Source organism: Leptinotarsa decemlineata, unplaced genomic scaffold (assembly GCF_025532065.1).
Source record: "Leptinotarsa decemlineata unplaced genomic scaffold, Ldec_3_MD MMD2_tig00000133_RagTag_RagTag, whole genome shotgun sequence".
Classification (NCBI taxonomy): domain Eukaryota; kingdom Metazoa; phylum Arthropoda; class Insecta; order Coleoptera; family Chrysomelidae; genus Leptinotarsa; species Leptinotarsa decemlineata.
The window spans coordinates 804281-876369 of NW_027412542.1; the positions used below are offsets into that span (position 1 = coordinate 804281).

Sequence of the window (72089 nt, forward strand, 5' to 3'; positions counted from 1 at the left end):
GAAATGTAATATCTTTTTTTTCATGAATTCTGAAATTATTTGCGGTAGTGTATCGTACGAGTCAGATGTCACATATTCTCTCAAAAACATCTAGAGGCGTCATACAAGGTGACCCAGTGGGCTCTTCTAAGGAATCACGTTTGCCTGTCTTGGTGAATTGTTTTCAAATAATATTAGTTTTCAGCAAGAGTATTATTACTACAACGGGGTGGATTGGAAGTGGGTAGATGAAAAGTAACCAAATACCAGTGGATAGGTGAACGTGGTCCCTTAGAATGACCCGCTGCATTACCTGATATGACACCCTTAGATTTTTGTGAGAATAGGGAAAATCTAATGCTTAGGTTACACAACTGCAGTCAATACTCCAGAGCTCATGGATAGAATAAGAAGTGTTTCTAACGTAATTACCCCAGAAACATTCCATAATGAATGTTAATAACTTCAGAATTGTCAGGAAGTGAATGGTGACCACATTGAAAATTTTCTGAAATGAGTTTAGTATATATTTTTTCATAAATTTATGATTTTTATCGTTTGTTTAAATCCTGGAAACTAATATAAAACTGCTAGTTACTTGGCTTAATTAGCTGATCCGCTTTTCAAAGAAAAAGTTGGATAGAGAATTGAAGCACCTATCAAATGAGTTATTACAAGAACCCTCTCTTTCTATTTGAAAAAATGTTGGTAGCGACCTCTCGGCGACGAGTGACAATACTATTGTATTTCAAAAGTCAAGGGAGGGGGGACTATTCACGTCTGCACTGTATAGCGACTTTTTTCGTTAGGTGAACCTCGATTTATTTCTTCTGTTTGCTAAACCCGATTCTGTTGAATTTGGGTTAGTACATCTATTACTTATATAATTTTTTTTTCACAAAAAGGTCGTGTCGGTAGGGCCCTGACCCGAAGATCTGACACATTCGAAGAGCGCGCCGACATCATCAGCCAATGACCACTCCTCACACCGTGAGGTAAGTGATCATTGGGTTCGCGAAGCATGTGCCCTGAGTATCCGCAATGAGCTAAGGATGAGAGCCTTCTGCATTTTTTTACCAAGATTGCTGCCGTGGTAGGGCAAGCCAGAGACTCGAGAGTAGTGTTATATAACATTATTATTATATTATTTTTAATAATTTAGTGTTCAGACACTTCCAATATATGGCATGTATAGTGTATACACCCAATATATTTATAGCGAAACAAAGCTTTATCATTTCCATACCTATTTGCCTAAAATATTTCTTTTGTTGTTCATACTTACCAAGTTATAATTTTTGAAATGATTAATTTTGTCTTTCGTTTGAATCTCAAGTATAGAGACTGAGACTCGAACAAAGTGTTGACAACTTTGAAAAAATATTTTAAAATTCATAACTTGTATTATCAAATATGTTGAATAAAAAAACCTATAACTGTGAAACTTACAAGTTTATCAACGATTTGGTCTGAATGAAGTTCGTTCTTGACTTGACTTTTTATTCACCCAATTTGACATTTATAAGTTTGTTCTGTCATCTAACATTGTCTGTTTACAAAGTGTGCAAAATAAATAAATATCTATTTAAAATAAAATTGAAACACTCTCATTATTATTACCCCTACAAAACCTATAGAGATTTCGATAAAAATAAATACTTTATAAACGATTCCTTATTTTCGAATCTTTTCTCTTACCATATCTTTGACTTACCATAGGAATTGAAAGTTATGAAGTATTCCGTAATTTAAAAGACTTCTTTTAACACCTCCATTTCTTCAGTGAGTAAGTACATACAATTCTTCGGATAGAAATTTCAAAACAATCTCACTTCTTGTATACAGTTATATTCAAAAAATTGAATCTAAATACGTAAGTTAACTTAAAACCTAAGAGATATCACAAATGTCACACTGTCGTTAAAAAATTTCCACTCAAGAAGTGTTCCTCACTTTAGCATCCATAGCAGCATTTACTTCATCTAATATTCCTTGAACATCAAATATCTCACGGTCTGGTAATTCTAGCTGGTCTTTGGTTTTCTCTCCCTTTTCCGGCTCAGATGGGTCCTTCCATATGTTCTGTTTCATTCTTTTACGTTCCTTCATTCTACCACTTTTTGACAATGAACATCTACGGATCATCATAGGTAAGTCTTGGTCTAATTCTTCTTCGGTTGTCGGATGGGTAGGAGCGATTGACTTGGAAGCAGTTGATTGGTCAATATTCTTTTTCGACTTCTTACTGGACTTAGACCCAAAGAGGTTCGAGAAGAAATTAGACATTATTATTTTATTGCAATCTACTAATACTTTTCCATATCTCAGAGTGAGATGAAATGTGTGTGAAAGCAATCTCCAACTGCTTGATTATCTGAGCAATATAAACTGATAAAACATTTGCATTCGTTTAAGATAAGGAAAGTGATTTAAAAGTTTTAATTTGTACATGTCTCATTTCAAGTACTGCAAGATAAAGGTATGATATAAATCTATACTATTTTTATTTATTGAAAAATATTTAATTAACCCTGTTTTGAAGAGTCAAAGCTGTACAACAAAGCGAACGCAAACATTCATTGATATCAATTATTTATTATCTCAAAGAAATTGTTTTTTAGCAAACAATTTCATTAATAAAATTTTACATGCAGATATCATATATTGTTATTTGGTATACTCCAAGTATAAAGAGTTGAGTTGACACAGAATTACATATTAACTACATAAAATGAAATTTAACTAGGACATGAGAATTTAAAAAAATCTGTTTAAAATCTGTTTTTCCGTTAACCAGCTGTCGCACCCCTACGAACGACAACCCTCAGAAGTCGAAACTTGTGCTAGCTAAGGATGAACGAGGTCTTACCTTTTAACGTGTGATTCCTAACACGGGTTGGACGATACCAAGTGAAGATCGATCGTTCAGACTAGGGCTTGAACCACCGATCAACACGGCAGTCAATTCAAGTGAGTGAACAAAGCACCCACGCCGAACCGCTTAGCTACCGACCGATCAAATATATAAACAATATAGATATGATAGATACAAAATATAAGATACAGTACGATTCGATAATTTGATGGATACGAATGTTTCAATCGATTTCGAGCTAGTATTAGGAATTAAACCCATAGGCAATGTAAATGAGTTCATATTTGAAAATGGTTGTTATTCTGTAGAAGAGTTTTTCAATTACATTTTTATATGATAGTTATTTTAAACTGTCGCTTTCATTGCATATTGTACCGTTAGTATTTTGACGAATTAAACAATTAATTTTGTATGTAACTTACTAGTCCTATCATAACCTCACCTGTCATACTTCTTCCCCCACCCCTCGGTGACTATCACTCAAACAATTTGAATAGGGAAAGTAGTGAGTGTGACACATCGTTAAAAAGGTAATTTCATAAGGAATTCAGTCATGTCAATTTTAGCTACCTAACTTTCGATTTTGCCGCCTTCACGGCTTCACAATGGCGGATAAGATTTGCAATTATAGTCCGATTTGATTCAAAATTGATAAGTGGTGGTTTTCAGGGTCGGAAATTATGAATTGTTTTTCAATGCAAAAAATCAAGATGGTGGCTCCAAAATGGCGGACGAAATTTGTAATTATGGTTCGATTTAACCCGACACCGAAAACGAATTCTTCAAAACACATGTGTTAGAGGAGGCTAGGAGGCATGCTACGTCCCGATTTGTAATTTCACTTGCAGAAATTATAACGTTAGAGGAGGCTAGCCTCCAGTTGGTTGGACACTATGTTAGAAAAAAAAAATAAAGAAATGTCTTTTGTATCTTTGTTAGGTCGGAAACTTTTCAGACCACCCTCGTAAAGCGTATTTTTATTTTATAGTGTGGAAAGTTCTTTTGAACTCATTTTAACAAACGTATTTAACATTTACTGAAAGTTGGGAATGTGTTTATCGTCTAGCTAGGTGTACGTTCACGGAATGTGACTTCTAGTTTCCCGGGGGTAATATATTCACGAAATATGCGCTAAATTACAGCTATGACTTCTGAGTTCATCTCAATTCAACTCGTTCTGTTTTTTGAAACTTTCCGATGCCTTTCTTCCAACTTATTAGAATCTACAGTACTACAGTGGCGGGTTTTGGCTGTCCTTGTTCATATTTCCCTGCCTAAACCACTGTGCATACTGCTTTTGGTTAGTGCATTGGCTTGGGATATGGGGGTTGAGCAAACCGGCCATCGGATGCCTGCTTCCACGGAGCCCCGCTGGATACGGGAATGACAGAATATTACTTGTGGTTCTGTTGTTCCCTAACTGAATGGCATCCCAACGATGGCCTAATCCTAAGGTATGTATATCCGTTCCGAGAGGATGAATGACACTCACTGAGCCTATCAGCTATCTCTACTGAACCTTCGAGATACCGGGCGCCCTCTAGCATCGCCTTGTCACGGTAATGCGGGGCTCTGCCGTGACTGATCTTCTTTCCCTAGCTACTCGTGGGACTTTTACGGACAGAGTAAACTTAAAAAATTCTTTCTGACGCTGAGTCTACAGAGGAGATGGATGTCGAGCTTACGACTCCAGACCTCCCTGTAAATCATTTAAATCAGGAGCGAGAGCTTCTCAACTCTCTAGCTCCTAACCCAATAACTGAACCAAAATAAAGAGTTTGGTGGTGCAGCCAGGAAACGACTGAGTCATCTCCTTAAGAGCGGGGTACCTTATGAAACCACTTTGCACCTCCGGCGTATGCAGAATCTGTCTCAGGTGGAGGAACAAACCCCCCATGAGCAGGTTAGTAAACGTTTGCGCTCAAGTTATGATTCACCAAAACCAGAAGCGAAAAAGCCCTGCCCGTGTGAATCTAAGACATCGTCAGGTGTAGGTGACGTGCAAAACTCTCATATGGGAAGGTTGTTGCGGGTATCAAAGTGGGAATCTTGCACCTTGACCATCCGACTACCTCATTAACGATGAAACAGCAGAGCATATACTTTGTGCCTGCCCCGCTAGGGACCGAATCAGACCGAGTTCGGCGCCTATTCAGCGAGTGTGAATAGGTGTGAGCCACAATAAACCCTGGCGGGTTGCGGTGGAGGGTCGAATAGGCCCACCCACTTTGGACCTAACCTAACCTAATTACAGTGGTTCAGATCCTACTGCAGGATTTATGCAGATTCATGCAGAAGTAGTGTTTCTCTTGTTGATCATGTGGTGACATTGAGATAGCTCCCTCATTGATTTGAATCTTTCACGCGCCATGAAAGTTCAAATTTGAACTGTTGGAACGTTACAGTGCATTATTGATTCGATTACTTGCTTAGCAACTTCAGATTACAAACATTGATAATTCCAAAACAATTCTGAAGTCAGTACAAATTCAAAATGAGCAGAGGGTAAGTTGAAATGTTTCTCGCTGATGATGAAGTGAAAATCGAAATGTACTAGATAGTCTTCCAATATAAAATCAGTGCAAATTATAGGAAAACTAACAATAAACAACGTTTTCATGTTATCTTTCATGCTGCTTGAGAGGGTTAAAGGGTGATATTTTTGTGAAAACTCAGAATTTTATGAGTTCATATCGTTTAGAGAACTTCGAAAAAGCACAGAAATCCACCCGTTTCACTGAACAGAGAAAATACATTTTGCATATGAGTCAAAATTGAGAGAAAAAAATCCGAGAAGAAAAATCTATGATGACCCATAAATTTGACAAAGCCCAACTTCTCAATGTTACAAAAAATAAAAACTGAAGTTAAAGGAATAATATTCCTACGTTCGAAATTAATGTATACAGGGTGATCTAAGAAGGTTTGAAGCACATATTTTCCACACGAACGCCCTGTATTCTATCGAATCTGATAATGATCGTTTCAAAAAATATATTCATTTGAATTATGCTCAGGTCTTTTTGATACAAGTTTTTTGGCCCCAGTGTCCCAAATCAGTTCTCTAGAAGTCATGGAATTTTGCATATTCGATAGTGAAGATCTTAAATAAGGTTCTGGTACTGTGAGATTGGAAAACCTTACAACAAAATTTCGAATATACATGTGTACATCTCTCCGTAAAGAAAATGGGGAATCGCCGTAAACATTTAGACAATTTCAAAACTGTGAACACTTTTACGAATACATACCTACCTACATATTTTTGCAGGAATCTCAACATTTCGAGATGGCTAGAAGCTTACTCTCAGCAAAACGCGGACCTTACAACTCTACCTGGGAATGCAATATTGACTGACGTCCTCGGTGATGGAAATTATAATTTGGTAATAACAGATATTAAATTTAATGGGCGTAACCGTAGTAAGATGAAGATATACAAGGGGACATTAGTGATTGACTTATCACTGCCTGATATACCAAACTCTCTCATTTCGTTTTACACAGATCAATTGGAACCGAAAATACCAGGTAACGAAACATTTACAAATTGATTACAATAATAATACTGACAAATCTTCATTAAACCCCGGGGGTATAATCATAACCTTCATCATCGAATTGCCCTTTGTTGTCCAATAAGCTTTTATTGATTATAAAGCAATCAATCTTCATAATTGAAAATATATAGCAATGCGTTTCGTCAATAGCGTTTTTTGTAGGGATTCTCACCTTACCTTACCTAACCTAACCTAACCTAACCTAACCGAACCGAACCTAACCGCCAATTCACGATTTATTACGGTTTGGAACTCTCTGGCCCTACCTGCCTTATTGCGCTACTATAATTCCTTTTAAAACACTCTAGATTGGATAAAGATATTTTTTCATAAAAAAATCCGAATTTTTTGAGACGACGTTCTCTGTAAAAATCTAAACTGATTGTAACTTATACAAAAAAATCACGTGAAACGTGGGATACAGATGATTTTCATGAATTCATGGTGGATGAAGAAGTCAATGAAGGGACAATGGAAGCGAACCAGCAGGATAAACAACGTAGGCGAGAACACCAACAATTGGTTCTGAACTTTAAGCAAAGACTAAAAAGAGAATTTCAGAAAATAGTTCGAGAACTCAGAGAAGACGTTCTGGAACCCAAGAAAATTGAGATGAAAAATGATAAGATCTCTCTGGCTTACCTCGTGTATACACGAGGCACATTCTATAATGAAAGCACATCCTTACTAAAATCCAATACTTGCGTGAAGAGGTTTTGTAGAAATTGTAATTGAATCAATTGTGAAGGCAATTATCATCTCAAAAATTTAAGACAATCAAACCACATTGTAATTCACATTTAAGTAAGTAGGTAATAAAGTACATCAAGTAATTGTCTAACTACATTAGCATCATCAATCATTTACACATTTGTATCATACACACTCGATATAATCTATATTTACATTTATATCCTGGACCCGGATGTCACGTAGGTAGCTATAGCTGCATACGTGGTCATGTTAGATGTAGCCTAGAAATTCTAGGTCTTCTAACTGGAACCACAAATGTGCGGTTGGCTCCTGTTGTTGACTCCGTGCGTATGTGTTGTTCCTGCTTTCGGCAAACAAGTGTTGTTCATCTTTATACTTGGCAGCACCGCGCTGATGAGGCCAATAGCCAGAAACACGTGTCCGTGGTTTGCCCCCCCATAATAATATAACACAATTATAAAATAACAAATATATGTAAATACCGCGTTAACTTAATTAATGAACAAATTTTTTTCCCATTTTCCTTTCTATTTATTTAACGCTACTTCTTGAATTGTTATTCAACGAGGTTAATAAACTATTATTATTATTATATTTTATGTATATCTGAACAACTGCATTTAATGATATCCTCTCAAATACACTGAGATGATTTTACAAATAGACGAACAGACGTCAAATCACAAAGCAAAGGATTAGTGATTAGTTCCATAGCAAATACAAGAATGATCAGTAGCGTACGAACTTTAAAATTATTGTGCGTCAAAATCTAGATTGAATTGGTGAAAATCCATAACGTATTCAAGAAACACTTTATTGCGAGAATTTTACTGCACATGTGTAGTGAAAATATCCCAATGAAGTAAATACGTGATTTAAATTTATTTGGAAATTGAAATTAAACTGTTCTGATTTGTTATGATGATTATGTTTATTTACGCAAAACATAATAGTATTATTTTCATTTTCCCAAAAAAAAAATGTAAATCATATATACCTACTATTCGTAGAATTGTCTTTTATTTATTTGTCATGTATTTCAATATTTTTTTACAAAATAATAAATGAATATTCGGTCAATATTTCAGCTGTTGCTGTAGCTTGTGGTTCTGATTTATTAATTCACAAAAACAATAAACCATACTATAAATTTCAAGTTCCTCAGTCCTCAATGTCGTCTTTGGAAATTGAGTGCTGGAAGAATATTTCTGAAGGTGCAAATAGCATAAAAGATGAGCAGATAGAGAAACTAAAGAAGGATCTGGAAACAGTGCCATACGATAAGTTGAGTAATAGGTGAGTTAAATACTTGAGGAAAGCAAGAACTTAAAAATATGAATTAATTGTTCGGAATGAGTGTAATATCTGAACGACAATATTTCTCACAATATTCTCTCATAAAAAAATTATATTCTGTTCTTCTTGTGTTCTTCAGGTCTCAAGAAATATTAACAATGCAGAAGTCAGAAATAGCAGAAATGGTATACAACTGTAGCTCAAAAGATTTTTTCAAAGAATCGCCCATTACGTGCATGACTACATTGAGAAAAAACTCGAATGATGAGCACGAGGTATCTTGTCCGGTGTTAGCAACTGAATCTGGAAATATTTACATTTTGGATCCACAAGCATTCACCATAGTGCATCAGGTACGAAGTAAATTTAAGTACCTATGTTATGAACCACAGCCTGTTTTTTCTGTTCAAAATATGTTCTGTTTAAAATCTGTTTTTCCGTTATACTGAATATCACACTGAATGTGAGTTTCTTCGAATCAAAAACATACTACTAAATCTAAGAAACTTTGAAGATAATATACTACGTGCAATTTTTGAAATATCATTTTTTTATGATCACCTGTGAAATAATAATGATGATAATGTGTAAAAGTAGGGGAAACCGGGGTTGGTTGGGCACAGAGGTTGGTTGGTACATTCGTAAAATTTCGGAATCCGTTCGGTTAACACCAGCGTTGCTCGCATCTATCGGAAGGTGTTTGAATACGCGCCAGTTGAAGACAGTTATCGTTGATGTGTGGGCGTTTTTTTTTTTAGTTTTACTTGGTGCACGTGGTTTTGTCACCCGTAAGTAAATATTTATGAGTTTGAAATATTTGTAATATCAGTTTTATTGCTTTTTCGATAACAACAGAGTATATATATTAAGAAAATTTGCACTTTTGTCAATACTTACCAAATATAAAACTTTGATTTATAATGTTTTAACATTTAGTTTTGACATTTCTAATGTAAAAAAAGCATTGGGGATGGTTGGTACAAACTGCAAGGGGCTGGTTGGTACAGTGTACCAAGCAACCCCGGGGGCTAGCTTTACTTTTTTTTTTGTTTTGCTACTAGCTGGCTTTTTTAGGAAACATTTATTCAAATGCGTACGTTTAAAAGAAAATCGGAAAAAGGCAAACACCCCGGATATTATGCTAAGGGTGGTCAGAGCCGTAAAATTGGAGGGGCAATCTCTAAGATCTGCTGCCAATGACTTCGAAATTCCATTCAACACATCAAGAAGATATTGCTTCAAGTTTACACTAGAGGAACTGCAATCAGAAAGAGAAATGCCTTCAACAGTTGTTGGAGACTTTAAAAATAGACAGGTAGGTTTTTTAAAAAATATACTTGATGATCTAGTTTCTAGTAAAATGTTTGTTTTTAGATTTTCACCGAGCTTCAAGAGTCCAATCTCCAGGTTACATAAAAAAAGCTGACGATATTTACTACGGTCTTACGCCCAAATAAATGAAAAGATTAGCTTATTTATATGCAACTTATTTGCACCTGATGGTTCCAAATAGCTGGAAGAAAAATGAGATGGCAGGCCTCGACTGGTTTACATAATTTTTGAAGCGAAATACTGGATTGGCTATAAGGACACCTGAAGCCACCAGTTTGTCTAGAGCTACGAGCTTCAATAAAACAAATGTACACAGATTTTTCAGCATTCTAAAAATTGTTCTTAGAAGGTATAACTTTAGTCCTGTGGACATATGGAATAGGGACGAAACAGGGATTACTACAGTTCAGAGACCTGACCGAATTGTTAGTAGACGTGGTGTCAAATAAGTGGGAAAGTTACTTCGGCAGAACGCGGTACGCTTGTAACTTTGGCGTGTGCTGTTTCTGCTGCTCGAAATACTGTGCCACCTTTCTTCATATTTCCTCGTGTTCAGTTTAAGCTCCATTTTCTCAGAGATGGCCCGCCTGGAAGCGATGGAAGTGTCAATCCTTCACGCTGGATGAAAGAAGTTCATTTTATACAATATATCTAGCATTTTATTCAATACTCCAAGGCGTCTAAAGAAAACCCTCTCCTGCTTTTGATAGACAACCACGATTCGCATGTATCTCCCGAAGCACTAAACATCTGCAAAGATCACGGCGTAACAGTGATATCCTTTCCACGACCGCACTGTATCCACAAGCTCCAATTTCTGGATCGCAGTGTGTATGGACCGTTAAAGAAGTAGTGCTTGTGATTCTTGGATGACTAATCGTCCGGGTGCAACGATGACCATTTATGACATACCCAGTATTGTTCGTACTGCACTACCATTAGCGGCAACTCCAAACAACATTACAGCTGAATTCCAGGTTTCCGGAATTTTTCCATTTAATAGGGATATTTTTCCGGACAGTGAATTTATGGCTGCTTATGTGACAGATAGACCAGATCCTGAACAAGATTTGCAAGATATTGAGCAAAACGTAAATCCTGGTGAATTATTGGGAGTTAAAGCAAATCTACCTGAACTTGGTCAAATTACACCCATCGAAGAGGCTTTAAACCGTGTCGACAACCCCTTGCCAGACCAAGAGACTAATCCCAACGAACACGTGCAACAAGTTGGACCAAGCAGAATTGCAGAAAGTAAGGCGCCCACGCCCCAGAATTCTCAGTGTCAAACAAGCAAATGCGAAGAATTCAAAAATCAAAGACGATTCAAGCAGTGATGAAGAAACCTTCTGCCTGCTTTGCGTTGAACCCTGGTCAAATAGTTTGCCTAACGAGAAATGGATTCAGTACACCCAATGCAAATTGTGGGTACATGGAAAATGCGCAGATGCGGGCTTGTTCTACGTTTGTCGTAATTGTAATTCGGATGGTTCTGACTAGATTATTCACTTTTTTAACGGATAGGTACCGTTTTTTTTGTATTATAATTTTTTTTGCAGGCTGATTCCTTCATAAAAAATAAAAACAATAATCATTTTCTCAGTTTTTGCCTTGACCAACCAACCCCAAGGTGTGTGCAAACCATCCCCAAATATGGGGTTGCTTGGTACACTTGCATCCTTAAGAAAAAAATTAAATTCTGGATTTAGGATAGGTCCAAACATTATATAATTCGAAATTTATATAAACAAGACAACACTAATCTGGAAATCAAATGTATTTTCTCACTATCTATTAATAAAAAAATTAGAGAGGCTTCCATTTGAAAAGCGTACCAACCAGCCCCGGCTCCCTTATCCTGAAATTTCGATGAGACGTTTCTTCGAATGAAAGGTATAATGGCCCTTAACACTAGAAATATTCATTTGATAATACTTCTCTCGTATAATTTTAAAAAATAATTTATAGGCTAACACGAACACAACGAAAGTTACCCCATTTTCAATGAAATCGACAGGAATTTTCAACGTTGAGTTCAGAATTTTTGTGGCTTGTAGAGAGGGCCATATATGCGTCTTGAGAAGGGGATGGCTAGAAGGGAAATCTATAATACATATGACAACTAACATAGTAGATTTCGTTGTAGTTCCCGAAGAGTTATTTGTGGTTGTAGCTACGACAGATAAACTTATCAGCTGTTTCACTAAAAGAGTAAGTAATGAAAAATTGTAATCCAATTCATGATTTACCACACTATGAACTTTTCGATTCAAAATTCATATAATTTTTACAGGGTAGTAAGCTTTGGTCCATAACAATTATCGACCATATCACATGTATGTGTTTAGCTCCACTCTATCACATCAGAATCAATTTAGTCGCCGTTGGTCTCAAAAATGGCTCAATACATTTTTTTCATGGAAGAAAGTTTGTCGATCAGACTAGTGTTACTGATGCGCCTTCCGTAATCACATTTGGACAGTTGGGTCAGGAGGAAAATGTTCTTGTTGTCATAACAATGGGTAAGAATTAGTTTAAATCACTATTATTGATGGTGCATTCGGGTACTATAATACCATTCTTATAATTTCAAAGAATATGTTCTTCAGTGTAGAAAACTGGTGACAGTTCATTAACATCAATATTAACGGAATAAAAGTATTTCATAAGGTTTGAGTAATGCTTTTTTTAATAAATAATCAGGACGATATGCTATCGTCTCCATTTCGGCTCCCCGGATATGCAATGAACATGTACATGTATTTTTTTGAAATTATCCATGTCGTTAAAAGTAAAAAAAAAATTATTTCGGATCAAACCCGAGGACGAGGTACTAACCAACTGTGAAGATTCCTACATTGACGCCTGTTGGATATAATCCAACGCTCTTCGTGGTAGTAGCCAGGAGAGTAGTTGTTTTCTGATAGGTGTCAGCCCTTTCATCTTACTGTGTAGGTATATTTCAGACTGTCTTGAACGTTTAAAGTTCATTTCTTTAGATTTGTTTACTGCCAGTCTTTATGAGAAAATATACAAAATGATTAAAAATATTCCTAATTTTTATCAAATTTCACTATTGAACTTTATTGATGATATCTACTTATCTCTTTAATCAAATTTGTCAATATGCAAGTTTCTTTATTTCCTTATAATGTACCACAAAAATACCATCACTTTTTCTGTGAACAGCGAAAGCATGTTTTTTCAGTGTACATTGAGAGTATATAGCTGAAATCAACCAAACCTTTTTCTCCGTGTATATCGAAGTGGTATACACATCATATTCAAGGTTACGAATTTTGAGCCATCGAACATCAAAGGCGGCATCAAAGCTTTCGCATCTATATTTAATCTGTGGTGTGGATTGAATTCTGAAGTTCGTAATTTGGGTTGTAAATATTTTTCTTTTGATATAGTGAAGTGGAAACCTTTTTGCGAATTTTTAATAACGATAATAATAAACGTATGGAGTTGGATATTAATCAAGGGACGATGGAAAGACAGGGTAGTTGTTTACTCTTACGGTCTGCAAGTCAAAATTCTTTGGATGAAAGTTCACAAAAGCACATATCCCAAATTCATCCGCACACCAAAGAGCGCCCTCCGTACAAAAATCACCTCCATACCCAAAAGGCTTTCGATGTTATGAATGTTATGAGGAAACAAAGACTTCTTTGCGATGTCACCCTAGTAGCCGATACTGTAGAAATACCAGCCCACAAAATGGTTTTAGCTGCGTGTTCTCCATACTTTTTCGCGATGTTTTCAAGTTTCGAAGAAAGTCGGCAAGACCGAATAGTTCTTCAAGAAGTGGATCATCAGGCTCTTTCTCTCTTAGTCGAATACGTTTACACCTCAGAAGTGCATGTTACTGAAGAAAATGTGCAAGTGTTACTGCCAGCAGCAAACTTACTACAGCTCACTGATGTTAGAGACGCTTGCTGCGATTTTTTACAGGCGCAATTGCATCCGACAAATTGCCTGGGTATTAGAGCTTTTGCAGACCTCCACGGCTGTTTGGATCTTCTTTCCCATGCAGAATCCTACATCGAATTGCATTTCCCGGAAGTCGTGGAGTGTGAAGAATTTTTGACACTCTCACAACTGCAAGTGTCTAAACTGATTCGTAGTGATAGGTTAACTGTACCTTCCGAAGAAAAAGTATTTGAATGTGTTATCGCTTGGGTTCAACACGACCTCGAAAACCGTCAGAAACATCTATCTTCTTTGATGGAACATGTTCGTTTACCGTTAATGTCTCAAGTAAGTAATTTTTGTGAGTAATTTATTTAAAATTGAAATAACTGATTAGTACACCAAACTTTTACTTTAAAAAAGTTGTCAAAATGTAAATCAATGGGAGCACTCCCAAAAGTAAAAGTGCGTTGTATGAATCCTCTCATTGACAACTTTCTTGAAGTAAAAAAAAATATTTGAACCAAACAGAGATATTTTTATATACAAAACACATGAAATAACAAATCAAATATATTTTTGGAAACTATTTTAAATGTCCAAATTTAATAACATCTAAATAATCTTGAATCAGAATATTACTAACTTGACAACATATTATGTTCATAAATATTCTAGATTCTTAAAATGATTTGGAAATTACACTTGAATCTTTAATTCAGAGGTCTCACATGGTTTAGATGTCTTTTAGGACTACACATTGATGATAATTTGTCTAAGTAGTAGTATAACATGTATTGATAAGTTGGTCAAAACATTCAAATGGTTTATGTGGGGAATTTGCAAGGGCAGTTTTTGCTGAAAAAAAGAGATGTAGCTGGCCAACAAGCAGCCCTCACTGCGTATTACCCTCTCTTCCATCAACTTATTTTTTATAATAATAATAATTTGAAATAGGAACGAACATCCCAATTTACATACATTTCTAATAGAATAGAATAGAATATCCTTTATTCGCCATAAAAAAATACAATAGTATTATAAGGTTTTGTCAAATATCATAAAAACCGAATATAGAATTAGTAATATTTGTAATAATATTTGTAATTAGTAATAAAAATAGTTGATTCTAAGAAAAACTGCTAAAATATAAAATGCGCCTATAGTGTCACAAGCATCAGAGATTAAATTATACACATATATACATGAGCACCACACACACACACACACACACACATGCCTTCTATATTTCATTTTTTTACACGTGCAGCGGTGAAATTAATTCATTTAAACAAATTTTGAATGTGTTCAAAGCCAGTGAATTTTTCACTTCATTTGAGAGGTTATTGATCATTTAAGCTTCAAGATATTGATGATTTAAGCTCTTGAAGAATAATGTTTTCATTGAGCTTATATTTCGAGTTCGAGCTATATAGAAATTGTTCAAGTTTCTTGTAGGATAAGTGTGGATCTCATTATATGTAATTAATGAATGATAGTACCAGAACTAAAAATAACCTAGTTTTTTCACTCACAAAACTAAAGAAACAAGCAAGATAGCAAGAGAGAGAGAGAGAGAGAGAGCAACTATTGCAGATTTATTCAGATAACACTACAAATGTCTGTGGAGACGCCAAAGAATTGAAAAAGGCAGATAGAGAACTAGATAGGGAGAAATTGAAACAAAAATATAGACTGGAAATCAATTTGCTCAGTACTCCCCCTTGTAGGAGTTGCATGGAAAAGACTGATACGATGAGTGCATCTAATTTTAAATCAACAAAGAGTGACTGATAACTTCCCACTTTATTCTCTGAATGTTAAAATGTAATCAGAACTCTCATAAAATTAGTCGATTGCTTTAGCACATAATCGTTTTCTTTTGGTAATTGAAAATTTTGGCAGCTTGGCATTGTTGCAGTTAGTGAAAGATGAATTTTGGAGAAGATGGTGTGAAGAATACTTACTGATCACTGATCAAAAGAATTAAATGGCAGGCCACTCAAAATCGGTTATTTTGTAATAATCATTGGAAAATATTGATCCTAGAAAGTAATGGAAACTAGGAAAAGTTGAAATTGTTTTCCTTGGTTTTAATAGCAATAAATGAGTTGCGCAAGTAGATACTGTAAGAGGGGCATATACAGTACCAGTAACCAAACTGTGCAAACTGAATATTGAGGAAAGTGAGAAAAGAGCATTTCTCCCCCTCAACGGTGGGGAGAAATGTTGAACGTTATTTTACGTAGGTACTTTTTGTACCTTCATATTCAACTAATTAGATATATGCAAAAAGATGGAATAGGCAGATTGTCAGAGTTTGAAATAAAAATAAAAAACTGTTAGAAATGTCAGGCAAAACTGTATTGAAATATGACAAAATAAAATCGTTAATTGTAACAGGATGAAATGTTGGTTTCCAAATAAATAGACTATAAAACGTCACTTCAGGTTTATAAACCAAAAACATATTGAAATAGTATAACAACAAAGAACATGGTAATAGACTAGAAAATGAAGAATGCTGTTTTATGTTGCATATTTGCTAACAATCCTACAATCTCCAATTTTTTTGAATGAGGTAAGCTTTCAACCTTGAGTTGAAAAATGATGTATTACTATCAATTCAAAAATGTCAGTTATGCTGAGAATGAAGAATCAGTTTAGTTTATTTGCAGTATTCATTTTATTTGTAGTAAAAGAATAACTATCACTACTTAATACAATACTTGTAAAGTCAATCAACTATTCCTCTCTACTTGATAATATTTTCCACTTTTCCTCAGGAATATCTCGTGCAGCATGTCGAAGAAGAACCTCTTTTGAAAGCCGATCTTCAATGCAAAGACTATCTCATCGAGGCTTTGAAGTATCATCTACTAAAAGGCGATACGAAAACCTCCTTTCGTACCCCTAGGACCAAACCTAGACAACCAGTAGGCCTACCGAAAGTTTTGCTAGTAGTCGGGGGTCAAGCTCCAAAAGCTATAAGAAGTGTGGAGTGCTACGATTTCAAAGAAGAACGTTGGTTTCAAGTAGCAGAAATGCCGACTAGGAGATGCAGAGCTGGGCTAGCAGTAATGGGTGGAAAGGTGTATGCTGTGGGAGGCTTCAACGGGTCCTTGAGGGTGAAAACTGTCGATGTATACGACGCCTCTTCCGACGTTTGGACCAGCTGTGACAGCATGGAGGCTCGGAGATCTACTCTAGGGGTAGCTGTACTGAATAATTGTATTTATGCAGTTGGAGGGTTTGACGGATCTACAGGCCTAAACACAGCTGAAATGTTCGATACACAAACATGTAAGTGGAAAACGATAAGCGCCATGTCGACTAGAAGAAGCAGTGTTGGCGTTGGGGTCCTTTATGGACAACTTTATGCTGTAGGAGGATATGATGGTGCGTCCAGGCAATGCTTGAGCTCTGTCGAATGTTACACTCCGGAAACAGATTCTTGGACATCCGTTCCTGATATGTGTTCCAGACGAAGTGGAGCAGGAGTGGGAGTCCTGGATGGCATTCTTTATGCAGTTGGAGGCCACGATGGGCCTCTAGTACGCAAGTCTGTTGAGGCTTACGATCCTGCCAAGAGCAAATGGACTCCTGTAAGTGAGATGGCCCTTTGTCGTCGAAATGCAGGCGTTGTAGCCATAAGCGGCTTGCTGTACGTTGTGGGAGGAGATGACGGAACCAGCAATTTATCCTCTGTTGAGGTATACAATCCAAAAACTGATTGTTGGATCATGTTGCCCAGCTGCATGAGCATTGGCCGAAGTTATGCAGGTGTGGCAATAATAGATAAACCGATATGAAGGTCACCTAATGCTGGCAATGTGGTTTCAGTTTCGGTTCTCCCAGAGAGATACGGATGTTTCGATGAGAACAGTAATGCCGAAGGTGCTGTTGGCTACGAAACCCGTCAGTCTCCTTTACTGCACAGAGAGAACATTTACGAAACAATCTGCGTTGAAGCCAGTGCCAGCAATGATTTGGAGGAAAACATATATGAGACTATAGAAGACATCAGGCAGCAACAAGTGGATGCACAGCTGCCTGAAGATCCCACTTATGATTTGAATATTGATCAACCAAGTTGCAGCAGCACTTATGGGAGGATTGGAAACGCTTACGGTAGAATCGATATTATTGGGCATGGCATAGGACGAATCGAAAGGCATCTGTCTTCTTCGTGTGGTTCGATCAACAGTAATCATTATGCAATTGAGAGTTTGTATGGAACAAAAGATGGCACTGGGCGCATTAGCAAGGTTTCCGTTCAGTGGCTCTTGGCCAATAAGTGGCTACCATTATGGATTGCAAACACAGAAACTGGAAGGGATTACAGGATAATAGATTTTTTGATAGCTCAAGGATTGGAGAGGGGGGAAGAAGAAATGAGAAATGAAGAGGAAATGGTAACGGGTGAGGAAGAAGAGGAGCAGCAGCTACCAGAAGATATATAGTATAAATGTTTTCTGTTTGCAGAAGTAATTCCGCTGATTTTTGAAACTTGAAAATTCATTCTCACTTATAGTATTCAAATAGAATTTCAATTGATTGCAGGTTAAATGAATAGATAGATGTCAATAAAGGTAATTTTTAATATTGTATTGAAATTTTAAATTGCTAACACTTGCACTCAACAGAAAAGAATTTGAATTCTTCATGAAAAAGTATTTTCTGAAATCTCTCAATAGTTACCAATTTTGTGTAGAATATTCAATATTCATTATGTAAGAAGTTCCAATAATTACGTTGTAATATCTTGTGGTTTCTTGAGTTTCTGTCGTCAGTATAGCCTACTAACAAATGCAAGAAGTTTCTTATGAAGTTTACCCTGCCGCATACTTTTTGTTACCAAATGCTCTCAGTATGGAATGCAGATTTTGATTTTTTTAATTACCACAATGGTTTTCAAAAATCTATTTACAATTTCACAAAATAAATAATTTTTATACGCCATTGTCATACATCAGGGACATGTATACCAATGTACCCATACCAATGAATCCGTGGAATTCAAAATTTCCCTTTATTTTCTTTATTCGTCGTAAGTAACTGCATTGAATCCTAAGTTCAAATAAGAAATATATCGAAAGAGTTTCCTTCCTTGGTTAAATGAAAAACTATCTTATTTTCTTTTCATTAGTTCAATTCTCTCGAAAATCTGTGTTCAAATGTCATAGTGAAATATATATTTTAATATTTAAAAAAGTACTAAAAAATACTTCCTGTATATTTTCCACTTCCTGTATATGTTTTCAAAGTCAAGTAGGTTTTAACAAAAAGATGCAAGATATAAAAAAATCATTTTGAATAATGTATTTTGTACAAAATAGAATATAACTGTTACATTCAAGTTTGACAAGTGATTTTCCAAAGAATTTGTACACATTTTCATCTGTACAGGAAGTGGCAATATTTTTTTCATTTGCAAAGAAATGTGTGCTGCATAGAAAAATCAATACTGATTTCTTTTTGTATTTGTAAAAAATTTTAATAAGCACATGCTTATAAATAGACGGCAACTGTTGTATGTATGGAATTTCGATTAGGCTGTTCAAAATTGATTTAATAGTGGTCCAAGTTTAGTGAGTAGACAAAAACTTTGTTTTTTAATCATTATACATTTTTTAAACTAGTGATATGAAAATTTGTTTGATAGATGTTTGCGTACCTATTGTTCAGCTCATCAATTGTTCTACAAATGATTCAATAACGAAGTCTAAAGATGGTGGTTGCCGAAATTGAAACTTTGAAATAGGATTTTCTTTATGTATATGGATTTCATTTCAAAAAATGAGTTCTAAATTTGATCTCAATTCTATGATTTGTTATGTATTTTACTGAAAATTTGGATATCTCTTACAAGAATAGTGCTGTGATTTATGTTGTAGGATTATTGTTACTGCAATTAGTTCATGGAAGGTTAATTTTTCCGACCATTCTTTTTGCTGGTGTTTATTTTTTAGTCAGTGTTAACAATTAGGCTAGAACTATTGTATCGGGGTTACAAGTACTATGTGTAGTTGAAAGAATGAATGTATCTTTGTATTATCTGAGGCACATATTTTATTTTTACACTCTGCCATATTTGACAGGTTAATTTTTCAATTATTATTGATTGATTATTACTCTCTCACATATGCATGACAGAGTTCAACTGGTACAAATTGAAGTGAGTACTCACCTAAAATAAAAATATATTCAGATCAATATTGGATCTCATAGCTCAGTAAATTTGTTTGACCTATTGAACTCTGAAAAAGATCTGATTTTGAACCATTTGTGTAGTTATTTTATTATGGAATCAATAAAGCTCCTCGAGTTGATTTTATTTAATTGTCTCGATAATTTTAAAACTTTCTTATGCACTTTGATATTCACTATATTGAAAGAAAATTTCACAATGAAAAGGCGCTACAAATGTTTGTATCAAATGGAAAGTGTGTCTTGTGTTACCTCATTTAATAGATATTTCAAGTCTATATCTGACACTTTTATTTTTGAAAATGGGGTCAGACGTTCCCAATCATTAGCAGTTTTATATTCATCTGTTAACAAATTCATTTCTTACATTATGAAATGTTCCTGGGGTAATTTCATTTCAAGTACCTGTTTTTTTATCCACATCTATCCCCTCAAAAACGTCTAGAGGCGTCATATCAGATGATCTAGTGGGCCATTCCAAGGGACCACAACATAACAGTTGAAAATTCATTTGGGTTTGTCAATTATCCAAACCTGCAGATAGGCAGATGTGGTGCCAAGAAATAGCCCTCTAGATCACCTAGATGTTTTTGGGGGGGATATGTGACATTAAATTGTATGATACATAAGAAAAATTCCTAAACAGAATTCATTATTATCAGAAAGTGAATAGTGTTTTGAACATTTATTGGAATGAATGGGTGAGTGTTGAAGACAATTTTTTTTTGTAATTCCCATTTGTAAATGAAGTTAGTAGCGCCATCTCGACGAAAACACTTGTCTTTCTATCAAAAAATTAATAATGCCGGACCTCAATATCTTTTCCTGTTCAAAAGTAAAGAGGGGGGATTTTTAGGTCCTATCTATATAAATTCATTATTTAACAAAAATGCTAATAAAATGTAAATACAATCAAATATAACCCTTTAAGCAGAAATGGTCGACTATTCATAATATTAAAAAAATATACTTTGAATGTAGGCATTTATAATATAACGAAATAATTTATTAGAATCAACGGAAAATATAGAATTTTGTTTTGGAGGAGCTACAATTTCATCTAGTTTATATATATATATATATATATATATATATATATATATATATATATATATATATATATATATATATATATATATATATATATATATGTGACGGTTGGAATTAGCTAATACTTGACGCATATGAACAGGTCTGGAGAAGTTATTGTATGAAACACATGTTGCGGTTTCATAAAGTATACTTTGAAAATCCCACTAAGTGTTATTTGATTAGTTTGCAGGTAGCAAAAATACATTTGGGATACATGTATGTGGGCTGTTCAAAAAAAAAATGGAATTGAGTGCTCAAAACCACTTGACATGTTAACAGTGGCATACTTTGATTGTACTTCGAGTCAGAAAAATGTTTGCAAGTGGTAAAAGCTTGTCACAACAACCAAAGAAAATGTGGGGAAAGTGAAGAAAATTCTTATGGAATAAAGTTATTGAGGATGTCGGCATATCGGTTGGCTCATGCCATGCAATTTTTTCGGAAATTTTGGGCATGAAGCTGGTGCAACGAATTTCATTCCAAAATTGCTGAATTTTGACCTAGAAAACTGTCGCATTATGGCGTCGAAACCAAAGTCCAATCGTTCCAATGGAAAAGCCCGAGGATCCGTATCTGTAGAGTAGGAAGGGTGAGTGTAGACCCACAGCACTTAGGCCACATGTGACCCATTATACATACTCCCGAGAAGTTCCAGGAAGGTGGACAGGTCACTAGGAGACATCTCCTTTATATCAGCAGGTGTAGGCCAAGACTCGCCGAACACACACTCTCTTATTAACGATAACTCCGGACACTCGCATAGGACATGCCTGACAGTTTCATCTTCTTGTTCACACATCCTGCATAAAGATGTGTCCACTAGTTTCATATTATGGAGGTGTTTCCTTAGTTGACAGTAGCCAGTCAGAAATCCTACTGTTAAGCGTAGATTTTTCCTGGTCATCGCCAGATACTTCTTCGGCGCCAGCTTCCCAGGGTCGCTTAGGGTGATCTTGGCAAGATCACATTCTTTGATTCCATCCCATCTCTTTAGGGATTGATCATGGGTGTGACGTTTGGCTAGTTCCGCAATCGGGAATAATGTTTCTCAATTTGGGTTATTACAGCAAATGCAAGTTTGAACAAAATAAAGTTGAGTTCAATTCATCACTTCGAAAAGTATTCAAATTGATGTTTCAAATGTTGGGTTTTAATTTTTAAGGGATTTGTTTCTAATTCGCATATTGGCAACAGCGCCTAGAATGCTAGACCGGAGTTCAGGTTAGGTTAGGTGCTAGAAGAAGAAGAATCATGTCAAATTGAGGCAAAATATAAATTATAGCCACATAAACAACAGTTGTTTTGTTATTTATTTATTTAGAGGAAGATAGGTTAGGTACACAAAATGTCATATGTCACAGAATGTCTCGGAAGTCGGAACATAAGTAAACAGAACAGCACGCCCCTGAAATATGTCATCTTTGTTTGTCTCATACAGGTAACAGATTCATTGTTCTTTATTAGCTATAACCGACGTTGCCAAATGGTGAAATAGAAACGAATCCCTTTAAATGTTGAATGCATTATTTCATTCCTCTTTTTTAAGTATTTGAATAATTTAAAAAAAAGGTTGAAATGATTAGTTTAAAATGCGTTGTTTTAGAGCTCTTTTATGAAAACTACTTGATTTTCGTCAGGAGGAACATTCCCCATTGCCGAAGTCATCAGGCCGTAGGTGCCACTGGGTCTTAAAATTCTTAGTCCAGCTGCTTCCTTGGCAAGAGCCAGTTGTTCTTGCCATATGGTCGTATAGTCCATAAGGAGTATTATCTTGCAGTTATGCGCCGCTTGCGAGAAGCAATACGTCAGAAAACGTCAGCTATTGTAGAAAAACCATTCATGGCATTTGCATCACGATAATGCAACTGCCCACTCGTCATTGCTTGTTCGTAATTTTTTGGCCAAAAACAACACCGTAGTCATGCCTCGGCCACCATTATTTGTCCCCCTGCGACTTTTTCCTGTTCCCAAGATTAAACAGACCCGATAAAAGATGATAAAAACTGAATACCTGAGAAAGCTCAAAGATATACCAAATATTGCATATCTGAACTGCTTCGAGGATTGGAAAAAATGCTGAGGGAGACTACTTTGAACAAATAGACAAAATATAAGTTAATGAATTAGTGTCCGACCGAAAGTTCGGTTTCGGTCGAGTTTCGGCAAAAAAACGGGTTTCGGTTTCGACGGCAAATCTGCCGAAACTACGACCGAAACTGCATTCGGGAGTTCCCGCGCTGTGATCGGTCATGTTCGGCTCGTTAATTTCATACAAATGATATTAGAGGTAACAACTCAAATAAGTAATTTTATGTTTAATATTTTTGAAAACCCATCAATAATATTCAAAAGAAGGATCTTTACCTACTCAAATAAACACCTCACCTATTTTAAGTATTTTTAAGGTGCCATTAATATTTTTTCTTAAATAAGGGTTTTTTATGTTGATTATCAATAAGTAAAAATGTCGAAAACTGCATAACGTTGTGATTTAAAGATAAAAAAATAAAGACTAACTGATTAAATTAACCTTTTCTTTATTTTTCCTTTAAAACATAATCCTTGTAAGGAAGTTTAGGTTTCGGCCGAAACTGAGACCATTGCCGAAATTCGGTTTCGGTCGTAAAAACCAGTTTCGGTCGGACACTATAATGAATAGATATTTTTGAGAAAAATGAAAATTCGTCTTATTTTTGGACAGACAGCGTATTCTACCTTCGTGAATGGCAAAAACAAAAATATGAAAGTATCTCTTGTGACAACAATGAAAGATAATTATTGTCTTGATCAGTGTAATAGAAATGAATTTTGCAGCTGGAACAGTGATATTCAAAATACTTAAACGAACTGCCGACTTCAACCTGAACACAGTAGAAAATGTACCATTATTCCAAAGCAAACCTTTACCACTTCCCAAACGAAGTAAATTATTTCTGGAACAGAGTATAAGGGAAAGAAGTGCAGCTTTAGGTGAGTATATATTTCAGCGCAAAATGATTGAAGTTTCAAGTTCACCTTTTTTTCAATTTCGAAAAAAATAAGTTGCGATTTTTAAGAAAAAATCTTACCACTCCACTGGATCCATGCAGGGAATGTTTGTCGACACGCGTTCGTCATTGAAAATATTATAAGGGAATAAAATTTGAAAAATATGCCATTCGATTACCCCACCAGTTAATTTTATATCTTTCATCAAAATTCTGACTACTTTAAAGGTTTTGATTTATCACTGTCCAAAATATCTATTGGAGTGACATATAATTGTTAAGTGGGTATGGCATCAGAATTTCTTTGCTTATAACTCAATGAAACAAATTTCGATGGAATTTTGGATAACGATAAATCAAAACCTTCTGAATTCAATTGAGTAATAATTTTTTTTTCGATTTTTGACATTGAAACATGAAAACGAAAACTAATTCATAAAATTTGGGATTCCATTAGACTTCTCGAATATCTATAGCTAATGAAAAAAAAAGTCAATGGGTTGACAAATATGTTTTATGAAGAGTGCTTCATTTCAAAAAGAGCCACATTGCAGATATGTTAAAACGCATTCCAGTCGGCGATAGAATAGCATACGAATTTATAATGCAAGATTACAATGTTCGTGAAAAAAATGTCTCAAATTTCCCAATCATTCAACTAGGCAGGTGCAAACCTTTTATGTTTCTTTTCACAGATTCAATTACTCATACATCAGCTTATCTCCAGAACTCTTCGATTAGCCAACTTTTTGAATAACCTTTAACTCTTCAATATATCATACCAAAAACCATATCGTTGACCTAGCTATTTAATATTTTCAGCTTGGGCTGGTGTATTGTGTTTAGTGTTACTTGCCTGCAAGAATTAGATTAGTTCATACTATGTGAATTTTTCTTAATTGATGATATCTTACTATTTTGAAACTGCATTGCATCGTAATACACTGTAATACTTCAAATTGGCCTGCCAATGTATACATATGAATAAATAAATATAGGTAGGTAATATTATTCCAGTTTTTGTCATTATTCAATCTTACAAATAATCCATTTTATCTGAATTTAGTAAAAAAATTCAATATAACGAAAAATTTTGTTCATTTTTATGCTGCTTCATTTTGCTGTAACAAGAAAGTTTTATTTTGGTTTTTATTAGGTACTCATCGTCAGTACCTATGAATATTACAGGAGTTTTTTCCCAACACCAAACCGTTATTTTAACACCTCGACACGTGTTTCGATCATCAAACCGATCTTCCTCTTGAAGATGATCACTTGGTGATCGAAACACGTGTCGAGGTATTGAAATAACGGTTTGGTGTTGGGCAAAAAACTCCAGTAATATTCATTACTACACCAAAGGTTCCAAACAGTGCATCACAAAATCAGTACCTATCAAAAATCCTTCAATCTTCCTAAACATTGGTTGTTTGTGGTGGCGATGATGACTCCTTTACCTAACGATATTGAAAGCCAAATGAGAAATCACCATAGCCCACTCGTCTACCTAAGCCCAAACTAGAAGATTTATTTGATTGTGTTCATCAAAATTCATATTTCACAACTTATATTCAGCTTGGAAATACTCCTTCGAAATGTAAAAATTAAAAAACTAATGAATAAAGTTTATTGTATTATTTTCACTATAAAGGGTTTTACACAAACCGCGACACGTGTTTTTGAATTTATTTATTGAATTAGGATTCCCTAATATACAGGTTAGCTAACCTAAAATATAATATAATCAACAAAATTTAAATGAATAATACAACTTTATATACATAGATCTTTAATGATAGAGTAGATTTAATTAAATCAGGTAAATCATTGAATTGGACAAAACCTTTAAAAAATAAACTGCTCATACTATTTTTTGTATTTGTTCTATTTATATGAATGTGGCTGTTGTGCCTAGTAGAATGGTGATGAATGTCCTTATTAAAAGTTATTAATGATAGCAAGTATGATGGGGTCATTTTATTTAATATTTTATAAATGAAAACCATGGAACAATAGAATAATCTTTTGGATACTGAGAGCCATTGTAGAGCTGATAGCATGGTAGAAATTGGTGTATACCTATTACATTTAGAAATTATTCTCATTCCCCGATTTTGTAGTTTTTGTATTTGTTGCACTGTGTTCAAATTAAAATAGAATAAAATAGATACACAGTAGTCAAAATGGGGTTGGATTATTGATTTATATACCATAATTTTTGTATCTGTTGATAAGTGTTGTGAACCTACCTTAGGTTTAGGGTGTGTGTGTGTTCCATGGTCAGGATGTTGTGGGTGTGTGTGAACTGGCTTATGGAAGTCAAGATTTTCGAATAAAAGTATGTCCTTAAGAATGCGTGTTTTATTGTCAAATAAATGAAAATACACAGCATTATTGGCGACGAGGGAAGTTGAATCCACTAGTCGGAAATTTAGTGTCAGTAACAGTAAGTTCAGTCCTCATAGTCGTTACACGGGTCAATAACTTCGAGGAGTAGTCAAATCAAAGTCTAGTTGAAAATGTCTTTTATTGGGAGTATTGAGCCTTTCAACCCTGGCGAGTCAGATATTTCGTCGTATATGGAAAGGATGGAGCAACTTTTTGTATGTAACAGTGTTACCGATGAAAAAAAAAGAGCAATGTTCCTAACCTTAATTGGTGCAGAAGCGTATGGTGCTTTAAAAGATATATTGTCCCCGGATTTACCCAGCTCTAAATCGTTCGATGAATTGAAAACAACATTAGTTAGTCATTTCAACCCAAGAAGGTTAGTCATTGCAGAAAGATATAAATTTTATAGTGCTCAGCAGGAGCAAGAAGAGGATATCAAGTCTTACGCCACAAAATTGAAGAATTTATCTCAATATTGTGAGTTTAACACTTTTTTAAATGAGGCATTGAGAGATAAATTTGTATGTGGTTTGCGATCAGAGGCCATAAAGCGTAAATTGTTGTCAGAAGATGGATTAACCTGGGCAAATGCTTTTAAAACAGCGGTAGCTATGGAGCTAGCTGAAGGACAAATAAAAGCTATGGGCAATGAAACAGTACATATCAATAAAATGAGTTACAAAAAGGTTCAAAGCAAAGGGCCTGTCAAATTTGAAAAGAAATCACAAGCAATACCTGGTCAATCATACAAAGAAGTAAAACCTTGCTTCAGATGTGGGAGGAAACATGACCCTGAAAATTGTCCAGCGAAAGTATGGGAGTGCTTCAAATGTCACAAAAAAGGTCACACGAGTAGAGTTTGTCGCAGTGCAGTTGTTAAATCATTAAATGAAGATGTCGAGTTAGGTGAGGAGTCTCAAAACGAAGAAAATTCCTTAGAACTGGGATTTATTGCAAAAATTGAGAAAGGAGCAGGAAACAGTTTGAAGGTAATCATGAATATCGAAGGCAAGCTCCTGAATTTTGAAGTAGACTCAGGTGCGTGTAAAACAGTCATACATGTATCTACGTATAAAAAGTTATTCAGTTCTTATGCATTATGTCCTGTTAAATATAAACTAAAGGTAGTAACTGGCCAAAATGTAAATATTGTAGGTGAATTTGTTGTCAAAGTTTTATATAACAAGCAACACGTTTTCTTACCTATTGTAGTATTGGAAGGTGATACAATGTTCACACCATTATTAGGTAGAAATTGGCTTGATGTCATCAGTCCTAATTGGAAAAATATGTTTAATCTAAGGTATGTCAGTCAAGATAACCAAATTTGTAAGTCTAGGTTTTGTCCACCAGTCACACGTCAAATAAAAATTGAGAGTGATGAAGTAATAGTCCAAAATAGAAATGAGTCAATAAAAGTTGAAAAACAAATTAGTCAGGTCAGTGCCAGTCGAGTGAGTAAAAAGATCTATGAGTTAGTTGCTGACATCAAAAGTAAATTTTCAGAAGTGTTTGAAGAGCAACCTAATTCATGTATACAAAAGTTTTTAGTCGAGTTAAAAGTCAAGGAAGGTACCCAACCTATCTTTCATCGGGCTTATAATATGCCATTTGCCTTGCGTGCAAAAGTGGAAGCTGAGTTATTGAAAATGGAAAAACAAGGTGTTATTTCAAAAATAAGTTTCAGTAACTGGTCAAGTCCAATAGTCATTGTTCCTAAAAAGAATTCAGAAGATATAAGAATTTGCGTGGACTTTAAAAAGACACTAAATACCGTTTTAGAATCAGATCATTGTACATTACCCATTCCTGAGGACATTTTTGCTTGCTTGAGTGGGCAAAAATGTTTTTGTGTAATAGATCTCAAAGGAGCTTATCAACAGCTCCGAGTCAGTGATAAATCTAAAGAATTGTTAACTATAAACACTCATGTAGGCCTCTATTCTTATAACAGGTTGACATATGGTATTAGTGCGGCCCCAGGAATTTTTCAGAATGTCATGGATACTATCTTGGCAGGATTACCAAACTGTAAAGCTTATCTTGATGATGTCCTGGTTTTTGGAGAAACTTTAGAGCATTGCTACAAAAATTTATTTAAAGTATTTAAGCGTTTTCAAGAATATAACGTTAAGGTTAATAAAAATAAATGTAAATATTTTGAAGATCATGTAGAGTTTCTAGGGCATATTATAGATCAACATGGAATCCACCCTACTGATGAAAAGATTTTGTGTTTAAAAAATGCGCCAACACCAACCAACTTAACAGAACTCAAATCGTATTTAGGCCTACTTAATTACTACGGAAAGTTTATACCAATGTTATCCACACAGGTTAAGCCGTTATATGATTTATGTAAAGAAGGAGTCATTTTTGAGTCAAACTGGTCGGCAGAGTGTCAGAAGGCTTTCAACTTGAGCAAAGAACTCGTTACATCTGATAGCGTGCTGATTCACTATGACCCAAAACTACCCTTATATTTACTGTGTGATAGCAGTGGATACGGAGTAGGTGCTGTGCTTAGTCATAGAATAAACAAGGAAGAAAGGCCTATTATGTTTGTTTCAAGTACTTTATCACCAACGGAAAAAAAATATTCAAATTTAGAAAGAGAGGCTTTAGCAATAATGTTTGGCTTAAAAAAGTTTCACAAGTATATTTTTGCAAGAAAGTTTGTTTTAATCACCGATCATCAGCCACTGCAATTTATATTTGGACGTAATAAAGACATTCCAATATCAGCGGCAGCCAGAATTACCAGATGGGCTATAACTTTGGCTGGTTATGACTACACAATAGAGTACAGAAAAGGTTCCTCAATAGCTAATGCAGATGGGCTGTCCAGATTACTTATGGACAGTAGTACCGATATTACAGATTATCTGTTCTCTTTCAACTTGTTAGATGAAATACCCCTCAATGCAGGTGATATCGCTTATGAGACTAAGAAGGACCGGATTTTAGTTAAAATTTTAGATTTTACCAAATTAGGGTTTCCTAGCAAAGTAGAAGATGAATTCACACCTTATTTTAGAAAAAGACAAGAACTCTCAATTGAACAAAATTGTCTAATGTTGGGTAGTCGAATTGTCATCCCAGAAAAATTACGTTACAGGGTTCTGGAGCTTTTTCATGAACAGCATACTGGCATAGTTCGCACAAAAATGTTGATAAGATCATATTGTTGGTGGCCAGGCATTAGTTGTGATGTTGAAAAGTTCATCAGTTGCTGTGATGTTTGCCAACGAAATCAAAATCTGAGTAATACTAATCCTCTTGTTTCATGGCCTTCTTCTCCAGCTAATTTTTATCGGGTATTTATCGATTTCTTCACAAAAAACGGCCGAACGTTTTTGATTTTATTAGATCAAAAGTCAAAATGGCTTGATATAAAATACATGAAAAACGGCACTTCTGCTAAAGAAACAATCTCAATGTTGAAAGAGATTTTTTGCACAATTGGTCTGCCATGCGAATTAGTATTAGATAATGGTCCACCCTATAACGCGAATGAATTTGTAAGTTTTTGTCAAGCTAATGGCATTAATAGTATCAAAACCCCTCCTTATCACCCCCAAAGTAATGGTTCTGCAGAAAAGTCAGTTCAGACAGTAAAGAAATATTTGAACAAGTCTTTATTTTCTCTAAATAAGGAAGAAATATCAGAAAATTTAATGCTGCATAAAATAAGTAATTTCTTATTCTCTTATCGAAATACTCCATCGACAGTCACTGGCCTCACTCCGGCGGAATGTGTTCTGAAGATAAAACCTAGAACAAGATTTGACCTTTTGAAACCTAATTACCATAAGACTAAATCTCAACCAGTCTTCAATGGTACAAACTGTTGTAGACTATATAAATTAAATGATCAGGTTTATATTAAGAATACTCAGACAAAGTTATGGGATAAAGCAAAAATTGTAAAAATTCTCAGTCATTCGACATATTTGGCCTTAACAGAAAATCAAACAGTTAAACTGGTGCATGCTGACAGTATTCGTTCAGCTTTTCATAATACTAATACCGGAATACAACCAAATATGACGAAATCATCCATCTTACCCAATTGTATCCCTGTAGATATTAACGTTTCTGACCCTAATCCACTGAGCAAATCAAGTTGTAGTACTTACACAAACGTAGCTGAGAGTTCTTCACCTGTAAATGTTGCTGGTGCCAGTCCAAAGAGGGCACTTAGTGCTGACCGTTCTCCTTCGGAAGTTGTGAAACCTGAAAAGGTTCTGACTACACGATCGGGTAGATTAGTAAAACAACCCAGCCGTTTAGACCTGTAAATTATGTATAACAGTGTTTTTTTTCAAGAAGGGAGGAAGTGTTGTGAACCTACCTTAGGTTTAGGGTGTGTGTGTGTTCCATGGTCAGGATGTTGTGGGTGTGTGTGAACTGGCTTATGGAAGTCAAGATTTTCGAATAAAAGTATGTCCTTAAGAATGCGTGTTTTATTGTCAAATAAATGAAAATACACAGCAATAAGTTATTGGCGATTCTTGAGAAAAAATATATTTTTTTTGCAATCTTTTTTTCAATATATTTGAAGTGGTCGTCGAATCATAAGCAATTATCAAGTTGAAATCCCAAATACTTCACTGATGTTACTATTTCTATACGTTCATCTTCAATATTTATATTTATGTTGTTTGTATTTATTTGAATTCAGTAGTAATTATCATTGCTTTTGTTTTTTAAAGTTAAGTTTCATGTTATTGGTTTTCAGATATTTTTCTACTTTCTCTAGAACTTTATTCATTCTGCCAACAGTTTCTTCTAAATTTACTTCAGTTCAGGCCATAAGGTATCATCTGCAAATAAGTTGAACTCACAGTCTGTAAATAATTGAATATCATTTAGATACAGAATGAATAATAGGGGACCAAGCTCACTACCTTGTGGCACTCCTGTGTGATTTGTTATATATGATGAGAAATAATCACTCACACGTACTATCTGTTTCCTATTTGATAAAAAATTACTTATCCATTCATAAACCATCTCCTCAATTCCATTTCTCCTCAGCTTCTGAAGCGAAATACTTCTATCAATCGTTTCAAAGGCCCTTTCGAAATCTAAAAAGACAGCTACAACATATTTACCTTTATCTGTTTCATTAGTAAATTTAGTTAATGATAACTGTAGTGCTGTTTCACAAGAATGTTTTTTTCGAAAACGAGATTGATTGCTAAGCATGATTTGATTTTTGTCAATAAACTCTAATAATTGATTATATACTATTTCTAAAACTTTCTCTATTGGCGGTAAGGTATTAATAGGTCTAAATTCACTTGCTTTTATAGTGTTTGTAACTTTAGGTATGGGTATAATGGTACTTATTTTTAATAATTCGGGCAGTTGACCATTCTGGAGCGATGTATTGATTAAATTGAGGATTGCATGACCAGCTGTTTCAAATACTTGCTTTAACACTTTAGAATTCAAGATTTCATGGATACTACATTTATTATCTAATGACCCAATTATATCATTCAAATCTCTTAAGATAATCAATCTGAAGATGCTGAAGGGCAAATATAAATTATTATCTAAATTGAACCATGGTTCGGAAATCTCAATACCTTGGACTATATGTTGGATGCTGTTTACAAAGTATGATGGGTCGATTTCTGTTAATTGTTGGTTTTCCCAATCTGAAATGTTTTATTTCTTCCTTATTGACATTGAAGTCCTGCAGTATATTATTTATGGTTTCTCTTTCTTGTGCTGATCTTTCAGTTTGGAGGTTTCCCTGAGGTTCATTCACATTATAAATGATAATATTGGCCGCTCGTGATTGTCTGTCTATAATTTCTGATATTAGATCTTCACTTTCAAGCAAATTAGATTCCATGTCAGAATGTGAGTTGGATACACTCATGTCATCAACTTTTTTTTGCAACTTTTCATTTTCCTCTTGAAGTATTCTATTTATCTCCATAATTTCACTTAGCTGTTTTATGAGTTTAGGCATTTGCTTGATATTATTCATATATTGATCACAGAAATATGGAATGCATCGACCTGACTTGAAAATAGCTCTAAGTTCGGTACTTGAATGTTCAGTACATGTTGAATGCATACATCATTGCAGCAGTCACATACGACAATATCTTCCCCTTCTAAATCCTTTTCACACTTATTACCCAGTACTTTACCCATTTTACTCACAGCTTACACAAAGCCATACAACAGCTTTCTCAAGTATAAACTCATGCTGTATTAATTAGTTTTTTAATATGGATTTTCATCAATTATCGGCCAGTTCTATTCAATTATTAAAAATTAAACTTCAATTGAATTTCCATTTTCATCAAAGTATTTCCCCCATGAATGTAAAAGGCAGTAAGTGTAAAGAACATTCGTTTTCATTTTAAATAAGTTTCACAAGTAGGGTTTAATATTCTTGCAAAAACTAGTTCGATATAAAATGAAGCTCTTCAAAACATAGACATCAGCAGCTTCCACGCCAGCATCTCTTGGAATACATCATCAGGAGACTTGTAAGACTGTAAAAGATAAACGTTTTCATTCGAAATGCGCTGAAAGGACGCGTCGTTTAATAAACAAGAGTAAAAAAAATCAGTGTAGAAGCATGAAAAAATGGATATAAACAGGGAGTAGACACACGATATTCTTCTAAAATGTTCTGTATACATATTTTTTTCAGAGATACATCAAACTTTCCAGCAAGATCTCATCAGGATGAGGTTGAATGCTGCTAGAGAATTGCTTCAGCAACATACTTATCAATCAGACATTGTAAACCAGAAAGAACAAATTAAATTATCGGCTCAGGTTAGTGATTTTAACTGGATATTTCATTAAAATGAACAACACAAATATCTTCGGACACTACTCCATTATTGAATTTAATAACTTGTTTTATAAACGGTGTCTGTTCAAAAAATAAAATGAATTTATTTATTCATTAATTTCTATTTTGTCCCCTTGTCCCTCAGAAATAATACACTTATATGTTTCACCAGCAAACTAAACATGCTTAACGGCTGAAACTTTGAACATATGTTCGAGACTAGTATACCAACAGAAAAAAGTTAAAAATCGCTAATTGAATGTATGTAAGCCGCGAAATTTGAACATTCACCTTCTTTTTTGAACAGATCTCGTATACTGCGTTAGACTTATTTATTAAGGGATCTATCAGGGTTTAGGGTCTAACATGCAACAGTCCCGGCCATTCTTGAAATCTCAGAAGAAAAATTCTACAGACATTTATAAGTATAACACCTCCATTGTCATAAAAAGTATAGAGGAAAAAAATTAAATCACTAAATTTTGTCATTAACAAGGAGGAATGTACTTTGAACATTTCTAAAAATTTGGATTTTGTACAAATAATTCGATTAACATCCCATTTTTGGAAAGTGCTTATCAAATAATGGTCGCCATTAACACGAAAATTACAAATTTGAACCGGAAGTGACAGAAAAATAAAAAATAACTCTTCCCTCCTCATACCACTTACATCACATCTCATTTTATATACTTAATACACTAGAAGTTATAACTTGTCTAATATATTTGTTGACATCTGGTTTACATGAATTTTCATCATAATCAAATCCAAACAGATTAATTAGTTTTTGAAATTACTATATGGATCTTCATCAAGTAACGGCCGAATCAATCAGAAAATCCAAGCAGATTCATTATTGAATTTGATTATGCACTTGCCGTAAGAACTCGCATAGAGTAAGAGTTCTAGGTTATTTTCACGAGTTTGTTCTAATTGCAGGTACTAGGACTGGGAACAAAGTTTACCGTTATTTTTACACTGGAAAATATGGAAGCCAATACGGCAGTAACTGGTATCAGTATGATATTACATGTAAAACCATCAAATTATGATTGCACTCCAAACAACATAACAGTGAGTTTAGAAGCTCGTTCAGAAGATTATGATCTACATTTATTTTGATAAGTTTTTTCAACTTCTAGGCTATGCCTATTATTGAGAGAGGGTAATGATTCGTATAATTACATATAACCAGAAAACTTACAAGGCGAACAAAATAATTTATTAAGTTGCTGTAAACATTTGAATTTCAATAAATTGATGGATGTAGCTGTTACTACGTGGTGGGAAATCATAATGAAAAGAGAAATGAAACTTTCTATGTTTTTTACCACTTTTATTTGTAACTAACGTTACTGCAGTTTCGTCCTATACGGACATTTTCAAACTTATACAATAAGTTTATTGTATAAGTTATAATACAATAATAGTTACAAATAACTTACCATTGTAACTAACGTTACTGCAGCTTCGTTCTATTCGGACATTTTCAAACTTATACAATAAACTTATTGTATTATAACTTATACAATAAGGTTATTGTATTATACAATAAACTTATTGTATAAGTTTGAAAATGTCCCTATAGGACGAAACTGCAGTAACGTTAGTTACAAATAAGTTGTAAAAAACATAGAAAGTTTAATTTCTCTTTTCATTTGAATTTCAATTTGGTTCCTTGATTTCTTCACCTTATAAGCAATATGCAAAAATTTTGAGAATTTAGTACTCTCTTTATAGGTACAATCCATTGAAAACACTTATCCCATATCGGAACAAAAATACGCGCGTTTAGCTAACAAAATCAGCATGACACGACATCATCATGTCATGCTAATTTTGTTCTAGTGTGGAAAAATCATTTTCAATAAATTAGTACTGTCTATCAATATCAGATCATAATTATCATACAATCTTCATGGGGATCTTGTAAATGTTAAGAGATAAGAGAATTGAGTAAAATGGGAGCAAAGTTGTGCATGCCAAAGAACTATTGAATCGCAACTTTTTTTTCATATTTAGAAAAAAATTTTAACGTTAACTAGGTTCTTTGTCCGCAGAGATATTGCAAGTCTTAATCTAAGAGCTGATAATGAATTAGAAAAAGATACTTTTAAGTATCGCCATTTGAGTAAAAAAAGAAAGACATTGTATGCCACTCAATATATTTGCAAAAAATTTTGACAGTTCCACTAATAACCGCCATAAATTTATTGCAGCTCTTTGCAGAAAAAACCAAAAGTAGAATTTCGATTGTTTTTTTTCAAATTTATTTTCGGAACTACAGTTGACTTTTTTAGCTCCAATTCAATAAAACGTGTCCCAAATTAAACGACTCTCCTATCTTACACTATTTACGAGATACCAACTCCGAAATTCAAATTAAAATGGCAGCAAAGTTTTTAAAAAAATGAAACTATTTTCCACATATTCTTTCAGATACCATTGCTGCAACCTAATTTCTCCTATAAAATGAAAGTTGACGTCGAGGAAAAATCGAGTGGGAATCAATTGACTGTTGTACAATCAACAGAAAGCTCTATCATACGGGTTTTCATAATGAGGAAGTTTCAATCTCAACCAATTCTGGCGGCAACCATAAATATGCCCCTCTCAAATGTACCAGTAATCTAAAAGAATAGTAAAAACAGTGTTTTTCTTGTTAAGATACATTTCTTTATATTTTTGGCAAGTGTAATTATTTATTGCATTTCATATGGTGAGTAGAGTTCAAAAACTGCTTTGGTGATACTCCGCCCATTCACCTCAATATTTTTTTGCATATTATTTATGCTTGTTAAATTATGTGAATAAATATGTTTTATTATTTTTCATGAATCCATTATTTGAATAAATGTTTACCTACCTCATTAAACAGTTCACATTAGCTTTTGGGGGAAAACTGATTATGTGCACTTTTGATTTTAAATCTTGATGGTGAAAAATTTTCGAAAAAATTGATTTCTTTTTGCCTTGAAATATGGTTTATGGTCATAAAATTCCAAAAACTTCAACTCTTTTCGGATAACATTATACAAAGTTACTTAAAAAAGTTGTTATAAGAAAACCTCAAATTTAACTATATTTTAAAGAAAAAAATCTAAGTCCAATAAGTATGTTAATAATGTCAAGACTTTGCAATAGCCGAACTTGATAAGTTATTTCAATATGAAGATATATATTGAAAGTATATTTGAACAAACTTTGAAAAGGTTTTGGTACCCATTACTTTGAAGTTTCAATTTAACGACACCTCAATCTTCACTTTATAGCAGTGGGACCATTTGACAAAATTTTTGTCAGGCCATGGACCATCAAGTTGGTTAATTAGTTTGTAGTTAATATAAAGTACCTTACGATAACTACAAATAAATACAGTACAGTAAATAAAATCTGTAACTAACAAAAATTGCATTATAAATTAATGCGATTTTTGTGATTGCATACTCTTTACTAAATTCTGAATCCTTTGTTCAGTGTTACTTGAACTTTAACGCATATCAGCAGTGGCATCCAACCGATTTCGGTGCTTGTTTTTAATAATCAGAAGCGCCGAAGACATAGATATGTTGAAGAAAATAAAGTTAGGTAACAAATAGCAATGTCTCGAAGTTTTGTAAAGAAATTGTCTTTTAGTTCCATAATTTTTCAAGATTAATTCCTGATTCGAATGTATCATTGAAGTTGTTGTGTAGCATATCAATTACTTCTTCTTGAACTTCATCAGGCACCTCAGAAACGTTTACAATAAATGGATTGCGGATCAGTTTTTGAATACTTTTATCTTCGTGGTCATGAAAATAGCGAATTAATTCAATTTTTAAATGTAATATGTTCTTTTGTATTTCTCCTTTAATTTCAGCACTCTGTCTATCAATAATTTAATTAAGCTTATCAACCACAAAAAAGTTATTACTTTCGACCTTGTTGATCCATAGCTCAATTTTAGCGATGAACGCATTGATCTTATCTTCAAAAGAAAAAATTTTGCTTATGCCTTGCAACTTCAAATTTACCGCCTCTTGCAGTAGGTTTAATTTATTATTAAGCAAATAATCAAAATGTATTTGAAATTTGGACTTGCAAAACTGTTCAAACAACTCTGAGTTTTCCTTGTTAGATAAAATAATTTTACTTCCTCTCTTAATTCGTACAACCTCAACATGTTTCCTTTGGAAAGTCAACGCGCACGTCCGTGTGGAAAAGCAAAAATTCATGTTCAGAGTTCATATCAGTACACAATTGTTTGAAGAGACGAGTATTCAGTGCATTCTTTTTAATGAAATTTACTACTTTTATAGCTATTTTCATCGTCAAAGCAAAGCATTCTGGAAGCGTCTTGGCAGCTAGTGCTTGACGATGAATAACACAGTGTGTCTTAATTGCAAACGGATTTTTGGTTTTTATCAATGTTGCAAGACCAGAGCGAGAACCAAGCATAGCAGGTGAACCGTCCGAACAAAACCCCGCAAGCCGTTCCCACATAAGTCCATGTTTCTCCATATATTGACTTATTGCATCCATAACATCTGCACCTTGCGACGTCGTTTCAAGTTTTTGAGAAAATAGTAACTCTTTTTTAAACATTTTAGCGGCGGGTTGCATTGTTCGTGTGTCGACTCATCTAACATATTTTTAGGATGGCTCCGCAGACCGCTTGGTATGCTTCCAGGGACCACCAGTGGTCCGCGGACCACCGGTTAAGAACCACTGCTTTATAGGAACACTTCCATTTGTAGAACGGCATCCTAATAAAATAAACTTCCCGAGACAGGTTTTCCAAATGAACATACTCATTAGCAATTCATTTAAATCCAATGTAAACAGTTAATTTCTAATAAGCACCTCTCCCAGAGCGTGTTAAACATTTTTTTGCAATGCTTGTACATACCATAAAAGAAATTGATATAAACTGGCACATGGCTGTCAACGATACTTTTCAAAAAGCATGTAACACTTATTACTGTATTTGACTAATAATTATTTACTACACGGAGAAATGCTCGTAGATATACAATCGGTTTGCAGTGAAAATGATTCCTAATTTTATATCACATATATTATATCATTCCTACACATTTTATGATATTTTTATGACGACCGTAACTACGGATGGTTTTTTTATCTTGGTGTCATGCAAGTGGTTGAACTTGAAAGCATAATTTAGCCTTTCTGATAATTTAATTATTTACAGAAAGAAAGGTTTTCTACTTTTCCCTCTTTATACAAAAATATGTGGGAATCTTCCAAAGAAACTTTTTTCTATAAAGATGGAGAAAGCCAAAACCGTTCTTTCCCAAAATTAATCTCCTAAAATATTTTCATTCTTTTTTTCAAAGACTGTTTAGTCTTAATTGAAAAAAAAAACTTTTCTAAAATTGATTCTGGTTGCTATATTTCAATCGCTTCAAAATCATTTCATCGGCCCCTTTTACCCCTGAAAGGTAAATTTGCGCGGGAAATAACCCATTTTCGATAAATTGAAAAACAAAGCTAATCACCACCACAAAAATACTTTCAAGATTATTAACATTCTTTAAATCATCATTATTGCAAATCGATCATTTTCAAAGAATGCATGTACATAAGGTCGAGGAAAATGAAACACTCATTTAAACAACATGTTTTATAAACCATACATATCTTACTCACATGGCATAAGATAGACTCACCTAAAATCTTCGATTCATGAGATGTTTCTATAATCAACCGCTTGATAAAGCTTATCTGTGGAAGATACCTAAAATTTATCATTCAACTTTCAAATTATTTCTTACGGGATTGAACCCCCATCACTTTCGAGACTTGACTGATGCGTAGTCTTGAATGGCCTCTTGATTTTTCAGTGCTTTTCAAGATGTCGATTGTAGCCGACTTCTACAGACAAAAACATTTTGTGGTCTTCAAGAGAGTTGCAAAAATTTTCTCAATTCTCTTGATGATCTTCATGATTTTCTTTTTTCGTTCGTGAATCATTGATGAATAAAGCTTCACGGTTTGATCGGGGTTTTATACTTGTGTGAATATCTCAATTTCTTTAAGAAACTTCAATTTCATCCACTACCTCTTGATAACCCTTTTCAAAAAAACACAAAAAACAAAATTAGTTTCCAGTTGTACATTTATTTCAAAGTCACATCTAATTGATAAGTCAAAAAATAATAAGCTAAGGTACTTCAAATTAACATCATTTTAATGTACACACTCATGGAACTGGAGATTCCAGTTCAATTACATCAAACAAAAACGCGTAAAAAACTATGGAGTTTATGCCTTCATCAAAATGTAATTTGATTAATGCTGGAATAAACTCGGTATCTTTAAAACTAAAGATCTCCTCTATTTAAACGTAGTCCCTCCAAGAAGATCAATAACGACCTGAAATTCATATTGTAAACACGAATTAAAATAAAGTTGCGAATTGTAAATTATAAAAACAGCAATCACTTACTCAGATTGATTTTTATATGGAGTAATACAAAAACAGAGTTTCACTAAACTGATTAGTTGAAATGAAAATACACTAACGAATGGGTTAACAATAACTAAAATGTCCAATATATACAAGAAAACAAAAACAAAAAATTAAATAAAAATAAAATAAAGTAATCAAGATAAATGATGAAATATTAAAAATGAAAAAAGATTATTGCTTATCCTTTTTGATCTGTTTTCCTTTGTTTTGATCAATTCATCTGAATAATTGTTTTAATTATCACCTAGTTCTGAAAAATTGAAATCTCGAAAAACAATTTCATCATTAATAATAATATGAAATAACTTGATGATTTGTGTCCAGTACATCACTTCATGAACTTGACATATTTTTAGTATCACATTTGGTAATATTATGAAAAAATTAGATTGAATTACTACAAGTTGAAACAAAGACGAAATTGCAGAGAAAATAAATTTTTTCGACTTGGAATACACATACTAAATCGTTGGAAACGTGACACACAACTCCAAACACCTGTCTCACTCTTGCATTCATAAATCTCAAAAAGGTGTATTGTGCGAATGTTTAGATTTATACAGCACTAGAAAGGGTTCACAAAATATGCAGTTATGAATTAAATTCTGAAATATAGGTTCAATGTACACAATAAATTTTACAAACACTTCAGTTAAGAATTTTGTAATATAATCATTCAATAAACTTATGCCTAGAAGCTTTTGAAATTATTGATTATTAAATCATAAAAATGAATGTAAGAAACAAGTATTAACACTTTTTAAATAGTAATAAACTTGAAATAGTTTTCAATTTTATAGGTGTTGTTAGTTAGTTACTAAGGTAACATCTACTAAACTATTTTACTACATAACGTTTTAAATAAATGTTAATTATAGGGCATAAGAAATGTAAATTTTCCACATAATAAAGTGTTATGGTTCTCTCCAACATTCTGCAGTACAACCACTTTTTATTTTTCAATGCAATTGATATTATAGATAGGATAGAAAACTTTGTATTGCCTTAGCAGTAGATTTTTTGAAACTCTCTGTGTAGCATTGATTTCCATTTCCTGATACTTTTGTCTCTATTATAACTCGCCTTCATAGACTGTGGCTTATTGTTTCAAGAAATAATTTTTTTTAAATCATTTTTTTAAACAAAAAATATTCCAAAGAGATCTAAAATGATAATCTGACCAAACCATTTCAATATACTACAAACTTGTAAATTCTTCAACATATTAAAACAGTATATTAAACGTAATGAATTTATTTGAAACCAAAAATTTTTTTGTATAACTCCACATAAAATCCTAGGAGGTGCATTCATTGCCGATTGATTGAAAAAAAATTACACAAATTCATATATCGAACCTCTGGTGTAATCCGGAAGTGAACCATATCAGTATATTTCGTTTGTGTTGGATTTACTTCATAAATATAGGGAAGGAACATTTATGTGAGTGACAAAGAAATATATCAGAGAAATGTTATGTTCAACTAGGAGTTCCTCAGGGTTACATGTTGGGACCACCATTATTTGTTCCATTTATGGAATTAATTCTTGCTTTGAACAACTCAAAGGACTTTATTAAAAATCTTAGTTTTTGAATTACCTATCAATTTCAACAACCTGATTTTTCTGACAACCTTATGCCATCCTGTTTTTTCTAAATATATTGACAGGTATAGGAACATATATACAGGAGAAGCAAGAATGGTCACCACAATTTTTTTGGTGCTTCTCTTCTCTGTATCCTTTGTGTTTCACACGTTCTTTCTCCAGTTCCCTCTCTTTCTCGTATTCTACAACAAAAGCTAGTTTCAAACAGTCAATACTAATTTTTTTTTCAAAAACTACATCTCATGATTTTATCTCCACAAAATAATATTTTTGTTTTTCATTGACTATAGGGTGAAATATTTTTCGTTTCTGTTAATCACTCTGAATGGTCTATTATTATAAGATGTCTGAAGGGCTTTTTTAACAGTGTCAACTCTAATTAACACATGGGAACAAGTTGATAACTCGTTTTGCATGAATAATTTTTGTTTATCGTAACTAGTTCCAGGTGTTGCTTTCATTTTTATCATGTTTTCTTTAAGATAGTGAAGAAACTGTTGATAAGTAGGAGAAGGCACAGTCCTTTCTATTATAAGTTCTACAGAGATCCTGAGGGTTGTTCCATACAACAATTCAGCATTCGAACACTGCAATTGCTGCTTTACTGAAACCCTGATTCCCAGTAAAATAGTAGGAAGGTCCATCCACTTTTCTGATTCATAGCACTTCAGTACTACCTTCATTGTGCGATTAAATCTCTCAATCATTTCATTGCCTACCTTGGTCTGTAGTTATTCTTAATGGAACTCCAAAATCGAGAAATCCAACCTTCATAAAATTTCTTGGCCACCGTTTTTGCAGTTACTTATATTGGTTATAGGAAAAGCTTCAGGCCATCTTGAATATCTATCTATCTAAGGAAGTGGTCCAACCAAGACGATATTAACATGCTCGAGACGTCTTTTAGTTATCCCATAAGCACCTACTAGACTTACCACGTGTTTACTAATTTTGAATTTTTGGCATTGAATACAGCACTGACTCCATTTTGAATATCTTTCTTCATATTCAACTAAACACATCTCTCCCTTATCATATTAGTGGTAGCTCTTATTCCGGTATGAGACAAATTATGCATTATAATGAATATTTTTCTTCTGAATGGTTCAGGTACATAAGGTCGGACAAGCTTTTGTGAAGTGTCACAAAAATGGAATCTCAACCATAGGGAAGTTTACATTCCTTGAGTTTTAGAGATGTGTCTTCAGTTTCAGTAATTTTTGCAACTCGTCATCTTTCTTTTGATTCAACTTCCATTCTGAATAGTCAATATTCTTCATAAAATCGATGGTACACCATGGATAAAGCATCGGCAACAGTAATTGTCTTCAACTGTCATACCTCAGATCAGAGCTTTTGTAATTGAAAAAATGAATAATTGATACCCATACAATGGCAAACATTGGAAAAAGAATAATTTTAGATTTTATTAAACACCAATGAATGCACCTACAACTGATCTACAAAATATTCAATTCTTCAGTCAATACTTACGTGGGGAATAACTTCTCGATCTGGAATAGCGTCTCCTTCTACTGCTACTATAATATGGCGATGGTGAACGGCGGTCTCTGTAGCGGGATCGACTGCCACCGTAGTAATCACTAAAAAAATCAAATAATTTTTAATTAAAGAAGAAAACAAAAAGAAATATATAAAAAAGTGTAAATCAAAGACTACAGCAGTTGAATGAAATTCATTTTTTGTAATTAATAGCATCTTTTACTTATTATGATTCTTTAAATAGAAATTACTACTGAAAAAAAAATATATGAAAATGAAACGAAATTGAAACTAATCAAATTCGATATTAAAATTATATTATTCTCATGTCTTCTACTTTGAACTTAATGAAAACTTGATATAAATAAAGTATTACTTACTCTCTATCTCTGCGTCTCTCAGAATATTTACTGAAAAAAAAACAGAAACTTTTAGAATAAACGAACTCAACTATCAAGAAAATATGTAGAGTCCAACTAATCAGGTCATAGTATATATTCAATTGTACAAGAAAGCCTTTCACCAAGCTTATTACTTTACATTATGGTGTCTATTCTTCTTATAAATTTATCTACCAAAAATACCAAAAGGAGACCTTTTTCAAGCAAGTAGTGAAAAAGACCATTTGATTTTTGGAACTTAAACACAAATGAAGAAGAAACAATAGTGTCCATGGTTCTTTATATATCTCCTGATATTAAAAAAAAAAGTGAAATTAGGTTAGAGAAAAACAGAAGCCTTCCAAATGTATAACGATATTGTTTTATTAATCCTACTGCTTATTATTATCTAAAAATACTTGCGTTTTTTTTTATGTAAATTCACTGTACTGGTCTCGACCTTTGAAGAAATAAATAAATAAAAAAATACCTAAGCAAAATTATTTGCATATGCAGTATGAAATCATTGGTAGCATTTTTAGATAAGCATAAGGTTTGTATGAATAAATAGGAAAATTTGTAAAGTCAACAACTTTTAATAAAAAAAACAACACATAAATATATTATTTATATCCCAAACATATTCATGTCTTGTTTGAATAAAATATTGAGATATAAGATTTCTAAAAAAAAAATGTACTTACTAAGTAGGTTTTCCCATGTAAATTCCAGGAGTTGGGGTATGAGCTCTTTCAGTTATAGAGAAATCTACTCTGATACTTTTTCCGTTAATCTTCATGCCTGAACATTGTTCCTTTGCAACTTTAGCATCCTCAGAACTCTCAAAGTACACAAAGGAAAAACCCCTTGAACGACCCGTCTGAAGAAAAGATTTAAAAAAACGTTCAAATATTCAATTGAAAAAATGTGACAGATCCAAAGATTCCAGGCAAACAAACTCACCTTTGCATCAATAACAACTTGAACTCTTTCAACAGGTCCATATTTCGACATCAAGTGATACAGTTCATCCTCCGTGGTATAAACGCTCAGTCCAAAAACACCCAAACATCTGGAAGCCTTCGGGTTGTCCCTGGTGCCTAGATGACGTTTGCGACTTGACATGGGACTATGCGAATGGGATCTGCCTCTGTAGCCTCCCGAACGTGAACGGCTTCTGGAATATTTTGAAGATCTGTAGCGTTTGTCTGATCGAGAACGGCTACGAGACCTAAAAGTTATGAAGATTACGCTCGGCATAAGGATTTTTATTCAATTATTGAATAATGATAAAACTGAAATTCAACAATCCAATCCGACCGAATCACAAACTTCATCTAACTTTTTAACCCAATTACTTAGTACTGCTATAAAATTTAAAAACAATAGCAGACAAAAATCATATTGAACTAGACTACCACCCCCCCCAAAAAAAACCCATAAATATACAGGGTTTGTGTTTTATTATTTCAAGATACATAAAGGTTATTCAACAACTCCTTCATGTATATTAAAAAACAAATAAAACATAACAGGAAAGTCATTATTTATGGAGGAAAGGAATCAGTATTTGTATCAACTTTTTTTTATATTTGTAATGGAGAACTTCAAACAGGTGCAGTAAGGGTAAAGATAAGTTACTGCGTAAATCCAATATTTTTTCATGAAGAAAAAGTTGATAAAAAATAATCAACAACTTTTTATAGGAACTCCTAAATGATTGTAGGTTAACGTTTTTCAGTGGACTTCCTGTTTTAGAGTATCAAAGTTACCTGTACTTTCTATCTCTATCTTCCCGTCTACCTCTGTCACGATCACCATCTCTATAAGACTTTCTTCCACGACTTGGACTTCTAAAAACACAAAAAAATTACTTTTCACTAAATAAAATTGCAGAAATTTATTTTCGTACAAGTAAAATATATGACTTTTTTCAAAACAATGGTAACACCCTGTGTAAGCACCATTTTCATTAAATTTTATCAAACCATTTTAATTAAGCTAAACTTTTTGAAAATAGAATTATAAAAACGGTTATATCACCTAATTTAATTCAAGCAGTGTGATAATTTGTTTATACAATAATTTCTGGAAATAGAAAGTGAATTTTCTTTTAAAAGGAAGGCTAATTAAAAGAGGTAAAAATTAAAGTCTGCTACCTGCTTAACATAATAAGAAAAAAGTTAACTGCTGAATGAAACTAGAAGAGAAACAAGTTAATTTGATTATATTCTCTCTACCAGTAAAACATATACAAGAAATTATCTGTACACCAAAATTTAGGGTGGTACTTTAGGTTACTCAAGTCTAAGTATGATGATGAAATAATTATTTCATAAACATAAAAATTCATGAAATGATAAATTGTGAAAAAAGCTTTTGGCTTTCTACTATTTCATCTTGATAAAAAAAATATGTGGGGAAACTTCCAAGGAAAGGAAGCAATCAATTCAAAAAGAAGTAACATTATACATAGATGTGTAGATCATGCAAAGAAGTAACTTTCAGACACAAACTGGGAGTAAAACCCCTTCTGAAACAGGTACGTTCATATCGATATTGAATCACACGGAAGAAAAATTCTTTTGAAACAAATATTTTTATATGAACACTGAATTATACAAAAAACACTTTTCTCTACTTAGTTTGTATTCCAAACATTCTTTATGGAATTGAATCAGATATCATTCACAGGATTCCTACACAATATGAACGAATTGTGTGTTTTTTTTCTTATGTTATCCGGATTGGTACTGAAGAGCCCTATGGCAAGTGTCTTACGGCGAAACATTGATTTCTACCAGTGAGGATGACATTGTTCCATGTAAGTGAAATTTTTACCTTTCATTTAGTATGTTGTGTAGAAATCCTCTGAATGATATCTGATTCAATTCCATAACGAATGTTTGGAATACAAACTGAGTAGAGAAAATGTTTTTTTTATAATACAGTATTCATATAAAATACTTTGTTTCGAAAGAATTTTTCTTTCGTGTAATTCAATATTTATATGAAAATAGCTGTTTCAGGAGGCATTTTTCTTTTGCAGTTTGTGTCTGAAAGTTACCATTTTGAATGATTTACACATCTATGTATACAGTTACTTCTTTTAAAATTAATTGCTTCCTTCCTTTCCACTTTTTTTGGTATCAAGATGGAGTAGTAGAAAGTCAAAAACTTTCTTTCCCAAAAATTAATCACTTCTAAAAATATAACTCTTCCAATTTAGACAAATTGCAATTTTTTATAGGGAATGCTATTTTATTTACCTAATTTTATGCATTCTGCTTGGAGACCACCCCAAAGTATTGGTATAATGAATGTTTTGTGAACCCCAAAAATACACGCCACTGGCGTGTATTTTTGGGGTAGAAGTAGCTGCACAATAAAAATTAGCACCTAATTGTTTGAATACAAATAATCACGTTTTCCTAGTAATACTTGATGATTGACAAATGCGAGGGATTGATCAAACATTATGCTTACCTTGAATAACTTTTTCCCTTGTGATTTCTAGGAGACTCTTCCCGCCTAGCGTGAGGTGAATGGTCATTCATGTTGGTACGTTTTATCTGTCAAAAATGATAAGAGAATTATAAAAAATTCATTCGAGATTAACCAAATTAAAAAACCGAATTTTTGACAAGCATTTTTGTTTTATCGTTATTACTCTGCCGGTTGCACATGGCGCTGGAACTATCAAGTTACGCAGTAAATATCACAGTGAATATGAACAAATTGTTTCATCTCTATCGCTCGCAATACAAATAACAACAAATATATACAATTTAATGATGAAATTAGTTGTACTAACTTACCTATCTATTTCTACAGCTTCAAACTTTTACTATGAATGCTCAAAAGTTACAAGAAATTACCATAGCAGCGTCCGAACACAGAACTAAGAACTAATGAACTCACAGTATGACGACCAACGACCAGTGTTCTAATTTGAGAATTTTCAGTTGTGCCAAACTAAACAAGTGTGAAAGTAGAGACTACTTGTCATTTTCTTCTCATTTGAGACCACAGAACTATAACTTAGTTCCGTGTTTGGGACAGAACCTTTGCGCATGCGCAATTTTCTATCCTATCCATTCCCTTTTATTACCTTTATAATAAATCTATTACTATTGGCTAATTTTACGTTATTATGTTAAAATACAATCTATTACGTTTTCTCACTTCGATTATTCTACTATATAATGTTTATCGTTGCCAGAGTCAAGAGTTGAACCAATGGACGATTCCAGTACCCCTATTCAGTGTTGCCACTATATAATTTTCGGGTCTAAATCGACTGACATTTTCTAGCCCTTTTTTGGAATGATTCAAAGTCGAAACAGATATAGTTTGTGATATTATAGATTTCTGGATGTTCCCGGATATATGAAACAAAGTATTGAAGTTGATATATACAAAAATAAAAAATCTTAGGGAATTTTACTTTTTTGGTTGCTTAATTGTTCGAAACCTGTCACCTGTCACCTATATATGTTGACCTGTTGTCACAAACATAGTATTTCAGTGTACAGTTTGTTTTGCCGAGTGGTTACGTTTTGATAGTGTATTCTGTTGGTGTTGTATGATATTTTTTCCATAACATTATTATTACCAGAGGATGTTCCAGGTGCCCTATTCAAAGACAATTTATTGATTGAAGACCATCCAGTTGCAGAACTCCAAAGATGGTTAGACTTTTCTATCAGAACGATCCTGTTCTACTGAATACAATAAACAATAAGTGAATACGACAATAAAATTTCATATGGTATATGACATGTGACGGTAAAATGACCCAATTACCACTATTAAACAAAGTACAAACTTAAAATTCCCTAGGATTTTTTATTTTTGCCCATATCAATTCTAATACTCCGATTTATATATCCGAGAACGTCCAGAAATCTATAAAATAACAAATTCTATCTGTTCCGACTTTGAATTATTCCAAAAAAGGCCTAGAAAGTGTCAGTCGATTTAGACCCGAAAATTTTATAGTGGTAACACTGATTAGGGGTATTGGAATCGTCTGTCCATTAGATCTGAGCTACTGATGGGCCGGCATTTGAAGAGCGGTATTTTGGAGCGCGATTTTATAATCCGTACCGTCGCGGTATTCAATATACACGACCAGTGCGTTCCACTAAGCACTCACAACGACCACGCTCACGACCACGGTTTTTGCCGTTCCACTTGGTTCTGGGCGTCACAATCATTAACTCAAGTGCAATGGATTTTGGAGCGTTTTGAGCGTTCATTTAAATAATAGACATGGCGCGTTTAAAAAAACAAAACAAAAAGTTGATGAGGTTATGTTACAATTTGTAAGTGGTATCAATAAGTTATATTAATTGACATGATTTATTAAACAAAAATTATGTATATACTTCAATTTTAGAGGAGTATTTAACTAATTTATGTTCGTATATAATAAAAATGCCTTTTACGGCGGCAGTTGGAAATTTGTTGGTGCGTCGAAATAATGCTCCAGTACTAGTTCGTCCAGCTCAGATGGAGAATGAAATAGATTTTTGCAAAAATATAATCGTGAGAAACGAAAACTTAGACCACGTATTATTGATTACGATAATGTAATTACTCGTTATTCAGATGAAGAATTTAAAAGTCATTTCAGGTCAATTATTTTTTATCACTAACACTTAATACACTATAGACTTTGAAAATTTTACTCATGGAATTCTTTATTGATCTCTTTAGACTTTCAAGATGTACATTAAATTATTTACATGAGCTGATACAAGAAGATTTAGTCCGACGTGTTCCCGGATGTCCTACAATTCCTTCCCGTCATCAATTGATGATAGCTCTTTGAAAAATGGCCACAACAGATTCTCATAGATTAATTTTTTTTAATTAACCGTTTTAGTATCATATACCATAATTCACAAGTAGATCTTGTATCAAGTATCTCGTTCGACACAATAGAACGATATTGTTGTTGTCGCCATGTTTGCTGCTTTTGGTTTTAAAAATTGCGCTCAGTTTCTCAAAATGCTCACATCGACCCACCTCTTGAGATAGGTCGTCGTGAGCTAGGCGTGAGCATAAGTAATGACGTCATTAATGACGTTTTCGCCGCGACCACAACGATCGCGGTCGTCATGTGGAACGCCTGAGTGAGTATTTTAGGCGTTGTGAACGCTTAGTGGAACGCACCAGACGATATTTTGAAATATACGGTATCGCGGCAATGGTGTTCTCGAAGCAATGTTGCTATCGAGCAGTGATGCCGGATAATCTTTACGAAAAGGAGAAGAAGAAAATAAGAAGTAACCCGCCAAAAGAAAAAAGATCTCTGGCTTCAGAAAAGTTGTAAAATAAAGTTTGTACAGAATATAGCGATTGCATGTTATCTATTCCAGAATCCTGAATATCAAATATTTATTAGGATTCATAAAAAAAAAAAATTAGATCAGGTTATCTAATTGGATTTTATATTCGTTTTTACAAAAAAAAATAAAAAGGTAATTGAATTGCTTCTTTTCTTTATCTACTCAAAAAATAATTAGTGTTTCGTAGTTATTGCGTAGATTTAATATATTACTTTTTATTTTAACTTTTCCATTCTTATTCTACATTTCCCCACCAAATATCAATAACAAGGCCTATATTTGAATTTAACACTATTTTTTTTTTGGCAAGTGATTATTTTATAGAAAAACTATTATCTTGGCAAATACTTGGATTACTTCGATTAACAAAGAATTATATTGTTGAAATCAGAGAACAATGGGCTACCAACTAACCAATCTCCAATGAAAAGACTTCCAACCCTATTTATCACCATTAGTAGTGTGTTCAGTATGAAATCAATTCATGCACTAATCATATGTAGTGAGTAGTAAATCATAAACAGTTGGATCTTCAATTTTCAATGGCAACATTCATGCACATCATAGATATATTAAATATACTTACTCATAATATCCATCTTCAGATGCAAAATATGAATTCTTACAACTCGAGACTAGTGCATGAATCCACTTTTGAGTCAATAATGAATACTACTGGAGTTTTATCCCAACAAGTGTTTCGATCAACTTCAAGAGGAAGATTAAACAGTTCAATGTTCCTCTTGCAGATGATCACTTGGTGCTTGAAACACGTGTCGAGGTGTTAAAAATAACGGTTTAGTGACGGGATAAAAGTCCAGTACTATTCTTGACAGGAAGTCAAGTTTCCCCAAGGAAGGCAATCATTTGAAAAACAATTTTGAAGGAATTAGGTATAGCAAAGCCAATTTAATGTGGGCAATAGACTCAGAAAAGAGAATGCCAAGACACCTTCAAATTAGCTTCTTTTTGAACTTCCTGATTTCTCAATATGGTTTTCTAACTTCTCTCATTTTGAAGTTGTTTTCTATTACCTCCAGTTTGAAGAAAAAAAGTGAAGTATTTTTGATATTCTATAGGTTTTTTCAATTTACTTTTCATTAGGTATTTTAATTTCGCCTTGTATTTGCATGTGTCAGTGAACCAATGGTTTTGCTGTCTTTTTCATCGTTATCTCCTGATTTGCCTTTTTTTTTAATTTTCTTCGTGTCATTTTGTAGTTGAGATATTTGGGAAATACTGCAAAAGTAATGTTTATTTTTAGATGGCCAGTAGTAGCTGTACTGGTAGCAAATCTGACGAAGAGGAAGAAGAAATGTCGTGTTTCAAGAAAGATGCCCTTTCTGTTGTAACATTCAGAGTAGTGTATGACAAAATGAATGTAGAAAAAAATAAATATCCAGAATTCAAACCTATAATGGCTCATCAAATTTTTGGTGACAGTGAAAGCATTTTTGGATATCGATCATTATCAATAAACCTATATTATCTCCACAATTCAGCACGGTGCTACGTGAATCTTCAAGCATCAGGAGAAATTAAAGGAGGTTTAAACCAACCTGATGACATCATGAAATCCTTGGATCAGTATCTACCAGAAAACTACACAACTGAAAAAAATGAATTTTTAAAAATGATAGAAAATGAAATACACGATACCATCTATGGAACGGTTTTGAGTGAATTTAAAGACACTAAAAAGAACGAAATCATCCCTAGTCAGGAAGAGTACGCTAAATACAAGATTACACTTTGCGACACAAAAGATGAAAAATTTCAACAATTCCATAGTAGGTTTGAGACTTTTATTACTTGGTTCATTGATGGAGCCAATTTCATAGATCTGACTGATGAAAGGTGGATGATTTTTTATGCATTTGAAGAAGTATTTCATCCAGAAACAGGAAAGCCCTACATCACTCCAGTTGGGTACTGCACCGTTTATAAATTTTTAGCGTATCCAAATAAAATTAGAGCCAGAATAAGTCAGTTCTTCGTACTTCCTTCCCATCAGAAGAGAGGGATTGGGACTAGTCTTTACCAAACAGTGTTCAAACATATTCAAGGAATTGCTGACGTTGTGGACATCACAGTAGAGGAACCAACTCCAACGTTTCAGAGAATACGAGATGTAGATGACTGTTCCATAATTTATAACAAATTGAAAGAAACTGGTATAAGTTTGACAAATAACAATTTGAAAAAGATCTTCAATATTATAAAAACAAATAAAATATGTAGGAAACAATGTTTGAGAATATATGACATTTTGAGGGCTTATGAGGCTAGTCAAAATGTAGATAATTACACAAGTTTTTTGGCCTGTATAAAGGAACGCATCCGTTCTGAAAATGAAAAGGAAACTAGGGGTAGTAAAAAAAGACAAAATATTTTAGGTGCGACTACTAATCTAGATGTCACAGAAAAGAATGCAGTGATAGAAGCTAACTATAAAAAATATATTGAGGATATTGAACAGTCGATGAAAAATTTTAGAAAAAAATTGAAAATAACCATTGAATAGTTGTGGGTATTTTTCTCTCCCAGTAAGTCCAGTTGCCAAAAGTCTGTATTTGAAATAATTAGGTTTCTTCACTGTTTTCAAGAAATATTATAATATAGTAATAATCAGTAACTTTTTTAGCATTATTTTGAAGAGAGATGGTAAGACTTTCAGGAAACTTCCAATAAAACAAACTCTGTCATTTTAAATTTTTGCATTCATTTTGTAGTCAGAAAAAAACTGAAAATAGTTTTCAATTGGTGTTTGTATATTTATTTAAAATTTACTTGTTTTGAATTTTGAAGTGTCTATGTTCATTTCAAGTTTTTTTTCAGTGATGTATTTCTTAAAATAAAATTGACTAGTTTTAAAGTTATCCACTTTGTGAAATTCTCATTAAACAAATAATTTGTCTATGAATTATTCATATTTATTTCTTATCTTTACTGCGGTGGCTGTATTTCTTGATATTGAAGGAGCATATGACAATGCACTACATAAATCTATAGGATCATCTCCGGCTAGGAAAGGTATAGAGTCGACCATAACTGGCTGGATTTATGCCATGCTGGTAAACAGACAGCAATTACGACTCTTCAAGGCAAGGTCATTAGGTTCAGGGTCACCAGAGGCTGCCCTCAAGGTGAGGTACTATCTTCCCTTCTGTGGTCGCTCCTGATGGATAGTCTGCTTGATGCCCTCGACAGAAGAAAAGTAGATCTGCAAGCTTATGCAGATGACCTTGTCATCTTGGATAGGTCCACGTCAGGAAGGGTAGCTTGTAATATCCCCCAAAGGATGAACGTTGTTCACAGTTGGTGCCTAAGGGAGCAGATGTTTGTCAACCCCAGCAAAACTGTGATAATCTCCTTCACCAGGAGGAGAAAATTGGACAATATAACGCCACTATCCCTCAATGGTGAGTTCATTCCATTTGAAACGGAGGAGAAATATCTGGGCATTGTCGTTGATAAAAAACTCACCTGGAATGCTCACTTGGAAAAAGTTTTGCACAAAACCAGACTGTCCCCATGGACATTTCGAAGGATTTATGGTAAAACTTGGGGTTTAGGTCCCAAACAAATCCATTGCATTTATGTTACGATTGTCAGACCAATGATCACTTATGGTGCAATTAATTGCCTGATGTCCGAATGCTTTACAGAAAACGGCCCTGGCTAAGTCTCTAGCTTACAGAGACTGGCTTGTCTGGCCATCAGTGGTACTATCAGTACCACAACGTCAGCGGCTATGGAGATCCTTCTAGATCTACCTCCTCTCCACGTTTTTCTAGGGAGAGAGAGGCTAGATGGACTGCATATAGACTTGTGCACATTGCCAATTGCACAAATCAATTTAATGCAGATTACAACAGACTTTTGGTTGACAACGGAACTCACAGCATTCTGGAAATGTCCTCTGACTTTATGCCTCGAACTGTCAACTACGAACTGCCTTATAAATTACTGTTCCCAAGTAGAGAGGACTGGATCCTCCAGGAGACAGAAATATTAAGAGCAGATAGTTGTTGGTTCACAGATGGATAAAAAACACATTCTGGTGCAGGTGTTTTCAGTCGCACGCCCAGGACATATATCAACCTGCCTAGGAACCTATGCCATTGTATCTCAAGCGGAAATTTACGCTATTGAATTACGTGCCAACCTCATACACAAGTCAATAAAAATATTCTCGGACAGTCAAGCGGTGTTGGAAGCTCTCGGCTCCTACTGAGCAACGTCTTAATTGGTAGCAAATTGCCAAAAACTACTCTCCTCGATAGGAAGACTCAACAGATTGTCTCTGGTCTGGATTCCTGGCCATACTGGCCTGCAAGGCAATGAGGCTGCTGACTCCTTTGCAAAGGAGGGCAGTTTCATCGGACCAGAACCTGTCATTGGCTTTGCCAAACAAATATTGAACACTTGGATGGCAAGAAGATTTATGGACTTCTGTCAGAATCTTCCAGGATTGTCTTCACACCAAGGCGTTCAGTCACCCTTCGAAGTTTGATACCAAACAGTTGTTGGACTACAGTAGGGATGAACTACGATGTCTTACAGGTCACTGCCATTTGAATCATCATATGCAGAGACTCGGACTGTCGGAAGACAGTGTGTATCGCCTCTGTTTGGAAAATGATGAAGCAGGAGAGCACATACTTTGTGCCTGCCCCGCTGGAGACCAAATCAGGTTCTGAGGGCCGTACTCTTACCATCTAACCTGAAAGGCCACTCACCATACAAACTTATCGTTTTCGTTAAGAAGCTGGGTTTATTTGGTCGAGTGTGAATAGGTGTGCCACAATAAACCCTTGCGGGTTGTGGTGGAGGGTCGAATGGACCCACTCACTTTGGACCCAACTTAACCTATCTTTACTAACAAGGTACAAGTACAAATAGATTTTGGTTCTTTATTTTGCAATAATATGTGATGTGAATATGTTTGTTGGAGCTGTTAATATAATAATTAACTTGATTTCTAACTAAAAAAAATAAATTGATACAAGGTATGTTACTATAGTTATGATAAAGTAAGTAAATAAATGTATCAATAAAAATATTGTATGTTTGTAGAAAATATTATCATCTATAGAAACTACAATTGAAATATTATTTGGTAGTAGGTATTCAATAGTTCATTTTCTATAATTATTTTTCAATTGTTTTGATTTCATTTCTGCTATTTATTGATTTGATTCGATACCGCAGTTTATTGCAAAATTTTATACACATAAGGATTGCTTTTTATACAGAGTTTATGAACCTACCTGATACATATATCTCGTTCTTGTTCAATATCTGTAATGTTTCTTAAACATCAGCTCATCATCTAAGTATATGAGTATACCCAAAAAATTTTATATGACTTGTTATTGACTATCTAGAAAAGGTCATTAGAGTTGAAATAGCTTTCTTTGAAGTTATATATTTATGTTTCTATATAAACCGTAGTTTCTTGGAAATTAATAAATGTTTATTATAAAAAAGTACAATATGTTGCTTTTTTCGATATTAAACAAAGCAAATTTGAATTACATCACTGTTGAAGGGTCATTCAAAAACATGGTAAATTAATGTCTATTTGACCGAGATCATTCAGATAAACGATTAAAAAGATTGGTCCAAGAACAACCCTGGGGGGCCCCACACTCATCATTTGAAAGAATTGTGAGAGGTCTTTGTTTAAAGACAATTCAAGTCATCTTTGAATAAAACAATATTGATTTTGCTGCTATTAAATATTCTTAAATTACTTACTATCGCTGTGTAGCGTTTCTTATAAACAATTTTAGTTTCCATTATTAATAAATGTTGTTCAAATTGAAAATGTTCGTCTAAGGAAACAGCTTTTCAAATTAACATATTCTGTTTTCGTAAGAAATTGTTTATAATCAGCGCAGTCGCTTTTTGTGTCCTTGCAAAAATTGTCTGGTAAATTATATTTTTAGATTATGGAAAACCGTCTCACCCAGAAAACTGACTAAAAAAACTCATAATCAATGATACACAACGAGAGTATTTTTATAAATTTTATTTTCGTTAACATTTAAGTCACATATTCAGTTAGTGCGAGAGTGTCCCTTGTGCATCTGTAGTCATAAAAGAAACATGTTCATGACGTACCAATATACCAAGTGACCTGAGTGACAAAGACCTGTAATTGTTTTTCAGTCTACTCCAGGCAAATAAATAATGGATTTCAAAGTTCAATCATACAACATATAATTTGCCGCAATACAATTTTTTTAGTGTTTAGAATACTGTAAAATTATCACAAATAAAAAAAAGTTCAATAAACAAATGTTTATTTTTCAACCCAGTAAACTGTTGAAAATATGTATCAAGACAGTGGTGCTCCTTATCCAGATTTGCAGGTCTGATATAAAACAAGAGTTACTTCACCACACAATTCGCAGGTCAATTTTGTAAGCCCATTTCCAGAATCTTAATGACCACATACACACATTCAGGTGCAAAATGACTAGCGTAGTTTTCAGTAATGATATAAATAACAAGCTTGTCGTTATAAAGGCAAATGATAACTTTCATAATTTTGAAATTTTGCACCTGATTACATCAAGCAACAAAAAGAAGCTCTCGCCATTTTGTTACTACCATACCCTTTTAAAAGATCTGCCAGTGTTTCTTCATCAATTAAAAAATTAAATTATAATCATGGCATTTTCGGAATCGGTAATTAACATTACGAAATTATTTTTTTTTCTAATTAGGGAGGTAAAAGCAATTTGAAAAGAACAAGTTGGACTCTTGTAAATTGCTTTAGTCTTCAGTAAATGGAATGAAAATATCATATACAAGAAGCCAAAAACACATGGTTGAGATCATATCTCCATTAATTCGCTAATTATACTCCAAAATTTTTGAACAGAACTAATTGTTGAAGCAAAGTTTAGTAAATAAATGTTATTACTGTTCATATTCTAGATTTTTGAATTGATTTGTATCTTTACTGAATTTTTGTGTTTTTCTTGAGTAGGTTTGGACATTAGTAATAAGCCTGATCGATAGTTCTAGAAAAAATATATGAATTCCAAAAACTGGGAAAAATTGATCAAACATGAGGTCAAGAACCTGCCTCATCAACCCAGTCAGATAGTATCCTGTTTCAGACAGAATGGATACTGTAAAACTTCGCAGCCAACATCCTTTACCTGTTCTTTTGAATTCACCACTTTCTTCATTCAAATCCAACTGTGAACTCAGCCGACAGGCCTTCCAGATCTGAAATTATCTCCTTGTCGAAAAACAATATGTATACTCCAACTCAAATCCCCTAGAATGACTTTTGTTGTGGAGTGATCATAAATTTAAACTAGTCTGTCTAGTCTATGGTTAGAATTTATTTAATAGTACTCGGAGTCCAAGTTGGGAACAGCAATGGACCACTCTCATGTAGAGCTCATTGCATTTGCTCTCCAGTCGGCGTCTTCCCGCTTAACGATTGTTTTACAAGGTGGGTACAATGACTAGGGTACCTTCATCTTCGGTAAAATAAAAGTGGTGGTAAAGTTTTTTGTTCATACATCACATTCAGCAGGAACTCCAATGCCAATTGTTTGAGTGTAATTGAAATATGTACTTTAAGTACTATTAAATGTAGATTTGTGGTAAATGTAGATTTGTTGTGTAATACTGTTTCTATTTTATAGTTATCATTGTTCATATTCCAGGAAGTTTTTGATTTAATAATTCAATATGATTATTTTGATATATCAAAACTTTTTTATATTGCATTCCCAATTTCCAACTGATTTGTATCTTTACTAAATTTTTTATTTGTTTTCTTTCAGTAAGTTTAGTCATAAGTGATAAATCCGATCATCTGTTCTGGAAAAAATGTATGAATCTCAAAAAATAATATATTTAGAATTGAATAAAAATAAGTGATTTTACCTGTTCAGTGTTTAATATATTAGGAATTATTGAAACAATTCTAGCATTGAATACAAGTAGTAGTAAACTCAATCATTTGAAATGTTTAAATACTAAAGAGAAGACAGCTTATAATTCCTGCAATGTTAATATTTCACAAACCCGTATGCCATCAACTAAAAAAATATTGCTTTATAAAACACCATTGTGTCAACATAGATGATCAAGCACAATAATATTGGCCTATATTAAGCATACAGTATTTTGGTAATCTTTCTTTTGCACTACACAAGCAGTGAAATTCTTGTGAAGGAAAAGATACTTTCTCTGAAAATGAAAAATGCACATCACTTGGTGATTTGTGTTCAGTTATTTTGATTTTAATTCAAAAAATTTTCAATAATGGGATTATCACAGTCACTCTGAAAATATTATTTTTCAAAAGGTATATGAAAAAACAATTTTTTTATGATAATATAAACTCCCAATATACGGACTGCTGTTAAGTCTTGTGAAGCCTGATAAAAATTGCAAACAACAAACATCAATGCTGCCAACTTTCAGGATTATATATAATACATTTCTGAAAGCTGTTAACAAAATCTATATTTTATTAGAATGATTAAACTAAGTTTAGGTTAAACATAAAAAAGGTCTTTTCCTGCACAATACTCAAGTTGATAGTGTACACATTTTTTTCTTAACACCTTCAGTAAGCGGTTCTGATTCATATAACGCAAAATAAATTAGAAGATAAAAATTATATAGACTTATAGAACTATTAATACGAAATTATATAATTTACATAACTTGTAGAGGCAAAAAGTTATTTAAATAATCTAGAAAATAATGAAACATAGATGCCGACTTTCAAATATTGGTTATATCATACCCACAGTTCATTATCAAAAAATGCAAAATGCATATATTGTTGATTTTTAAAGTTTCATTATTTTCAAAACGAATTAGAAAAATTAAACTCAAAAATGAATAATTTTACACCTTAGGTCTAGAAGTGAAAAGGTAATTAAAATTGCACAGCTGGAATATTTTTAAACTTATATGGAGAATACATTTTTTGGAAAGATTCACTAATTCATGAATAATATCAAAGCGAGTATTGAATTCACTCGACATGAAATAAAAATATATCTTACCTCATATAAACCAAGAACAAATGCAAGATGGCAAAAGAAATATAAATTACGTTTTGAAATCAATTGAGATCGATAATATGCATTTCACAATTTTTAAATTATTTGAAAAACAGAAAAGCAGATTATGAAACATTCTATAGCTCAAAACTTTTTATTTGATGAACATCACCTAAAAAATTGATTATAGTCTACTATCAGTTTCCAAGAATGGACATATTCTTTCAGAATTAGCGTTAAATTATATTATCCAATATTTGACTATTAGAATCAAGTATTATTTCAAATGTGAGGCTAGTCTATGTTATTATTGTCACAGTAGAAAACCCTACCTAGATACCATCTCTAAATTATGGATGTCTCATTCTCTAAACTGAAATCCAAATAGAATGAGTTACAACAAAGCAAAATTAACAAAAAGGGAGATAACAGTTCAAGAGCTACAGAGTTCCATTCTTCAATAAATCAACCCAGTACCTTTACGAAGTCGGTATCTATGCTGATCAAGCACAAAAACAGATAACATTGTATAATTTGATCAACACGCACAGCCTCCATCTGGATCTTTGAGCTCATTCGGTGTGTCTTTCAAGACGACTTCTTGCATATCTTCTGGTGGTTTATTTTCCGTAGAATCCATACCAGGCAAAGCGGCCGCAACTCTTCTGAATAGCTGCTTCACATTATATCCAGCTTTCGCGCTAGTTTCAATAAACATTACATTCAGTTCTTTAGCTTTCCTCTCACCTTCTTCCGTACTAACTTGTCGTTTATCGGACAAGTCAGTTTTGTTTCCAACCAGCATTATTATCACATCGCTGCCTCTCTCAGTTCTCACGTCATCAATCCACTTGGATGTCTGGTGAAAGGAATTGGCATTAGTGATATCATAGACTACCACAGCAACAGTGGAGTCCCGAATGTAAGAAGGTATGAGGGACCTGAAACGTTCCTGTCCTGCAGTATCCCAGAGCTGCAATCTAACCGTTCTGTCTTCAAGATACATTGTCTTCGATAAAAAATCAATACCTATAGTTGCTTGGTAAGTATTATCGAAGCTGTCATACATGAATCTGGTTATTAGAGACGTTTTGCCTACGCTTTGTTCTCCTAGAAATACTAATTTAAACTTCCTAAGAGGATTGCCGAAATCTCCAGATGTTGACATTTTTTATAGATTAACTTTTGTAGTTCCTTCAAAAGACGATTTTTCTAAATATAATTAGTTTTTGATGAAAATATTGCATGCACGTCAGTCTGAGCAAAAATCTCCTGAACTCCCTAATCACAATGTGAATTTAGCTTTCTTGTTTGATCTGCTTAATCTGCAATGAGAACAAAATCATAGTAAGTAAAATTTATTTTCCTATTACTATTAACAATAGAAACTATTCCCAACTAAATTATTTTTGAACAATCTCAACCAGGACATTTTAATGTAATTTTTCAAGTTCATTCAATTGTGTTTTGAGGAGAGATTTTTCAATTCTGTTTTTCACATTCTTTCTTTTCAAAATAGAAAACCACTTGACACATCAACTATTTCTCAAGATTGTTTCTGCAGATCAGCAATTCAGGCTAAAAAACATGAAATTCCTAGTTTTCTTCAATATCAATAATATTCTGGAAGATTTTGTAAAACTAAAGAAAAAAACGTAAACTTTCGACATAAATAATGTCGACTTAAGGGTGGATACATATGAGAGGCGAGAGGTTAAGTTTTTAGTAGTAACAAATTCTTATGAATTAAAACTGTTGAAGTTTCGAATATAAATAATTTTTTTGCAGTTACTAAAAAATCACAATTTGAGGATAAGATATTCCGTTAACTTGAACATATTAAAAATTTTCAAAGCAATTATGAAATTACTATAACACAATCATTATGTTTCAAAAAAAAGTGTATTTCAATAATAATTACTAAATTCATAGTCATAGAAAAAATGTATGAACTATATTTTTAGGGATGAATTGAGTATGTTATTTGAAGGTAGAAAATGAAACTTTTCACGGGAGGTGTTCAAGTGACTTGCCACATTCAATTCTACCAAGAACGGTACATGTCAGAAATACGCGACGGGCTGTGGCTGCTCATCATCACAGGCACCGCTCTTAGAGCGCCTTAAGGATTTTCCTGCAGTGCTTGTGTTTTGTCCTTAAAAAAATCCAAATTTATATCTTCACATAATTTGAGAAAAATAAATATTAAAAAAGTAAAATATTCACCAATTACATAAATATCATACATATAAAGACAATTGAAATTGTCTTGAGTTAAACAGAAAAACAATATTGTGTTTAAAATTTTGTTATCAATGGCTGCGACTATTTCATACATTTCACATTGATTTTAACAAGATTTGTACATATATTCTATATTATTGGTTTGAACCCATTATATCTGTCCGAAACTTTTCCAATAAAATATAAACTGTTACATATCAAAAAACAATTATGGTTCATATTGAACATAATTATTTATTAAAATGTTGATGACAATATGTGAGTAATTATCAGTAATCTTGCAAAATTTTCTATATCTGTATAACAAGTGTTTCAGAACAATAATTCTGTCACATATTATTCTAGAGATAATTGATTATTCAAAATGAACCAGGGTGAAAATAAGGTGGGGTATCTACTTCTATAACTTCTTTATCTTTCGACCGAGTAGAATATCAATTTGAAATGATTCTGCTGTATAAAAACTCAATATTTATAAGGAATATTGTAGATGAAATGATTTATACTCACATTCAGACAATGGCCTTAATATCCTGGGAGTATCTGTTCATCACATTTTTTAATGGCATTTAATGAGTCAATGAATACTTCAATGCAAAAACGTTCAATACGGCTCAAAAAGGCCCAGATATATGCTCATATACGATTAATTTTAGTTTAATATTTCATTTTTTCAATCCAATATTTTTTACGTTCACGTCAAATTTGACACGCAATCACCAACCCATGAACATAAATCAAATCATCCCCAAAATCCACTGTTGTTAATATCGAAAAACTTAAATATCAACGACGAGTCACTTTAACAGTTGAACCAATGGTGAAAAATTATAAAGCACCAACTCAAGTTCATGAGTTCAAAAGTTACTTTTTGACAATCAATCAAATATACTTTGTATCTCAGAGTCATACTTTTGAAAATATATTCTCACGATATAAAATATGATCGCGATCAGAACTAAAATGAACATTTTCAGTACTTTTTCATTTAGGTATATCAGCAATATTTTCATTATCACAATAAAACATACAACTACGTGTGGCCTATCTCGAATCACTCGCAGTTATGCACGAACAATTATTTTAAAATCGGTATACTTGAGTTCATGCTACAATCATCCGCAGGAATTTTTAGATTTCAATTGAAGAGATCCAAATATCTTTCAACCCATTCTTCGAGTATTTCTTCGAAATCGTTCTCTGTAACGTCAGCTGCTGATATGTTGTGGACAACGAGTGATACATGCTTTTTTATGAGTGAATCTAGAATATTCCCCATAATTGTTTCTTATATTTACTGAAGATATCTTCCAACAATAACATCAGGTTGTTCAATCGAAGTAAGTTCCATTTGAATCAATGCACTTTTTGCCAACGTAACACAATCAATTCCCTCAGCTTGAAAATTGTGTGATCGGGATTCGATGTAATCGACGAAGGCCATTTTTGCCTGGTCCTGATTCGCGAAGGTTCTACCGGTGAGAAATTAAGGAAATGCCGAGAATATGATGGTCGGTTGGCGAGAAGCCTCGTGGGTATGGTGGGTGAGGCAGAACCTCAACGCGCAATTCGTTTAATTTTAGGATGGTGATTTGTGAAACGTACGAACGGACGTTGTCATGAGCAGGATCGAACCACTTCTTCTGATCAGTACCGTACCGGCTACTGCTGACGCAATTTCCGGTACATTCCGTTGATTTCCCCACAATAGTTCTCTGCTGTGATGGTTTGGTCCAGTTGCAGAAAGTTATAGTGAATCACACCAGCCGCTGACCACCATACAGTAACCATGGTCTTTTTTGGTGAGTTTTCGCCTTTGGAAAATGCATGTGTGGCTTATCGGTATACAACCACTGTCCTGAACGTCTCCTGTTGTCGTAGAGGATCATCTTTTCATCACACATGACAAACTGATCCAAAAAAAAAATAGTTTTTTGCTCAAAAGCAAAGAAGAATAGACCTCGAAACATGACAATTTCTGTCGATCGTACAGATCGTTGGGCAACCACTTTTCGAGCTTAGTGACCTTTCCAATACGTTTCGAACCATATAAAAAAGCACTTGGGATCTGACGTCCAGTTCTTCCGCCTTCCCACGCATCTCCACCAGGATCCTCAAATCCTCATTCTGGATTGCTCTTCGACGCTAAAATCTCCAAAACGGAATTTCGCAAATCATTGATACTATAATCGCCAAATGCCTGGTTGATTTTTTGGGTTGTTTCGCCAGCGCTTTAGTTCAATTTGACTTCGTAGAGGAAAATTGCCGAAAATTGCTCAACGATATCATATAGTAATGAATTGAAAAAGCAAAAAACTAAAATTTGGGAAAAAATTAACGCCATCAATATATGATAGAGTACAAAATTCTCTGTCGATCAGTAAACACCATGACACAGTAGAATAAAAAATATAAAAACACATAACTTTAAAACGGATCAAACTTCTGAAACAACCTAATGCATCCTAACCGCAACTAACCAGAATTTTTTGACTGCAGACACCTGGAGAATAAATTTTAGTTGGTTACTTTTGAAACACGACGGTTGTGTTGTTGATAAGTCAATAACTGAACCATTTTCGAAGTGGAAACCATACACTGTGATCATACATTTTTCATTTATTTAACTTATAATATCCAAATTGAATATTGAAGTTGTCCGTTCCTTTTCAAGAATGGCTTTTGAATTCTCTGATGAATCGTTCAATAAAATTTAAAATCTTCCTAACCTACCTAATATTAAAGAGTTTCATGTGTTGACCATAAAATATATTTACTATTCTATACACCAGTCTGTTATCATCCGAATTCAATGAAAACATTCATGAATGGGTAATTGTAGAAAGAAATGAAGACCCGAGTCGTTCTTTGAGATAATGACTTGAGTACAGTTTTGTGTTCCTAATTATAAGTGTGTGTTTTCTATCTATTAAATTGTTCAAATGTATTGAAGAAGGTACCTGGTCCATTGGTCGACGACAGTTAAAACTTCAGAAACAAGTGGTCTTTCAATTATGTTAGTTTCAACGTTCACCAAGTTTTTACTTGGTTACTGCTAGGTTCGCTAGGTTTTTTACAAATATTTCTTGATAATTGCCCCTAAGTAAGTAGTTTGTTGTTTTCATCACCCGAATGAGACACTCGTTGATAGCTGGAACTATTCAGTGTTAAAGAGTACCCTAACCAATAAAAAAATTATTAGCTTTAGAAAATGGCAATGAAATGTTATGAAAATTGTATGAGTGCACTCATATAGGTTTGCAAAATGAAAAATAACTTTTTATTCCTCAATTGGAAAAACTATCAGTTCAGAAAATTCATTATATTTTTCTCAAAACAACATAAAAGTCTTGTGGTATGAATTTCATTAACATACGAATCAACTTCAATACCTGACAGAAATGAAGAGAACTATAAGAAATATTTATGTGAATGGTGAAATCACTAGTTTTTTGAAGTGAGAAGAGATCAACTGAAAAAAATAAATAAAAAATCTTTGCAAAAAACATCCTATGTGAAAATATGGCTTATGAATTCCGTCACTCTTACCAATAACACATTAACGTCAACTGTCTGTGTCAATTTGTCATGTTTACTGAAATATGTCATTTGGTTTAGACATTTTAATATTTTCTTTTAATCTGAATTGATGATTATTTCTTTTAATGAGAATCAAAAAAGTTTAGTGGTTTTTGTTGGTTTCTATTTCGTCTAAGTGATGATAATTCATATGATTTTCTTCAGGAAGAACTTTCAGAACAGTCTTATCTAGGTAGGTATGTTTTAAAAAGAATTGATGTGGTACTATATTCACTTTATCATTAAGTTTGTTTTCTATAAACTTATCGGAGGGCAGAAAGGTATAAGCTATGTATATTTGGAAATATTTCGACTACAATCTCGTAGGATGTAGATTTGATTGATTCTTGAACTATGGTTTCCATATTTAGATGTATGACCTCCTACTTAAACTTACTCCTGAAATTTTATTGCATAAATTACAATATTTTATATTATGAAAATATCTCTAAAGATTTCTATGCCTGCTGATCCAATCATTTTGGTTGGTCCAAAATTGAGGAGAGGAACTTTCAGGTAAATTTAGATTTTTCCCCCACAGTGATATTTTTGATCTAATTTTAAATGGTTTTTTGGTATTGGTGTTACCACATAGAGCTAGGTAAATATTTGGAAGCACCCCTACCTAGGTGTCATTTAGACTTCAGAATTTGGTGTTCAGTACAATATCTGTTTGGTTATTGATGTAAGTATCTTCCATTTGTTTCATCATTTTTCTAATACAAATATTTCTATACTAAAACATGAACTTCTTTAACATTTTTGAAACAATATTATAAAATTATAAAAATATTATAGAAAGCATTAATCAGAACTTATCAAAACTGAAAAAAATTAATATTTGAATTGAAATCAAAATCAGTCTGATGCCTGTTGAGTTACAGACATTAAGAAAATAAATCTTTCGAAATAAAATTTGAAACATTCATCTATCCCAACGTTCCTAAACAGTAGGATCTTGTAAATGCCAGCCGGAAAACAACTAGTTTTCTGGTTAATACCACGATGAAGATTCAAATATAATTGAAGACTTGAGGATGCTGTTTCGTTCATATTCTAATTATTTCAAACAGAAAATTAATAACGAAACAGATGTTTCAAAGGATGTGAAATTGTTGGGTCGTGACGTGAAAATGTTTGGTCCAAATTGTAAGACATACAACAAATTATCAACTTAAGGAAAGGACCGTTTCAGGTTAAGATGTTATGAAAGCAGAAATGTTGCAATTGATTATGGAATACCAAACCGATTGTTTGGTTTCATCTTTATGGAAAAAAATAAACTGTTATCAAAAAGTATCAATATGTGAGGCAATAAGAACTTTAACGATCAACATCTACGGAGCTCTGAACAAAATTAAATCTTCTATTGGGTTATTTATCAAACTTAGAAAGACTTTTGATAGGATCGACCGTAAAAAACATATTATCAAGATATCTAGAACATCGTAAACAGAAAGTAATATTGAAAAATTGCATAAGCAGAGAGAGAAAAAAAACAATGTATGGTGTTCCTCATAGGGGCCTATTTTGTTCATGATTTACTTAAATAGGTTTTTTTGTCTAGAAAGTCAAGGTAAGGTTATAAGTTATACCAACATGATAAGTAATTGGTTTGTATTAAAAATACATACTGGAGACAGATCTCTCACAACTGAAGTTCGGTTCCTAAGTATGTAAGTTTTATCTTTTTTTCAGTAGCCGAGAATACTTACTTCCTAATTTTGAATTGAAAATATGTAGCATACTCTACATATACTCAATAAAAGGAAAATTATCACAGGTTTGTCAAATGTGATTTAAATTAGGGTATTCTGACATGGTTTAGTGTTTTGAAAACCACTAGGGAATTCTCTAAAGGATATTTTTGAAGATCTTTCATAAGGGAGATTCAAGTTATGCTCTGTATACTGAAACTGGAATTTTTGTCATAGACAGATATGTTCATGTGTTCACTAAAATATTTGAAGAAATCTTGTTACTCATTCATTTGTGATTTGATATGTTTTCTTTGTATTCACCTTCTATCTCTTCTTCTTCTATTTGATACTTCACTTTTTGCAACTGGAAGTAAAGCTCCAACTTATCAGTCGATTTATTGTGGTTTTTTTATCTCAATAGACATAAATAATAGTCAAATCTTAATAAACACTGCATAAACTTGTTTCAGTTTATCAGGTGTAAACTACAGTTACAAGTAATTCAGTTTTTACTAATATAATTTCTTCCTCAGATATCATTCAATTCATATTATAATTAATGTACACAATTTAAACACACTTGTGGTTTACAGTTTTTCCACTGTTATTTGTTGGTTAACCATTTGGTAAATATTGTTTATGGAAAGTATGATTCGTTTGGAAAATGTGTTATCTGAGTGAAAGGAAATCCATTTTATACTCAACAATAAATCTACTTTGGAAATTATCAAAGATAAAAAACACAAGGTAATGAGAGTTATGAATATGTCTTCGGGAAGTTATATTTAATAGGGTTCCTTAACATATGAGATGAATAACTTTGAATGAAAGCCAAATAATAATTTAGTTCAGACTATCAGACTGTCAAATGAAGATGTCTTGTTCGCAGGGATCTTAGAAATATAGTCTGTTGAAAAAATATTTGTAAACGATAATCATTTGCTGCAGTGATGTAAATGTGGGTAATATACACATCATACTAAATGAGCAGATTACAATCTACATTCATCAAAACAATTATTCCTTATTTGAGTACATCCTTTAAATACCAGGTGAGTGAGAAGTATATTCTATTTGTAATATTCTCTTCAGTGAGTTGAAGAAAATTAAAAAATCTTTTTCCTTCAACCAGCTGTCGCCCACCTACAAACGACAACTCTCAAAAGTCGAAACTTGTGCGAGCTAAAGACTAACGGGGTCTTGTCTTTTAACGTGTGATTCCTAACACGGGTTGGACGATAGGAAGTGAAGATGGATCGTCCGGATCGTCCATGTGCAAACCAGCGGTTTGCACATGGGTCGATTGACTGAGTGGAGCTGTCAACCCACTAGGCTACCGTCCTTTCGCTCAGTACTTGAAAATATACTAGTGAAGATACACTCAATGTCTCTTTGTTCAAACTGTTTTAAGAGATTCAGTTATTTTTGTTTCTATGTGGGTTACATTATGTACTTGTAACAAAATAGAATAGCTCCACTTTAAGGAGCTATTCTAATTTTGATTCGACTGAAACATAATAGTGTGGTTCATTAACAAAGGGGATTTTTTATTCTTTGCACAATTGAAATTTGAAAAGTTGGTGCACGATTGATGAACATTTAAAAAAGCCTCGAGTCAAAAAGAAGACAAGGCAGGTCGAAAAATATTAAATTCATTTAACATTAGAAAAAAACAACATAATGTGTTGTTCAAACTTTTTAATTACTCTCATGTATATTTTTTGAGTAAGTTTGATACCTGAGAAAACTGAATTAAAACCCCAAATTTTAATTTCAAATTCTTATGAAAAATCTTCAAATACGTTAGAATACTTCTTGAAAAACAAATCAAAACTGAGGAAAGAATGTTATATGTGTGTGTTCAATAAATAGTTAACAGCTGAATGTGAAACATTTGTTTTAAGTTTAGTGTTTTGAGGTTGGCAATGTTTCGAGTTGTTCAATAGTGAATTTGTAGGTGTGGGAGGTCAATTTTTCAATACAATTATTATAGACCTGAGAAAGAGATGAATATGTAAAATGAAATACTTTTGCAAACATAAACCACAAGAAATTACAATGATTAGTAAAACAAAGCTGACATTTGTTTTTTATTTTACCGTTTGATTCAGTTTTCATATTTCTAATAGGCGTCATATTTGGGTGATGCACTTACATATAGCCATGGGCTATGTCCTTGTTAAGATACTATAAGTGGAATTTTAACGCCATCATTTATTGATTTGAGCAAAACTTTTGCAGGCATGAAAATTTTACCAAACAATCGGTATTTTTCATTTCTTTTATATTTAAATTGAAATTATAGTTGCTAAAACTGATAAGAGAAATTGAAGGATTTTACGAAAGCTCATAATATCTGGAAAAAAACATAAGAGAAACATAAATTACAATCTGGGCGAAAGTGGTCGACAATAAAAAGGACGTTGCTTTTTGAGAAGTATCTGATTCTAAATCATAATCACTCAATCTCGGCAAAGTTTCCACAATTGCTTTGTAAATCTCTTTGAATCCCAATAAATCATCGTGATTTTCCATCCATCCACCTTGTTTCGGGAACATTTAATTCAACATACTTTTCAAAGCCATAAATCTTGTGTCGGAATTATTCAGGAAAATGCACTCTGCAAGCAAAGCAAGTTTATAATTTTTTTATCGAAGTTTTGGGGGGTGCGTTAACCCCCCTTCTCTGAGTACGGATTTGAAATAAACCCATAAAAATATTTCTAATGTGGTAAGATCAGGTGATGTAACAGGTTAATTCCACTGTTCCTTTTCTTCCAATTCACCGATCTGAAAAGTTTCTGTATACAAACTGGGGCACAGTTGCAGGACTTTGTAAGGATGGTATTTTATCTTTTTCAAAATATACAGACTTCCCAATATAGAAATCTTGCTGTAGTTCCCATAATGTGTTATGTAGATTTTCAACTTCCATTGAAATTGTTGAATATTTTCAGGAACTGTGAATGTAATTTGGTTTGGTGCATCCCTGTCTTCTCATAATTCTCCTAATTTTCACCCACTGTATGTTTCTGATATTGTCAAATAATATGAGTATACGAAAAGCAGACAGAAATTCAGTAAATTGTGTAATTTACAATCTACTTCAATTATTACATTTTGTAGCGTATCCTATGAACAATATCAGTTTCTATTTTCATAATCAAATCAAAATATACTTTATTGTCCGAAGATTTGCATCTTATTGACAAAGTCCAAGGAATACAATGTTAATAGGAATAGAAAAAGTACTAAAAAAAGTATAAATGTAGATATAAGAAAGTTCCAAAAATGTATTATCAATGAATACACTGAGAAACTTTGTATTTAATTTATTTTTTAATATGGCAACGTCTATTGAAATTTCATCAAGCGAACATTTGAATATTATATTCATTTTGGACGCATTGAGAGAGAGTAAATTTGCATCGCACCAGCTCTTCACCTTCTTCAAGTCGGATGATATTATTTTATTTAGCTCCATTGAATTTTTTTCTTTCCATAATATTGTAGTATCATCCACAAATAGAGTGAAATTACCAGATATATTAATCATAGATATGTCATTCATATATAACAGAAACAGAATAGGGCCTAACACAGAACCCTGTGGTACACCAGATTCAATGGCCCTGTTCTCCGAGAGTTCCGTTGTCCTCACCATTTAACTCCGACCTGAAAGGTACGATTCGAACCAAGTGTTCGTTACACCTCTACATCTATATTTATGAAGTTTTTTTCAATAAAATTTTATGATTGACGCAATGAATGTTTGGATGTCATACTGAGAGAGTATTGTATTTGTAAGGGGAGTAGGTTTTTCAGATGGGTTTTTTTTCTACTCTTTTGTATTAGAGAAAGTACTCTGCACATTTTTTCTTTTCTTGTCCACTGTTGTTTGAAAGTTTTCAATTTTTTGTCACTGGAAAAATAGACACAAAAAGGTTTTTTATTCCTAACTGAAAACATCAAGAATTTAATGTACTCTTACCGTATAGTGTATCCAAAGGTATGTAAATACTTATGAATCAACTTTCACCCAATATAGTGTTACGCCCTTGGTAAAATTGTTTTTATAACAATCCAGATGCACACAAATGCTCAAGAAAATTTCTCAGTAGGAGACGTAAAAAATACGTTCTTCAATATTATCAATAATTCTGTTCATTGCTCTATTTCGCTATCAATAATTGGCTTATCTGCTTCGTATTTTATCAACCAGAAGCACAACGACCTCTCAACAGTGAATCTTGTATATTCACTTGTTTCTCATTTCGTGAAACTAAGACAATTTTTTTGGATTTTTTCAAATCTCCTTCATGAATTCCTAATATATTACTATTGCAAATCATTTCTTTGGTTTTGATGACATTTTGTTGCTTTCATGTTTTTATATTTGTCTCCTATTGTTTGTAAGTTCAAATTGACTGATTTATAATTAGTGATTATTGTATTATTTACGCTTGTTTTTTTTTGACCTCTACCTACCCTATTTATTGGGTTTTTCAATTAAATAAATGAACTTTTAAACAAATCCACCACCTACACGTAAATCCGTTATCCAGTTTCATCCCCTGATTGAATTCACAAGAATTATAATTTTCAATTTAGGTGTTTATCAAAAAATTGAATCACTTCTGTATCTACAGGGTAATGCACAAAGTTCTTAAAATATTTTTTTATTTGGGTAGTTTCAACCAATTCCGACATTATATTTTAAACATAAAATCTTACAAATATTAAGGGAAATGCTTGAAATGGCAAGTGAATTTTTTTATACGTGAATTTATGAAAAAACACATTCTCAGTAAAAATGTATGCCTCACCCAGAACAAATATTTTTATTTTGAATTACTTATATAACACGGTGACACAGAATTGAATTTGAACTTTTTACGTATTAACTAACATATATATGAACAAATATATAACATATATATGAACAAAATCGGGTAAATAGATTCATATGTAGGAGAAAACTTAATTTTCAACAGTACGACTGCCTATACTTCAGCAGCTGGAGAGAATGGTTTGAAACACAGTTTTCAATTAATGGATTTGGTCTCCCAAAAGTCCTGATCTAACAAATTCAGTCCCAATAATGACAACAAAAAAAGACTTGGTACCAATACATGAAATTCAGAATACAATAAGTGGAATATTATTCCCAACCGCCAACCTAACAACCTGCATAGAGAAAATACTTAGTACCTTTTGTTTTGTTTATATGTGTCTGCAATAGTTGACCCATTATAAGAATATTGATTTTCCCTCTTCATTATTACACAATAATAAACTAGTGTTTTTATTGTACCTAAACATGGTATAAGTACTGAACAAAATACATTTTTGTGGAGGAAAATCAGTTTTTATCTACTTTCTTTGGGGTGAACTGAAAAGTTTGCTCGTTCTACACGTGTATAAAATTCTCCATAACAATTTTCATATTGTGGAAAGTGAAAATGTCCAAAGAAGGTGAATAAAAATGGTATAAGTATTTATTGAAAGCAACATATATCATATGTTTGTTTTTGGTTAGATAAAGTAGTTGTGGTATTACTCAATTTGGGGGTTGTCAATCGTAGGGGGATGACAGCTGCAAAAACCGTTATTAAATCTTCCATCAGAGTGACTATTCTATAGAGTGAGTATAAGAATGAAAACCAAATTCTTAGAATCAAAGAATTGATGAGTTCATAATTTAAATAACTAATACAAATAAAGATATCAGTTGTTTACAAAGATAACAATCTTGCTAAAACGGTTTCACATAGTTTATCTCAGTTATAGAGTGTATTATTGACTAAACAATGTGAATTTATTTAAAGGTGGTTGACAATATTTCATGGTGCACTTCATTAGTTCGGACTTCCATTGTCTAATATGATATAAAATGACAGTTATCACCCGAAGATGATTGTGGATACTTACAATCGAAACGTCGTTGAGTAATTTGTTTTGGAATCTTTTAATTTTTCATTTCTTGTTGATAATTCATTAACTTT

The 72089-nt window shown here is 33.2% G+C and overlaps 6 protein-coding genes across 19 annotated transcripts in view; 4 read left to right on the forward strand and 2 right to left on the reverse strand.

Moving 5' to 3' along the window:
* The first annotated feature begins 2376 nt into the window (after nucleotides 1-2376).
* Nucleotides 2377-36015, forward strand: BBS1 (Bardet-Biedl syndrome 1). 2 transcript variants are annotated; one of them, XM_074172465.1, is made up of 10 exons: nucleotides 2377-2458; nucleotides 6126-6385; nucleotides 8217-8424; nucleotides 8564-8777; nucleotides 11725-11967; nucleotides 12050-12278; nucleotides 23788-23943; nucleotides 33037-33164; nucleotides 34126-34260; nucleotides 35626-36015. In XM_074172465.1, the coding sequence occupies exons 2-10, from the start codon at nucleotides 6283-6285 to the stop codon at nucleotides 35818-35820; spliced, it is 1611 nt and encodes a 536-aa protein (XP_074028566.1). In that variant the 5' UTR covers nucleotides 2377-2458; nucleotides 6126-6282; the 3' UTR covers nucleotides 35821-36015. The 2 variants fall into 2 exon arrangements, with proteins under 2 accessions (XP_074028566.1, XP_074028565.1); XM_074172464.1 differs by lacking the exon at nucleotides 2377-2458 and having other exon boundaries at nucleotides 5818-6385.
* On the forward strand, nucleotides 13111-17484 carry kel (kelch protein). The gene is made up of 2 exons (XM_023173877.2): nucleotides 13111-14019; nucleotides 16458-17484. The coding sequence occupies exons 1-2, from the start codon at nucleotides 13222-13224 to the stop codon at nucleotides 17481-17483; spliced, it is 1824 nt and encodes a 607-aa protein (XP_023029645.2). The 5' UTR covers nucleotides 13111-13221; the 3' UTR covers nucleotide 17484.
* A 2782-nt stretch (nucleotides 36016-38797) lies between the features above and the next one.
* Nucleotides 38798-47127, reverse strand: LOC111517672 (transformer-2 protein homolog beta). Of its 4 annotated transcripts, none has more exons than XM_023173882.2 (8): nucleotides 46971-47127; nucleotides 46639-46724; nucleotides 44925-45005; nucleotides 44116-44329; nucleotides 43857-44032; nucleotides 43153-43182; nucleotides 42764-42873; nucleotides 38798-39262 (listed from the first exon to the last, which is right to left on the reverse strand). In XM_023173882.2, exons 2-8 carry the CDS (start codon nucleotides 46707-46709, stop codon nucleotides 39240-39242), a joined length of 705 nt encoding a protein of 234 aa, XP_023029650.1. In that variant the 5' UTR covers nucleotides 46710-46724; nucleotides 46971-47127; the 3' UTR covers nucleotides 38798-39239. The 4 variants fall into 4 exon arrangements, with proteins under 4 accessions (XP_023029650.1, XP_023029648.1, XP_023029647.1 ...); XM_023173880.2 differs by having other exon boundaries at nucleotides 44116-44374; XM_023173879.2 differs by having other exon boundaries at nucleotides 44116-44383.
* Nucleotides 47128-49421: 2294 nt separating this feature from the next.
* Nucleotides 49422-52431, forward strand: Hat1 (Histone acetyltransferase 1). The gene is made up of 2 exons (XM_023173883.2): nucleotides 49422-49640; nucleotides 50773-52431. Exon 2 carries the CDS (start codon nucleotides 50773-50775, stop codon nucleotides 52030-52032), a length of 1260 nt encoding a protein of 419 aa, XP_023029651.2. The 5' UTR covers nucleotides 49422-49640; the 3' UTR covers nucleotides 52033-52431.
* A 3099-nt stretch (nucleotides 52432-55530) lies between these two features.
* Nucleotides 55531-61565, reverse strand: Rab6 (RAS oncogene family member Rab6). 2 transcript variants are annotated; one of them, XR_002723848.2, is made up of 3 exons: nucleotides 61316-61565; nucleotides 56687-59886; nucleotides 55531-56656 (listed from the first exon to the last, which is right to left on the reverse strand). XR_002723848.2 is itself a non-coding variant. In XM_023173886.2 (2 exons), exon 2 carries the CDS (start codon nucleotides 59727-59729, stop codon nucleotides 59100-59102), a length of 630 nt encoding a protein of 209 aa, XP_023029654.1. In that variant the 5' UTR covers nucleotides 59730-59886; nucleotides 61316-61565; the 3' UTR covers nucleotides 55531-59099. The 2 variants fall into 2 exon arrangements, 1 of the variants encoding a protein (XP_023029654.1); XM_023173886.2 differs by having other exon boundaries at nucleotides 55531-59886.
* Nucleotides 61566-63673: 2108 nt separating this feature from the next.
* LOC111517665 (uncharacterized) overlaps nucleotides 63674-72089 on the forward strand; it is a 24593-nt gene continuing 16177 nt past the window's right edge. Inside the window, exon 1 of one of the 9 annotated variants that reach the window (XM_074172469.1) lies at nucleotides 63674-63821. The gene's annotated coding sequence lies outside the window, so the exon portion shown is untranslated. Of the gene's footprint in view, nucleotides 63909-64423; nucleotides 64582-66471; nucleotides 66582-66721; nucleotides 66832-67111; nucleotides 67137-71848; nucleotides 71913-72089 lie in introns of those variants that run through there. The other 8 variants (XM_074172470.1, XM_074172475.1, XM_074172467.1 and 5 more) reach the window with 8 other exon arrangements.

Bases quoted from the DNA above. Each gene is read 5' to 3' on its own strand.
- kel (XM_023173877.2), top strand. From the start codon at position 13,222: ATGGAGTTGGATATTAATCAAGGGACGATGGAAAGACAGGGTAGTTGT. The intron at 14,020-16,457 runs GTAAGTAATTTT...ACTTTTCCTCAG, and splicing joins GTTTACCGTTAATGTCTCAA to GAATATCTCGTGCAGCATGT.
- BBS1 (XM_074172464.1), top strand. From the start codon at position 6,043: ATGGGGAATCGCCGTAAACATTTAGACAATTTCAAAACTGTGAACACT. The intron at 12,279-23,787 runs GTAAGAATTAGT...TGAATTTTGCAG, and splicing joins TCTTGTTGTCATAACAATGG to CTGGAACAGTGATATTCAAA. The intron at 23,944-33,036 runs GTGAGTATATAT...TATTTTTTTCAG, and splicing joins GGAAAGAAGTGCAGCTTTAG to AGATACATCAAACTTTCCAG.
- LOC111517672 (XM_023173879.2), bottom strand. From the start codon at position 46,709: ATGAATGACCATTCACCTCACGCTAGGCGGGAAGAGTCTCCTAGAAAT. The intron at 44,033-44,115 runs GTGAGTTTGTTT...TCTTTTCTTCAG, and splicing joins AAGTTGTTATTGATGCAAAG to ACGGGTCGTTCAAGGGGTTT. The intron at 39,263-42,763 runs GTAAGTATTGAC...TTTTTTGAAAAG, and splicing joins ATCGAGAAGTTATTCCCCAC to GGTTATCAAGAGGTAGTGGA.
- Hat1 (XM_023173883.2), top strand. From the start codon at position 50,773: ATGGCCAGTAGTAGCTGTACTGGTAGCAAATCTGACGAAGAGGAAGAA.
- Rab6 (XM_023173886.2), bottom strand. From the start codon at position 59,729: ATGTCAACATCTGGAGATTTCGGCAATCCTCTTAGGAAGTTTAAATTA.